At 43.8% G+C, this 72089-nt stretch overlaps 8 non-coding genes across 8 annotated transcripts; 6 read left to right on the top strand and 2 right to left on the bottom strand.

Annotated features, from left to right (window-relative positions):
* The first annotated feature begins 18727 nt into the window (after positions 1 to 18727).
* On the top strand, positions 18728 to 18798 carry trnag-gcc (transfer RNA glycine (anticodon GCC)). The gene has a single exon. It is a non-coding gene; the product is annotated as a tRNA-Gly (tRNA).
* Positions 18799 to 19355: 557 nt separating this feature from the next.
* Positions 19356 to 19429, top strand: trnai-aau (transfer RNA isoleucine (anticodon AAU)). Its single transcript has one exon. It is a non-coding gene; the product is annotated as a tRNA-Ile (tRNA).
* Positions 19430 to 22037: 2608 nt separating this feature from the next.
* Positions 22038 to 22119, top strand: trnas-cga (transfer RNA serine (anticodon CGA)). Its single transcript has one exon. It is a non-coding gene; the product is annotated as a tRNA-Ser (tRNA).
* Positions 22120 to 23053: 934 nt separating this feature from the next.
* trnar-acg (transfer RNA arginine (anticodon ACG)) lies at positions 23054 to 23126 on the bottom strand. The gene has a single exon. It is a non-coding gene; the product is annotated as a tRNA-Arg (tRNA).
* A 1616-nt stretch (positions 23127 to 24742) lies between these two features.
* trnas-gcu (transfer RNA serine (anticodon GCU)) lies at positions 24743 to 24824 on the top strand. Its single transcript has one exon. It is a non-coding gene; the product is annotated as a tRNA-Ser (tRNA).
* A 1334-nt stretch (positions 24825 to 26158) lies between these two features.
* Positions 26159 to 26240, top strand: trnas-cga (transfer RNA serine (anticodon CGA)). The gene has a single exon. It is a non-coding gene; the product is annotated as a tRNA-Ser (tRNA).
* Positions 26241 to 27172: 932 nt separating this feature from the next.
* trnar-acg (transfer RNA arginine (anticodon ACG)) lies at positions 27173 to 27245 on the bottom strand. Its single transcript has one exon. It is a non-coding gene; the product is annotated as a tRNA-Arg (tRNA).
* A 2528-nt stretch (positions 27246 to 29773) lies between these two features.
* trnas-aga (transfer RNA serine (anticodon AGA)) lies at positions 29774 to 29855 on the top strand. Its single transcript has one exon. It is a non-coding gene; the product is annotated as a tRNA-Ser (tRNA).
* The last annotated feature ends 42234 nt before the right edge of the window (positions 29856 to 72089 follow it).

Genomic DNA, 72089 nt, shown 5'->3' on the forward strand with positions numbered 1-72089 from the left:
CAAAGCCTTTACTGAAGATATTACTAATAGTATTAATAATGGATGACTTTGGACAAGCTGTATACTCAAAGTATAATTTCTTTAGCACATTTGTACAAGCACTTGGAATCTGTCCAAGCCATACTTTGTCAGGCATTTTGTTTTACTTCAACGGGCATAAAAACTTCCTTGCTTTTAACAGGGCGTTTCATAATTTCTAACTACGAAAATGATTTAAAATGCGACACCTATCATTCAACTAGAGCTTAAAATATCACAAGGATCCTCAAGAGCACAGCAAAGAGTGTATTAAAAGACACTTGTATTTATCAATGCTTTCTTTTCCGTATACCAGATTTTATGGAACCACTTCAGAGGGGTGTCAGCCAGTCAGATTCCAGGAATCGGCACTTTAAAGGAAAAATACACACCAGTATTCCATTTCTCCCTAACGATTTTAAGCATCGAAGTATTTAACTAGCATGTGAAATAGCGTGTGAAAAAGTGGTAGTTTTAAGCTTTTCTGCTAATATAATATGGAATCGCGTATCTAAAGAATTTAATAACGGTATTCGTGTGCTGCGACAGGGCTGTGTAGGGCTGTTTCGCCTGCCTGTTCATGCGTGCTATCTTGTAGCCGACTGGTCTAGGTGCGTGACTACCAGCTGGCAGGTTGTGTGTTTGAATCCAGCTGGTGCTAGACTTTTCTTTTAACAAACATTTCTTCGAAAAAATAGAATAGCGATATTATGGACAATCAATTGACTTTTATATTTCAAAATATCGCAACATGATCGATATTTGCGATATTTTGAACATATCTTCCCTTCTGACAGTGGTTCCTGCTTCTATTGTGTGTGTGTGTGCAACAGAGTAAATTTTTATAGAGAAATGGAGGCTGGACAGTATGTGTTACAATATAAACATTTATATTGATTTAAATCGTGTTCTGATTTAAATCGCAAACGCGTGTTTAATTATATGTGTTTTTTAATCATAATCAGGCAAATGCAACATAAATTGATACAGTATCTTTGTCTTCTAAGTATCTTAATAAACTTTCAGCATAGCTTTCTACCCATCAAGATTTATATTTCTTGGGATTTTGGGATCAAATGTGGAAGGATTAGATTATAATCGTTTTTATTTGTCAAATACGTGATTGTATTTCTGAATGTTATGTGACACCTACAGTAGTTCACTGCTTTAAATACATCGAATTAAGAAAGTTATGTGTAGCACTTTAGAACTTTTTTCTGAACCAGGGAAAATCTGATCATGTTTCTCTATAACAATAATAAAAAACTTTATTTTACATATCGCCTTTAAAAGTGGCATCTCAAAGCAATACAGTAGATCGAAAAACAGTTAAAAGGGACCAAATTAAATACCAGACAATCGCAAACGCGTTTTCAATAAAATTATTTTATTCATTCAGCAGTTTGTGAGAGGGACATCCAGCAGGGAGAGACACACACACCGGTTTTCATTGACAAAATTGTTTTTTTTCAATTCCTCTTGTCTAACAGGAATGTTTTGTTTGTGGACAGACTGTTAGACAAGAGGAAAAGACCGCCTCCTCCTACGAAGCATTAATCGCGTATCTAAGGAAAATTGCAGTATACCTTTGTTCATGCACATCATTATACAGTACAGTATCTCAATTTGTATTTCGATTAAAAAAAATCGTTTGCCCAGCCACTACTGTTGTTATTGTTTTTATCCTGTAAAGCGTTTCCTTTTTCTGCGTTTTCCATTTCCTTTTTCTGATCACTCGCTTTCTGGATACACATCTCACCTGTCCTGTTCTTTGTTTTCCTGGTTTGCTGATTATGCCTGCTGCGGGCCACTCCTACCCTCACACCTAAAGAATACTATTTTAAATTTCTTGGCGCAGTTCATTAACCCTTGTATGTGCTGTCCGCGCCGAAAATGCAATTAAAAAAAAGTCAAAAAACGCGCTCAAAATACAATTTATAGCTTAATAAGATACACTCCACAGGCAAAATTAAAGACAAAATTAAAGACGATTAAAATCTGTAATCTTTCCACTTGTACTGTGAGTCATCGGACAGTTTCTGCTTTGTGTAAGGATGGTGAGAAAGCTGTGCTCAATGTATTTAAGGGACTTAAAAGTTAAAGGAGATGCTTCATATTGCTTGGCTAATTTTAAAAACCAAGTTATTAATGCAGACGCTCCCTCGGTGCCGCGCCGGGTGTAAATATCAAAGTATACATTCCCAACAAGAATTGTACCCATCTGTCATGCAAATAAAACACCTTGAATTGAATTGAATTGAGGGAGAGAGGGGGGTAGTGGGACAGAGATACTGTAGACAGACTCAAGGCAAATAAAATACTTATGGGTACGCAGGCATTCACGACAGCAACATACGAAACGTTTGCACGTACTGTATAGTTAAGTTATTACTTGGTTTTCAAAATGCAACGAAATACAATATTGTTGTTGCTGCTGTTCTGGTTGTTTTTATCCCGTAAAGCGTTTTGAGAAGCCACCTTTAAAGGCGATATATACTGTAAAACCGCTGATTCTTATGGAATGTGTTCCGCAGGAGATTCAAATTTTTATTTATTTATTTTTTAATCACGTATCTTAGGAAATCTCAGTATAACTTTGTTCATGAACAGTGGCATGTTACATTATCATTCGTTTTTTAACAAGGCTCGCCAGCTAATGTGAATCGAAACCTGTCTTGCTAGCTTTTAAAGTCGTGCATGTGTAAACTGTACTAGAGGGCATGCAAGTTACTCTGCCCCTTTCAGCTGCAGGGAGTCCCTCTGCTGCAACACACAGCAGACAGAACGGGAGACTATTGCCTTTCATATCTGACTCCAGTGAAGTAAAAGGGGTGTCTAAAGGGGTGATTTCAGACCACATTCTAGTTACTTTATTTTGTTTACTTTTAACATTTTTGTAATTTACAGTAGATGTCACAATAGAAGCCCGAAGCCTATTATACTCAGTCTAGCCTTGGATCCTCTGAGTCCCATGACTCAGTCTTGTCTGCTTTCCTAGAATAAAACCAGTTAAGTCTTGTGTACTATGCAATTTATATTTTCCGATTCCATGCATTCCCTTAATGTTTAGAGTTTACTATATTCTCCAGACTCAAACACATAAGTACTAATAGCTCTGTCCCTTTAGGAGACTCTTTGCAGTACTGTGTCCCACTACCCCCATGAATTCTTTAGGTTGGGTCTAATATTTTCCAGTAATATACTGAATGGGATACAAAATGCTGTCAGGCAGGTAACAGAAAAGAGAAAAATATAAATATTTCCATTTTACAGACGTTCACACATTTATAACATTTTGGCTCAATAAAAAGCTAACCCAATAATTAAATGTGATAAAGTATAGTTTGGATGTTTATACATTCATGTTAATCGTATTCTTGATTTATTTCATGTTTCATTTGCTAACTTAGAGCATATTGTGCAATGAAGAATAAAATAGCTGCATGACAAGTGACTTCCTTCTCTCAGTGGAAATTAAAAGATAGCCTGATAAATTATAATAAGACAGTAAGAAAGGTTCCAATCAGGAGGAGACAATTCTTTCCATTTTTTTGTTTGATTGCTGGTAGCAAACTGATCTGAGGATCTACTCCAGCTCTTTCTCTTTTTATCATACAGTAAATCTTATTTTCTTGCTTTCTGAAACACAATATAACAAAAAATAACCTCACAAAATCAAAGAAAAAATCCTTGCTCCCCCCCCTTCCCTTGGCAGTACTTCCTCCCATGCTTTTAACTAAGGGCATCTAAAATACTGTCAAACAGCTACAATGGTATCTCTGTACAAGGCTTTGACTGTGTCAATCACAGCACCTACCATTCCCTTACCAGCAACAACATGGATTCTAACACTCAGACATTAAAAAAAGTCAGGCCAAGAGAGAAAATACCGAGCTTTACAACATGCGGTACCAGTAACATTTTACCCACAGTAGACTCACCAACCAGATGTGTTTCAGTTTCTGTGATAAGCCTAGATTAATCATATCCTCTCCTCTAGTAGGAGCACCAAGTGTAAACATGTAACGCCCCTATTAAAAATAATGGCAAAACAGAAGTTCACTCTTTCTAGAACATACCTTCCTATGGACACTCCTAAAATGTATAAAATAGTGTCCACAGCATCTCATAATAGAGGCAAATGGGGAACTTCAAACTCATTTCATACAATGCCATCCATGAGGGGTTAAATACACCCTGAGAGAAATTAATTTCTGGATAATTCAACGGCTGTGATTTCTGGAATATGTATTATCCCAAATATTTTCAAAAGAAATTGAATCATTTCAATGAATCTGTGCCATTCAAGTACCTGCTCCAGACAGTAACCACTGCTAAGGGTTTATATGAAGCTTGCATTAAAAGACTTTAAAAAAATGTCATGTTCCCATAAAAAAGTCATGCCTTGGAGTATAGACCCCCAAAGGAATGCCATAGACTCAAACTGCAAAATAAACACATACAGAAAGAAAGTATTTGTATTGTGATTGCAAATCCTGGTATGAGTGATTGGTATGACTTTCCTCATTACAAATCTCTTATTAGAATTTAAATTTCTCTGTAACTCCAGGTCAGAACAGAGAAAATGTAACTGCCTTAAGGAGTTTACAATTATGAAAAATAGAAGGATAAGCATGATACGTATGTCTTCTGTCAGTTTCTAAGTCATGTTACTGAGCACCAAATCTTATTGAGAATATGAATCCATTTAAGGTTTATACCATTAAAGTAAAGGTTTATTCCATGCTGAAAATGTTTGTACCAGACTTTTTTGAGCCCTGTTTAATTGTGTCTGAAGTCTGATGTTGTAAATTTTATTGTTAAAAAGATCCATGAAAATGTCACTACTAAAGTTAGCTGGTACTGTTGGTATTGTAAGTGGCAAGTAGAGCTCATATTTTAGATTTTGTGTAGTTGCTAGCTTTGAACTGTGTGTTGGATGCACATGAATTGAAGGAATGGGCAAACATAGCTGATGCGGATCCACAGAGCCAGCATATTAAGATGTTTATAATTAGAGGCAATTTGTTTAAATAACTAGGTATGGATACTGATGTGCAAGAGAGGTGGAAAGGCTGTTTCCTTAAGCCAGCCCTATAAAATGTTTTATTCTCAGTGAGATGCTGCCATTTCATAGTGGGTTTCTAACACTGTGTATAGTTCCATCCACACAGTGCCTTTACTTCCATCCATTTCTAATCTCTTTATCCAGTACAGAGGATTTGGAGCCTATCCCAGTAAGCGATGGACACAAGGCAGAATACACCCTGGACATAGCGCCAGTCCATCACAGGACAGACAGACACAAACACACACACACCAGGGCCAGTTTAAATCTAACCTCAGAACCTTTCTTTTCAGAAGACTTAGTGTCTGTATCTGCTTCATTTTCTAATTTTGGTAGCACCTCTAACTGCTTGTCTTTCTTATATGCATTTACTTTGTAATCTGTGGTCCTTTTATCTGTTTTTACATCTACTGTATTGCTTTGAGATGCCACCTTTAATGGTGATATATCAAATAAAGTTTTTTATTATTGTTATAGGGAAACATGATCAGATTTAAAAAGATCTAAAGTATACTAGTTTGTCACTCTTCTCATTCCCTTTGCTAAATGACTTTTCATACTAGTCTGATCAATCTAACTGCCAGTTTTCTGTGCTTTCTCTATCCTGCTAGATTTGCAATTATTCTGAAAATTTTCATCTTGAAATAACTCATTTCTAAATACCTTTTTCACTGTTAACATCTTGCAGCAACTCTGCGACAAAATATACACTCTGACAGTTCATCCTGCTACCAACATTAAATAAAACAAATCTTAAGATTTCTAGATTTATGTCTTTATTTAGTGGTTTCATTAGTGACAAAGGCTAAACTTTCTTGGAAAAATGTCTTTTATGTGTTGCGGAAAAAACTGACTCGCTTTAACAAAATATGTTTACAAATCCTTTCACCTGGCATTTTCGTAGTTAGAAATTATGGAACGCTCTGTTAAAGGCAAGGGAGTTTTTATGTCCGTTGCAGTTCTTTTGCAACATGAATATAATTATATCGTTATTAATTTCTTGAGATATGCGATTCCATATTATATTCCCTTTTAATCAAATTCTAAAAGTATGCTTGTTGACTCCGGTATCGCGTTAGTTAAAGACTTCGATGCTTAAAATGTTTAGGGAGAAATGGAATACTGGTGTGTATGTTTTCTTTAAAGTACCGAGACCAGCCATATACTGTATGTTTAAGTTCCAAAATTAATATCGTTTATGGACTTCACACGCGTTGCAGTATGCTCCTATTCTTTTTATGCTTAGGCACTAAGATCTCCCTTCTGCTTTGTGTAAGGATGGTATCAAAAGCAATCTTAAGTGATGACAAACCACTACAATAACAACAGTAGTGGCTGGCTCAATGTATTTAAGGGACTTAAACGTAAAAGGAGATGCTTCATATTGCTTGACTAATTTTAAAAACTAAGTTATAAATGCAGACGCTCCCTCAGTGCGCTCCTCTGGTGCGCCGGCTCTTACACAGTGCCTGTCTGCCGAAAGCATTACAATATACATACCCAACACTGCTTGTACCCATCTGTCATGCAAATATAACACCTTGAATTGAATTGAATTGAGGGGAGAGGGGGGGAATACTAAAGACAATACTGGCTCAATACCAATACGGGCTTTGACGTGCTAATGCGTTGGTTTAACAGTCCGGGTGTGGCAGGCTTCCAATGTCAACTCGACTCGATTGGAAGACAATGAACGTATTTTAGCCCTAAATGAATTAATAGCAAACATGGTTTACATAAAATACATTTTTCCAAGAAAGTTTATAATAATACGATCTATAGTTGAAATCTGAGCCTACTTTAAAAATAAAGGAAAAGCATTTTCAGAGAGCAATCACGCTGTGTTTATGTAGAAAAAGCAATTAGGTTTATGAGCAATCTAATTACCTATTCGCATAAAACGCTATATAAAATAAAGTTTATTTAGAGATGAATGATCAGTGTCGCAGTTTAAATAATGGGAGTCAGGAAACTAACACACAATTAAATTTGCCTGTGGAGTGTATCTTATTAAGCTATAAATTGTATTTTGAGCGCGTTTTTTGACTTTTTTTTAATTGCATTTTCGGCGCGGACAGCACATACAAGGGTTAATGAACTGCGCCAAGAAATTTAAAATAGTATTCTTTAGGTGTGAGGGTAGGAGTGGACCGCAGCAGGCATAATCAGCAAACCAGGAAAACAAAGAACAGGACAGGTGAGATGTGTATCCAGAAAGCGAGTGATCAGAAAAAGGAAATGGAAAACGCAGAAAAAGGAAACGCTTTACAGGATAAAAACAATAACAACTGTAGTGGCTGGGCAAACGATTTTTTTTAATCGAAATACAAATTGAGATACTGTACTGTATAATGATGTGCATGAACAAAGGTATACTGCAATTTTCCTTAGATACGCGATTAATGCTTCGTAGGAGGAGGCGGTCTTTTCCTCTTGTCTAACAGTCTGTCCACAAACAAAACATTCCTGTTAGACAAGAGGAATTGAAAAAAAACAATTTTGTCAATGAAAACCGGTGTGTGTGTCTCTCCCTGCTGGATGTCCCTCTCACAAACTGCTGAATGAATAAAATAATTTTATTGAAAACGCGTTTGCGATTGTCTGGTATTTAATTTGGTCCCTTTTAACTGTTTTTCGATCTACTGTATTGCTTTGAGATGCCACTTTTAAAGGCGATATGTAAAATAAAGTTTTTTATTATTGTTATAGAGAAACATGATCAGATTTTCCCTGGTTCAGAAAAAAGTTCTAAAGTGCTACACATAACTTTCTTAATTCGATGTATTTAAAGCAGTGAACTGCTGTAGGTGTCACATAACATTCAGAAATACAATCACGTATTTGACAAATAAAAACGATTATAATCTAATCCTTCCACATTTGATCCCAAAATCCCAAGAAATATAAATCTTGACGGGTAGAAAGCTATGCTGAAAGTTTATTAAGATACTTAGAAGACAAAGATACTGTATCAATTTATGTTGCATTAGCCTGATTATGATTAAAAAACACATATAATTAAACACGCGTTTGCGATTTAAATCAGAACACGATTTAAATCAATATAAATGTTTATATTGTAACGCATACTGTCCAGCCTCCATTTCTCTATAAAAATTTACTCTGTTGCACACACACACACAATAGAAGCAGGAGCCACTGTCAGGAGGGAAGATATGTTCAAAATATCGCAAATATCGATCATGTTGCGATATTTTGAAATATAAAAGTCAATTGATTGTCCATAATATCGCTATTCTATTTTTTCGAAGAAATGTTTGTTAAAAGAAGAGTCTAGCACCAGCTGGATTCGAACACACAACCTGCCAGCTGGTAGTCACGCACCTAGACCAGTCGGCTACAAGACAGCACACATGAACAGGCAGGCGAAACAGCCCTACACAGCCCTGTCGCAGCACACGAATACCGTTATTAAATTCTTTAGATACGCGATTCCATATTATATTAGCAGAAAAGCTTAAAACTACCACTTTTTCACACGCTATTTCACATGCTAGTTAAATACTTCGATGCTTAAAATCGTTAGGGAGAAATGGAATACTGGTGTGTATTTTTTTCTTTAAAGTACCAAGACCAGCTATATACTGTATGTTTATGTTCCAAAATTAATATCATTTATGGCCTTCACACGCGTTACAGTATGCTCCTATTCTTTTTATGCTCAGCTACTAAGATTTCCCTTCAGTGGTAAAATTCAATATCTACAACGGGCACAGCAAAGACGTTTACTGTACTGTAAGTCTTTCTACGACAGACCAACGGACCACGAGTGCCCCTGTTGGTCAACCAATCACGTACTGCGGTGCCACGCGTCATCTTGCGTCACACTGAGCGACGCCACCTGCGGTACGTGTCTGTAACGCGCACTTTGAATGGCTGCATCTGTATAAGGAGGATAAGGATTTTGAAGTTGACTCGAAATCTGATAGGTAACCAGTGCAAGGACTTGAAAACAGGTGTAATGCATCCCTGATAGGATTCTTGCTGTCATATTCTGAACATATTGAAGATTGCTCAGTGTGGATTTAATTTCCCCAGTGAACAGGATGTGCATTTATTAATTCTAGAAAAAAAGCTTTTCTTGATTTCTCTAGTTCCCTTTAAAATAAACTATTATTCCGCAATGCAGAGTATTACATGGCCAGTATTTACACATGATATTTGTGATTTAAAGAAATTAACACAAGCAGCTTTTGGAGATTTAAGTGTTGGCTGAGTTATTGCAGGATAAAAGACTAGAGATGTTGGCAAGAAGAAGATAATTTGGGGAAAGCTGAGGAATACACTTATAACAAGAACACTTCCTAATGGGGTTAGGCATACTTTTGATGAAGATGATGAAGTTAACAGACTATATGTTTACATAGATACTGAAATAAGGATTGTATTTTAGATTATGTGTAGTTGCTGGCATTGAACTGTGTGTTGGATGCACATGAATTGAAGGAATGGGCAAACATAGCTGATGCGGATCCACAGAGCCAGCATATTAAGATGTTTATAATTAGAGGCAATTTGTTTAAATAACTAGGTATGGATACTGATGTGCAAGAGAGGTGGAAAGGCTGTTTCCTTAAGCCAGCACTATAAAATATTTTATTCTCAGTGAGATGCTGCCATTTCATCGTGGGTTTCTAACACTGTGTATAGTTCCATCCACACAGTGCCTTTACTTCCATCCATTTCTAATCTCTTTATCCAGTACAGAGGATTTGGAGCCTATCCCAGTAAGCAACGGACACAAGGCAGAATACACCCTGGACATAGCGCCAGTCCATCACAGGACAGACAGACACAAACACACACACACCAGGGCCAGTTTTCCCATAAACCAATTAACTTACCAGTATGTTTCGGAGTGCGAGAGGGAGTCATATCACACATATGGAGAAAAACCATGTAACCCAGAGAGAACATGTAAACCCCACACACACAGGATGGCAGAAATTGAACCTAAAACCCCAGTGCTGCAAGATAGCAATGCTAACCACTTCGCCACCATTATAAATGGATGGGTATCTTAGTTATCTTTCTGGTTCACAGGTTTGCATGCATAATTTAATTTTGAAAGCCACTGAGACATCAGGTACTACTGTTGTATTTATGAAAAAGAAACAAAACAAAAAACATACTAACAACTGTGCCATCCTACTCCTTAGTTAATACATTTTATTATTCATAAACAGTTAACATTGTTAGCAAAATATTTTGAATTATATTTAACCCTATTTTTTCTTTAGTTTTGTATTTAACTTATTATATGATAGTCAGACTTAATGTATATTTGAACAATGAAAATATATTTTTACAAGATGCGGGGGAAAGTGCAACAGCTTATTACAGTGCTAAATTTAATATTATTGATTGCTAATAGTTTATGCTAACACCTAACTTTCTTAATTAGATGTATTTAAAACAGTGAACTAAGTGTAACATACTATTCAGAAATACAATCGAAAATAGTTTTGTGGTGTTTGTATGGATGAAACGTTTCTAAAATGTATAACGTAACAAAATTAAAGACGATTAAAATCTGTAATCTTTCCACTTGTAATGTCATTAGACAGAACAACACGTTTCTGGTTTGTTTTAATTAGTATTAGTTAGTAGTTAGTAGTTTTAATTTAATTAGTATTGCAATTCGCACTGATTCCCTTGCGAAGATATGGACTTAAGAATATTCGTGCCTGGTCAAAAAATGGCATTAAGTACTTAAAATTAATATGGTTAATAATAGTAAACTGTAACATGCTGTAACAAGATCGGTTAAACTGCGAAGAAAATGCTTTCAGAGGAAATGTTTCAGGTGTGAAGAACATAGATCTCCAATGCAATTTCAACCAAACCTGTTCGCACACACCCTGCCCCCACTACCATTAGAATATACACAAAGCACTGAAATCTTTCGAGCTAATGATCAGGTGACCCGAGAGAGAGCGAGAGAAACACCAAGGGGTGCGGAACCAGGGAACTATTTACATGGAAAACGGGCGATCTCCCCAGACTGTCCGCCCGTTTCACTGTTACCTGGATACCTCTTTATTTAGAACTCACAAACACTGATTTTTAGTTTCGAAGGATTCAAGTAGGGTTTTAGATGAAAGGCAGCGACCTTAATCAAGCCCAAATCATAATTGAACCCATTCAGAGCCTACATTACATTTTAGCGTTTCATTCTGAGCAGAAGACCCTCACACCTGAAGAAGGCTTGTGTTTTCTCTCTTCTCTTTTAAGCATGTGTACAATGTGTAATACAATTACAATGTGTAATTACAATGCGAATCGTATGAGGGTGGGGGGGAGGTGTCTTTTGCTGGAAATCTCGCCTGCTTCTACTTTACGAGTACAACCCCCTCTCTGCCGGAGTGCTGGCTGTGACGAATTAAACCGGTTTCACAGGTTTCAATCACAGACCATGTGACATGGGAGTCAGGAAACTAACACACAGCGCCACCGGATTTGATAACACTATAAAAACGCTATAAAATAATGTGACTAGGCACAGAACAAGTTTACAGCACAGTACAATAATAAATGCTGACCATGACTTTAGAAGCATAAATTGCCTTACACTCAATTTAAACACAAGCTGTCTTTAGCCCTCTAAGCTGGTTCATACAGAAATGTAGAGATCCAGGCTCAGAACACACAGCTTCATTAGCGAATACATATGCAGGACAACTAGAGAAGACGTTTTACAGAGGATGGATTTTTAGAAACATCCCATCAGTGACATCACTGAAGTCAACTCCTAGGTACTGTAACTGTCGTGTGGATAGTTTCACAAGAATCAGACAAAGGTTTAAGCATCGCTTGTTCTAGATAAAACTGCAAAAAAAACAACAACAACCCATAATGTACTTCTTTGCGGCTCTGTTTGCCCAAATCATATATTCACAACGTGAAATCTAGAAAATAATATTACGTAACCAAAATCCGCAATATGGAAACAGAACCTGTGTAATTGTTGATAGATGATGTACTCGTAACATTTTTTCAAGACGAACTACATTTAAAAAATGACTTGTATGTACTTGATATCTCTAATCAATCCACGGGTCCCAGCACAAAACGAAACTAAAACGCATACCGTTTCGCGCTTCTTATTAGTTGCTCAAAAGTAATTTGACCGTATGAAATGCATAATATAAACCTAGAAACATATACGTGAGCAGTACTTAAGCACTGTAGTATCGGTGTTAAGACATACCTCTCAAATACTGTAAATCAAGTTAAAAATATCTCAAGACCGATTCTGGTCATAATGAAACCATGTTTCGTGTATGTTTTCTTTAAAGTACCGAGACCAGCCATATTTTTTTTTTTTTTTTTTTTTTTTATTAGAAACGTATAAAACATACAAAACAGCAAAAAAGACCCATCACACAAAAAAATCAACCCACATGTTACTCAAAAAACACAGAAAACAACATTCAAAAACCCACACCTCTGAAAACCCAAGCAAAATACAATTTCCTTAACCCCGCCTCAAATGCAAATCAAAACCCACCCCCACATCTGAAAAAACAAAACATTCACCAAAACCATACCGACTTTTACTATACAAAACATAATAATCACCCCAACGAAAATAGCCCCTTCCACCTCTCCTTGGCTGCCGCAAAACCCCACCTCAGAATATCCCATTTTACCCGACATGCTATATCATATTTCACTTTATGCACGACAGCGGCTGGTGCTCCACTGACCCCATGCTCAGTGAGGTCTTTGCGTGATGCCCACAGATGATATTTTACAAACCTGATCACCAGCCATAACAAAAAATTGATCCCCCATCTCCTTGTTTTTGGGATTCCACGCAGTATAACTTGTCTGGACACCACAAAGTCTAGTTTCACCTGCGTTAAAAGGCCCCCACACTGGTCCCATACCCTCTGTGCAAACCCACAATCCCATAAAACGTGTGCGATGGACTCGGTTTCTTGGCAGTCAGTGCGTGGGCACTTGTCCTGCCTGGAGAGACCATGTCTGTGTAAAGTCTCTCGGACTGGAAGTCTGTTCCACACCACCAACCAATTGAGGTCCTTCAGCTTATTTTCCAGCCCTACCGATTGCGTCTGCCTCCACACCTCTCCCGGAACTCCCACAATAGCCGGCTCCTCCTTTGCAGTAGCCAGCTGGTACAGTGCCTTGTGGTCCAGCAGTGCTGTACCTTCCTTAGCATCCGGGTGCTTTTTTAGCCATTGTACCGCATGTTTATAATACCATGGCAGCCTTTCTGCCTTGGGTGTTGTGTTTGTCCACACTACCAAATGTTTTACTGCAGAGGCAAACCACAAGTGTGCAAAGGGGACGCACAGGTGGTCCGGACTCTCCTTCAGAAGTCTGCACAGCCCCGAGATGAAAAGTGAGTCCAATTTCACCGGCAGGTCCGGCACCGCCCGACCTCCTTCCTCCACCGGCCTGTGCATATCCACCCGCTTGATGTACTCATATCCTCCGCCCCAAATGAAGCGGAAGATGGTCCTCACCAGCTCTCTACGGAACCTGGGAGGCAGCGGGAAAACACAGGCCAGATGGATGAGCAACGGCAATATATCCACCTTCACTACCAGGACTTTTCCTACCAGTGTCAAATGCCTACTCTGCCACAAACCTAACTTCTGATTCACTTTTGAGATCTTACTCCTCCAGTTAATTGTGGCAGAGTCAGCAGTATGGAAACTGACCCCCAAGATCTTCACGGGCCCTGTCTCTAGTTTGAGACCTCCTACCACATCCTGCCTGTTCTTCCATCTGCCAAAATATTTGACGGTGCACTTGCTGAGATTAAGCAGTGCACCCGTTCCTGCAGCCATGGCGTCCGCTATCTGCAGAACCCGAGTGAGAGACCTGTCAGTGGTAAGAAACAAAGTTACATCGTCTGCGTAAGCCATCAGCTTTGCCTGTGCTCCACCGCTACCCGGGACTAGTACACCCTCCACCCAAGGGTCACTCTGGATTCGTCGCAAAAGGGGCTCCAGGTATAGCACGTAGAGGAGAGGGGACAAGGGACACCCCTGCCTCACCCCACGGCTAACCACGAACCCCATCCCCAACCTTCCATTCACACATACCCTTGAGATGACCCCGTTATATAAAATCCTGAGCCATCGGATAAAAGTTCCACCAATCCCTAGTCTCTTTAAAACCTCCCAAAGGAAGGGATGACACACTCTGTCAAAGGCTTTACTTTGATCTAAGCTTACCAGAATGAGCTCCAAGCCCCTTTCCTCCACCCATTCAATGATGTCTCTCACCAACTGGAGATTCCAGGCTAGTTTCCTTCCTTCCACACTGCAGGTCTGATCCCTGCAGACCAGACCCGGCATCACCTTCCTCAGCCGCCTACTCAGCACCCTGGCCAGGATCTTATAGTCAGTGCAGAGCAATTGGATCGGCCTCCAGTTTTCCAGGTCCTCCTTGTCCCCTTTCTTAAAAATCAAAGACAGAACTCCAGTTTTCATAGTTCCCGTTAACTCCCCTGACTCTAAGATTTCGTTAAAAACTTCGAGCAGGATAGGCTGCAGTTTATCCCAAAACACCACGTAAAAATCAATGGGCAAGCCATCAATTCCGGGAGCCGTCCCCCTCCGCATCCCTGCCATGGCTTCCCTTAGTTCCTCACCCGAAAGCTCTCCCTCCAGTTCAGGCATGCCCTCCTCTACCGTCACTATTCCCGCCAACCACTCCTCCCACAAGTCAGTGTCCACTGGTTTCCCCGAGAACAGTTCCCTGTAAAAATCCGAGGCACACCTGACCATATCTGCTGGGTCAGAGGTAACGGAACCGTCTTTTTGCTTTAGGCCCTCCACCAAAGTTCTGGCTTGCCGAGAACGCACCGAGCCGAAAAACATAGCCGAGCATTTCTCATCCTTTTCCCTCCAATTTCCCTTCGCTCTAAAGAGAAAATCGTTGGCTCGCGCCAACCACCACTCTTTCATCCGAAGCCTGATCTCCGCCGCCTTCGGTGCGTCAAAAGAGCCTCCCTGATTAAATCCCTCATAGAGGGTCTGTAACTCCTGTTGGAGCTGATCTAAATCCTCCCTCTCCTTCCGTCTCCTGTCTCGGCAATATTTGACCGATTCCTTGCATATAACTCTTTTACACATCTCCCACCAATTGACAGCGGACAGATATTTCCATCTCTGACTGCAGAGACTTTCAATCAGGCCAGATATCCTGCTTCTGTACTCAACCTCGGACAACACCTTAACATTTAGCCTCCAGTAACCTGATCTGGGGCCTGGGTCATCCGAGGTCAGACAGGCAGACAGCAACATGTGGTCAGAAAACCATACAGGAACAATTTGTCCTACCGTAGACCGTCCACTTAGGGTAGTGAAGATGTAATCCAGTCTCCTGAAGATATCCTTGCCGTTGCTCCAAGTAAACTGTTTAGAGGCCGGGCCCGAGATGTTAAGGCCGTCCTGCAATTTAAAATGACTCACCAACTCTCTCAGGGCTCGCGCCCCTGCCCTATTTGTGTCACCAATATCGACATTAAAATCCCCGCCCATCACCACCGTTCTGTTGGTAAATAGGAGTGGCTCGATCTTTCTTATAAAATCTGCCTGAAGGCGCCTTTCAGCCGGTCCATACACCGCTATCAGGCGCACTTTCAGGCCGTCCCACACCCCATCCACTACCAATAAACGCCCCGGAACAACCACACAAACCTCACCCCCCACAAAATTTGACACCCCACATAAAATCCCGATGCCTGAAGAGTGCACCCCTCCAATGCTCCACCAGGACTCTCCTTTTTGCCATTCTTTCTTAAAATCCGCTACATCCTTCTGTGACCCCAAATGAACCTCCTGAACAAAACAAAAGCCGAACTGGCGACTCGCAAGGTCTTTGAAGACGCCAGTCCGCTTCGCAGGGTTCCTCAAACCCCTCACATTTACCGTACAAATAATACGACTCATGGCGGGTCATGAGAAGTTTGTACCCTAGTCTCCTCTTCCTGGCTAACCTCTGAGTTATCTGTCTCAGCTGATGTTGAATCGCTCTCCCCCTCCCCGGAGTGCTGCAAGCTCCCCTCCCCCGAGGAAGATGACTCGCTCTCGGGATCCCCGGGTACCTGCGGGTGAGCCGTCTGTTCTATCTCTTTTAAACTCCCTACCTCCATCTCACTTCCCTCACTAGCCACTACCGGCTCACCTTGACCTGGAGGAAGTGGCTCCTCGCTCACCTCCACCTCCTCTGATTCCTCAGGGGCGACTGAAACGGCAGAAAGAGTACCCCCCTCCACCTCCAATCCCTCCCCTGACCTTTCCCCCCTTGCTTTTCCCCTCCCCGCCACCTCCTCTCCTTTCATTCCCGTCACTCCACCCGCACCCTCCACCTTTTCGAAACCAGGCTCGAGGGATTTCCCGGATGCTACCCCCTCCCGGCTACTGTCTTCCTCCACTCCATCTGAATCGCTGCCTAAAGTCTCAATAGGCAGCCCCCGGAAACGATTTTGCAACCCCAACTTGGCGCGTCGCAAATCAGGGCCCTTCGGCCCTCTCCCTCCCTTCCTCTTTGTAGACCTACTTAAAACCGGGGACCAGCTCGGGGACTCTGGTCGGCCTTCTGGGACCATATCAGCCCAGGACCTGGACTCTGGGTGTTCGTCACCCGCTTCACCCGCCCCCTCTGCTGCTTGCCCTGGTCCACCCTTATCCCCCTCCTTAGTTTTCCCCACAGTCCCGAAAAACATAAACGGACCACCGGAGGGTCCTGGTAATTCCAGTCTCGGATCCTTCGGGGGAGCCTTCACAATGTCCGCAAAGCTCTTCTGCTTTCTGGGACACGAGCGATACACGTGACCCGCTGACCCACACAGATCACATGTCAGTACCTGTCCGCAGTTCTTCGCCTCGTGTCCCTCCGCACCGCACCTCCTGCAAAAACCTCCTGGGCAGTTCGCTGCAATGTGTCCCTGTTGCAAACACTTTTTACATGTCAGGGGCTGCCCTGGGTAGAAAAGGTAGCCCCTGTTTGACCCGATATTAAAGTAGGCAGGGGGATGCAAAACGCCCTCCTCTCCAGACGGCTGAGGTCGGAGCCTGACCAAATACCTCCTCCTCCCGGTCCAGACCCCCGCCTCGTCCACCACTTTGCTGCCGGCCCCTTGAATGTCCACAAACCTGGTTAAATACATCACAATGTCTCGCTCAGGCAACAACGTGTTAAACAGGTGGACGGTAAGCGTCCTCAGCTCCCTCGCAAAGAGAGGCTCCATCAAAAACAAAGACATCGGAAAAGAATTTTTCCCGGATTGCGCCTTCTGCCACACAGTCTCGCACAACTTGTCCGACTCCATTGTCAAATCAAAAATACCTTTCCCCGGGAAATCCTGCAAACTAGTGATATCCTTGACCTTAATCCCAAGTCCATGAAACAAAATGTCTCTTTCAAACTTGTCCCTCTTCATCCAGGTAGCCTTATCTTCCGCCGTCTTCACCACGAAGCGCACTGTGCGCCGCATCTGTCCCTCACGGGACAGAGGGTGCCCAGCCGCCAGGTCGCGGGTCCACTCACCCGCCGCCGCCGTCGTCGCCGCCGCCGCCGCCATCAGGAAGCCCCACTTCGCCCCCTGGGCTCAACCCAGGGCGACTACCCGTGGTAGCTTGGAATCCGCGGCCTCCGTCCTCCTCCGGCAGGTTGGTTCTCCTCCCTCTGGTTGGTCCTCGATCTCCCTCCTCTCCGCCGCCGTCACCGCCGTCGTCTTCTCCGTCTTCTCCGTCGTCGTCTTCTCGTCCCCCAGCCAAGTCATCAAGCCGCGGGCCTGCCACGTACTTTCCGATCTTAGCCAGAAGGCCGAGAAGCGATCACCGAGACCAGCCATATACTCTATGTTTATGTTCCAAAATTAATATCGTTTATGGCCTTCACACGCGTTGCAGTATGCTCCTATTCTTTTTATGCTCAGCTACTAAGATTTCCCTTCAGTGGTAAAATCAGATATGAATATTCAATACTTAAATGGGCACAGTTAAGACATTAAATATACATATACATACTGTATACAGTACAGTTTTCATACGGTAATATGTTTATGTTCCTAAATCAATCTCTTTTATGAGCATGTGAAAGGCATGGTGAATCGATTCTCAAAAATTACTGTACTTTGCATGATTGGAAACAAATGCGTGATTGCGAAATGCTGTGGTGTTACTTTTACAAAGACGGTCAATGAAAAAAAGAATGTTGACCAGGGCAATACTTTGAGTTTACACTTACAGCTTGTCCAAGGTCATTCATTATTAATACTATTAGTAATATCTTCGTTAAAGACTTTAATGGCCACAGCTCAAACATGAGAGGTTGAGCTTTATTAGCTCCACCTTGCGGAAATTCCGGATACTATTATTTTGCTTGTCGTATTATAGGAGAATTTACGGTAACTCGCGGTATTTACCGGTAGCTTGCGGTAGACTGCGTACAGGGTACCGCAAAATAATGCGGTATCGCCCGCGCATTTTGAATGGCTGCATCTGTAGGCTGCCAAAAGTCTCCGAAACCAAATTTTGATAGCAGAAAATTCTCACTCGTCCAGAAGTTCCCTTGGGACCCAACATCCAGCACAGAGTGGTAAAAAAGCGTCTTTTTTGGAGCCCCTTGCAGCGTGCATTGGTGGTTCAGTGGTAGAATTCTCGCCTGCCATGCGGGAGGCCCGGGTTCAATTCCCGGCCAATGCAGTGGCTTTTGCAGCGAGCGGCTCCATCACTTGCATCCCCTTTCAACTCGCAACTGAAAACCCACTAAAGCTTAGAAGGTGTGAACCAGGTCAGTACCCGGATGAGGGTGACCTACAGGGAAAAGCAAAGCTTACAGCTGGAAGCGGTGTTAATGGAGCCAGCTGTGGGGTGCTCACCCTGAGGTCTGTGCGGGTCCCAATGCCCCAGTATAGTGACGGAGACGCTGTGTGGTAAAAGGCGCCGTCTTTTGGATGAGATGTAAAACCGAGGTCATAGCTCTCTGTGGTCATTAAAAGTGACCACCAAAACCTTTGACAAAAGCTCTTGGTAATTGATGGTCTTCAATAATGCTTCTCCTTTAGGTACATTTGAAATCAGCTAAAAAATGCTGTGAAATGGGGGGGCACTTCAGGCCAGTGTAGGATTTGGGTTACAAGAACCATTAAACAGCACGAGAAAGCCCGTACACTGAATCGCAGGGCTTTCTATTCAAAGAAGGACAAAAGAAACTTCCCTGAATTCCATTTTTTGCAGCACAGAGAAGACAGCGGGCACGAGGCCTGTTAGCTCAGTTGGTTAGAGCGTGGTGCTAATAACGCCAAGGACGCGGGTTCGATCCCCGTTCGGGCCAGGTAGTCTCCTCCTCTCTTGCCAAAACCCGTTGCTTTCTTGCTGTGGTGAGATTGGTGGTAATTCAAAGACGCCACATACTGCCGACAGACGAGAGTGTTGTGGGAGACGAGAGAAGTGATGGAAGATTGAAGAGTGTCCTAGGTGGAGCCAAGATAAAGTGTCACAATTGCATAGGGGAGAATTTCAAATGTTTAAGATGGTAAAAATAACCGGAAGTGATCCCCCAGTCCGGCACAGTCTGATGTACTTCTGTCATATAAAGTGAAACTAGATGTCGAACTGGAGCCTCACTTATGTAAATTTGCAATATTTGCATAAGTGAGGCACCAGTTATACATCTAGTTTCACTTTAAATGACAAAACTGAAGAGACTTAAAAGAGCTGGAGAGGATTTCTTACAACTTTTGAGCCGGCACAGTTTTCGAAAACGTTTTCTTCACGCTGCACTATACAACACAGACAGCCAAGAGTCTCCAAAACAAAACGAATTGACAGATAGGAGAAAAGTCCCACTCGTCCTAAAGTTCCTAAAATCCAGCACTGAGCGTAAACAAAGTGTTCAAGTAGCGTGGGAATGCTACCCCTAATCCTAGCTGGAGTTTGAGCGTCTGGTTCAGAGTTTGCTCAAGAGTTTACCTTTCACAGATGCGCAAAGATGAATGTTGAGGGTACACGCTTCAAGGCGCCTTACAGTGCAGGGAGTGATTAGAGACGATTCGTGACGTGTGCTCGTTCCCATATACCGTACGCCCCGGGTTGCAGTGCTAGGATGACGTCCAATACCGCTTCGGCACGTAACGGCATTATATTCAAGTGCAGGACATGAGGGTTTTATTTTGTTCGTTTTGTTCTGCTCTGCTTTGCTTTGTTTTGCTTTCCATGGCGTTTGTAAGAGCGTCAATAAAAAGGCGATTCCTGCGTCTAACACGAATGTAAGAGCTATTTCAAGTGCGGCTTCTAAAATGCTTGTAGACATTTGTCTGTTGTTGATTGTTTTTTTGTGTCTAACAAAGTGCCATTTTCCTGTCCGGACGGGGAGACTTTATCATTTCTACATGAAGCAACCCTTAATTCCTCAGAGGCGTGTCTGTCTGCAAGGTTTGTATTTTGGAAAGGTTTTTTTTTTTAACGGAGACGATTTTGAAAAAGATTTACGCCGGCGTCTCGCGATCCATGTGAGATTGTAGCAAGAATGCAGCAATAGCAGCGTTTGCTGTAGTCGTGGCTGAGTGGTTAAGGCGATGGACTACTAATACATTGTGCTCTGCATGCATGGGTTCAAATCACACACTTGTCGCTCTCCATGTCTGACACGTGTGGTACTAGAGCAGTACGTTTTCCAGCGGTGGCTGAACATGGTATAGTAGGCTAACGTTGGTATCAAGCAGTGACAATAACAGTGGTTAAGTGCCGCTACTGCCAAGTGACTCTGGGTTGAGACTGTGTTTCCATTTACTTGCAACGCAAATGGAGAAAGAGATTTTTGACAGTCTCTCGAGAGACTGCGCTAGGTGTTTAGAGATAGACTTTGTCAGTTCCCCCTGGAATCATGGCCTCTCAAATAGTTTGTGATTCCTCTAGACGTTTATACAGTAGAAGCATGGTTCGTGGCTTAAATTCAAGCTGACCAAGACTTAGGAAACGAGTTAGAGGTCTGATGCAGAACTGCGAATTCAGTGAACGGGAACACTACAGTACATTGCACTGCATGTGTGAGGAAAGCTGCCCACTTCAGTCCCTTGTCGACCGAACAGAGGACTGTAAAGGATACCACCAAGAAACTTTAGGATGCTGGTTGGAATTCAGCTCCAAAGAAGCCCCTTTGGATGTTATGTCATCAAAAAGTAAGAACAACGAATCTCCCTTTGATCAAAAGCGCAACAAAACTGTTTTCTGTGGAGCAGGTTTCAGACCCGTAGACCTGTTTTATTTTTAGGGCAGGGCGCATTCCCAAACGCGAATCTCCTGTTTTAGAAATGCTTTGGGCGGCGTGAAGTGAAAATAAGAAATTAACTCCAGATGCACATGGAAGCAATCAAGTGTTTCATCCGAGCTGTTTCAAAGACTGCTCAAGAGCTTTCCTTTCACAGAGGCGCAACGATTAATGATGGCGGTGCACCCTTCAATGCGCCTTACAACTCTAGGGAGTGATTGAGACGATTCGTAGTGTGTGCTCGTTTCCCTATATTCCCCGTGCTGCAGTGGTAGGATGACGTACGTTACTGCTTCGACACGTAACGGCATTATATTCAACTGCAGGAGCTGAGGGCTTTCGTAAGCGCGTAAACCAAAGGCAATTCCTGCGTCTAACACTAATTTAAATGCTTTTCAAAGTGCAGTGTGGTGCAGCTTGTAAAATCCTTGTCCACATTTGTGGTTTGTTGATGTTTTTTCTGTCTGCCAAAGTTGCATTTTGACATCAGGACGGGGAGACTTTATCCTTTGAACGTGAAGCCACCCTTAAACCCTCGGAGGCGTGTCTGTCTGCCGGCACGTATTTTGTCAAAGGTATTTTTTTTTAACGGGGAGCGACTCTGAAAAGGTTTCCCCAGCCACCTCGCACTCGTGTTAGATTATAGGAGGAATGCGGCAGTGGCGAGCTCGCCGTAGTCGTGGCCGAGTGTTTAAGGCGATGGACTCGAAATCTGGTGGGGACTCCCCGCGCAGGTTCAAATCCTGTCGTCTACGGTGGCTGCCGCACGTTGTAGTGTGCCTGCGTGGCAGAGGCGAAGTGCCGCTTCTCCTTTTCTGGTACTATAAAAACGCTAAATCGCTTGGACCCGCTGCCATGGAAATCAATTCTTCAGATAACCACACATTTTGCGTTCGCACGTCTGGTGCTCTACTTATGCCTTTGAAAATCGGATCAATAAAGCTCAAAGAACCGACAAGATAGGTGCTCGTAAAGCACGCAGTAAAGAATTCTTATCAGCGAGGGTTTCAGTGGGTTAACTGAGGAGAAGGCGTGATCGCTAATTGTTGAGTTTTTATTTGGTGTTAGAAACACTCTTACTGTGCATGAAGTGCAACAAATGTAGCCACAGAAATTGCATCGTGCTTTCATTTATGCTATTGCAGACACCAACGTTGCCTAGATAGAAAACCGAAAAAGCCGTGGGTTTGCTTGCCAGTCTGAAGGATCTCTCTTCGAATCTCTATCATTTGTCAATGGAAGTAAAAGGCGCTGCAATCTGATACGTTCACATTCAAACCCTCAGCTGTTGTTCGACTTTATTTCTTGACTAATTACAACTGAGTGTCGCATGAGCAGTTACGTAAACTTGTCTGCTATATTTGAACACAAATGCCGTTCTTCAATTAAAACTAACAGTACATTGTCAGGGACATTCAGTTATATACAAACAAGAGACAGACAGGAGAATATTTCTACCTTTCATGTGGACTACGTGTTGACTTACTGATCGGAATAATTGAAATGTTCGGGTTCATAGCCGATGCAGTGCGTGCTAATTAGAACAGCAACGCTGGGCTCTCAGCACCGTACTGAGCCCAGGTGCAGTTCATTTACATGAAGGAAATCTCGTACTGGGTACGATTACACCCACATACAGTAAGTAGCACAGGCTACTTAGGGAGTAGCCTGATGCGTTTAAAAGTGACCCGAGCCAGGCAGGAGTCGAACCTACAATCTCCTGATCCGTAGTCAGACGCGTTATCCATTGCGCCACTGGCCCTGGTGTCACACTGCACGACTGCAACCCAGTGAGCTCAGCACTGCAACTAGTAAAACATTACCCCCGGTCCATTCTTTTCCAAAAGTGAGAAACACCTGTTTTCTACATTGTGTCTGTTTAAAACCATATCTCTTTAAACCAAACCAAGAGTTTGTCCTTTGCACTGATATTCTGATTCATTTCGATTTCAAAGAAAAAAAAAACACTTTCTTCCAAAGCATCATAAAATTGTCCCTTCTTCCAGACTCTACTTCTCTCTTGTAGTAGTACAGCAGACCTTTCCAGGTGAGCAGATCACAGAGTCCGAAATGAGCTTCCTCCATCCAGCAAAGTACCTGAACATGACTCTGTCATCATAAAAGCACCCCTGTAGTAAAGCAATTAAATCCGAAATCAAGAGGGCAATTGCCTACTGAAGTTCAAGAAGTCATCAATTTTAACCTAGCAACACATTAAAGGCTGCATCTATACAAGTACGATTCTAGAAATGCTCACCAGATTACGTTTTAAGAAGGAACTGCGGCTCAGGTTCCGCCGAGATCTAAACTCGGATGGCAGGATTCAGAGTCCAGAGTTTGGACGGGTGGCGCACAGAGGGTCCATATACTGTAGATCCCTCAGTGATCTTCCGCGTGTTCAAACCGCCAGCGTGTGACTCCCCTGTCCCCGTGACCTCATTGCTCTGCTCTCGCCTGTGTGCAACCGAGCCCGACTCACGGTAAAGTGGAAAAAAAATGCCCTCAACGTGTGATTTACTCTGGAGCGAGGACAGATGTCACCTTCTTATCATTGAACAGGATGTATGTGATGTGGCGACTAGGTTCAATTTTTTATCCTCTTTAAAAGATTAAGGACTGGGTGAGCCTGATTTACCACCCTTTCAGCTAAGAACCCGACGTGCGGACCGTTTAAGCTACGTAGACTCGGTCGTTTAACTCTTCTCCATTAGCAGGGTTAAGGTTAAAGAAAAAACATTGCTGACTTCTTTTTTGTTTTCCAGCCGCGAGCGCTGATTAGCAAGGTTTGCATTTCATGTTTTGCAAGTTGCATTCTAAGAAAAACAAGTCGTTCAAGACAGGAAATGAATACTTGCATTTAATTAAGTCTAGCCGTAGGCGGTTGTCCATAATGACCAGTCCTGTTCGAGAAGACAGAACAAAAAAAGGAACCGCTGGGATTCGGACCCGGGATCTCCTGTTTACTAGGCAGGCGCTTTAACCAACTAAGCCACAGCGCACCAGGAGCGCTGTCCTTTTGCAGCCACTTGGACACACAACTCAGACACATCTGCATTCGCTGTGCGCTCCGCCTGCTCGCTGAGCAAGTTGCCACCTTTACATACAATAGCAACATCGACACCAAGAGAAAGGATGACAAATGGCTTTTAACTGGAACTTTTCATGTCCAAGGAGCTCAATGTGCTTTCCGTGTACAACAGGGCCACTGAACTCCACACCGGCCACTGAAGCACAGCAGTGGCTTGCTGGCTTGACATCTCCCAAGGAAGATGTTGAAATTGCATGTGGAACAGGAAAATGACCCTCGAGTACGAGGGAAAAAAAAGAAAAAGAAAATCTGGAGCGCGCCAACTCATGTCCGGACAGCCTGGTTTCCTTGGCGAGGTGGCCGAGTGGTTAAGGCGATGGACTGCTAATCCATTGTGCTCTGCACGCATGGGTTCGAATCCCATTCTCGTCGCTCTCCATGTCTGACGCGTGTGCCTGTTCAAAGTCGGCCCTCGGTACTAGAGCAGTATGTTTTCCAGCGGTGGCTGAACATGGTATAGTAGGCTAACGTCGGTATCAGTAGTGCAGTGACAGAAACAGTATTTATGTGCTGCTGCTGCCAAGTGGCTCTGGGTTGAGACCGCGTTTTCACTTACTTGCAACACAAACGGCGAAAGCGTTTTTTGACAGTCTCTCGAGAGACTGCGCTAGGTGTTTAGAGATAGACTTTGTCAGTTCCCCCTGGGATGATGGCCTCTCAAATAGTTTGTGATTCCTCTAGACGTTTATACAGTAGAAGGATGGTTCGTGGCTTAAATTCAAGCTGACCAAGACTAAGGAAACGAGTTAGAGGTCTGATGCAGAACTGCGAATTCAGTGAACGGGAACACTACAGTACATTGCACTGTATGTGTGAGGAAAGCTGCCCACTTCAGTCCCTTGTCGACCGAACAGAGAACTGTAAAGGATACCGCCAATAAACTTTAGGATGCTGGTTGGAATCCAACTCCAAAGAAGCCCCTTTGGGTGTTATGTCATCAAAAAGTAAGAACAACGAATCTCCCTTTGATCAAAAGCGCAACAAAACTGTTTTCTGTGGAGCAGGTTTCAGACCCGTAGACCTGTTTTATTTGTAGGGCAGGGCGCATTCCCAAACGCGAATCTCCTGTTTTAGAAATGCTTTGGGCGGCGTGAAGTGAAAATAAGAAATTAACTCCAGATGCACATGGAAGCAATCAAGTGTTTCATCCGAGCTGTTTCAAAGACTGCTCAAGAGCTTTCCTTTCACAGAGGCGCAACGATTAATGATGGCGGTGCACCCTTCAATGCGCCTTACAACTCTAGGGAGTGATTGAGACGATTCGTAGTGTGTGCTCGTTTCCCTATATTCCCCGTGCTGCAGTGGTAGGATGACGTACGTTACTGCTTCGACACGTAACGGCATTATATTCAACTGCAGGAGCTGAGGGCTTTCGTAAGCGCGTAAACCAAAGGCAATTCCTGCGTCTAACACTAATTTAAATGCTTTTCAAAGTGCAGTGTGGTGCAGCTTGTAAAATCCTTGTCCACATTTGTGGTTTGTTGATGTTTTTTCTGTCTGCCAAAGTTGCATTTTGACATCAGGACGGGGAGACTTTATCCTTTGAACGTGAAGCCACCCTTAAACCCTCGGAGGCGTGTCTGTCTGCCGGCACGTATTTTGTCAAAGGTATTTTTTTTTAACGGGGAGCGACTCTGAAAAGGTTTCCCCAGCCACCTCGCACTCGTGTTAGATTATAGGAGGAATGCGGCAGTGGTGAGCTCGCCGTAGTCGTGGCCGAGTGGTTAAGGTGATGGACTCGAAATCTGGTGGGGACTCCCCGCGCAGGTTCAAATCCTGCCGTCTACGGCGTCTGCCGCACGTTGTAGTGTGCCTGCGTGGCAGAGGCGAAGTGCCGCTTCTCCTTTTCTGGTACTATAAAAACGCTAAATCGCTTGGACCCGCTGCCATGGAAATCAATTCTTCAGATAACCACACATTTTGCGTTCGCACGTCTGGTGCTCTACTTATGCCTTTGAAAACCGGATCAATAAAGCTCAGAGAACCGACACGATAGGTGCTCGTAAAGCACGCAGTAAAGAACTCTTATCAGCGAGGGTTTCAGTGGGTTAACTGAGGAGAAGGCGTGATCGCTAATTGTTGAGTTTTTATTTGGTGTTAGAAACACTCTTACTGTGCATGAAGTGCAACAAATGTAGCCACAGAAATTGCATCGTGCTTTCATTTATGCTATTGCAGACACCAACGTTGCCTAGATAGAAAACCGAAAAAGCCGTGGGTTTGCTTGCCGGTCTGAAGGATCTCTCTTCGAATCTTCCATTTGTCAATGGAAGTAAAAGGCGCTGCAATCTGATACGTTCACATTCAAACCCTCAGCTGTTGTTCGACTTTATTTCTTGACTAATTACAACTGAGTGTCGCATGAGCAGTTACGTAAACTTGTCTGCTATATTTGAACACAAATGCCGTTCTTCAATTAAAACTAACAGTACATTGTCAGGGACATTCAGTTATATACAAACAAGAGACAGACAAGAGAATATTTCTACCTTTCATGTGGACTACGTGTTGACTTACTGATCGGAATAATTGAAATGTTCGGGTTCATAGCCGATGCAGTGCGTGCTAATTAGAACAGCAACGCTGGGCTCTCAGCACCGTACTGAGCCCAGGTGCAGTTCATTTACATGAAGGAAATCTCGTACTGGGTACGATTACACCCACATACAGTAAGTAGCACAGGCTACTTAGGGAGTAGCCTGATGCGTTTAAAAGTGACCCGAGCCAGGCAGGAGTCGAACCTACAATCTCCTGATCCGTAGTCAGACGCGTTATCCATTGCGCCACTGGCCCTGTTGTCACACTGCATGACTGCAACCCAGTGAGCTCAGCACTGCAACTAGTAAAACATTACCCCCGGTCCATTCTTTTCCAAAAGTGAGAAACACCTGTTTTCTACATTGTGTCTGTTTAAAACCATATCTCTTTAAACCAAACCAAGAGTTTGTCCTTTGCACTGATATTCTGATTCATTTCGATTTCAAAGAAAAAAAAAACACTTTCTTCCAAAGCATCATAAAATTGTCCCTTCTTCCAGACTCTACTTCTCTCTTGTAGTAGTACAGCAGACCTTTCCAGGTGAGCAGATCACAGAGTCCGAAATGAGCTTCCTCCATCCAGCAAAGTACCTGAACATGACTCTGTCATCATAAAAGCACCCCTGTAGTAAAGCAATTAAATCCGAAATCAAGAGGGCAATTGCCTACTGAAGTTCAAGAAGTCATCAATTTTAACCTAGCAACACATTAAAGGCTGCATCTATACAAGTACGATTCTAGAAATGCTCACCAGATTACGTTTTAAGAAGGAACTGCGGCTCAGGTTCCGCCGAGATCTAAACTCGGATGGCAGGATTCAGAGTCCAGAGTTTGGACGGGTGGCGCACAGAGGGTCCATATACTGTAGATCCCTCAGTGATCTTCCGCGTGTTCAAACCGCCAGCGTGTGACTCCCCTGTCCCCGTGACCTCATTGCTCTGCTCTCGCCTGTGTGCAGCCGAGCCCGACTCACGGTAAAGTGGAAAAAAAATGCCCTCAACGTGTGATTTACTCTGGAGCGAGGACAGATGTCACCTTCTTATCATTGAACAGGATGTATGTGATGTGGCGACTAGGTTCAATTTTTTATCCTCTTTAAAAGATTAAGGACTGGGTGAGCCTGATTTACCACCCTTTCAGCTAAGAACCCGACGTGCGGACCGTTTAAGCTGCGTAGACTCGGTCGTTTAACTCCTCCATTAGCAGGGTTAAGGTTAAAGAAAAAACATTGCTGACTTCTTTTTTGTTTTCCAGCCGCGAGCGCTGATTAGCAAGGTTTGCATTTCATGTTTTGCAAGTTGCATTCTAAGAAAAACAAGTCGTTCAAGACAGGAAATGAATACTTGCATTTAATTAAGTCTAGCCGTAGGCGGTTGTCCATAATGACCAGTCCTGTTCGAGAAGACAGAACAAAAAAAGGAACCGCTGGGATTCGGACCCGGGATCTCCTGTTTACTAGGCAGGCGCTTTAACCAACTAAGCCACAGCGCACCAGGAGCGCTGTCCTTTTGCAGCCACTTGGACACACAACTCAGACACATCTGCATTCGCTGTGCGCTCCGCCTGCTCGCTGAGCAAGTTGCCACCTTTACATACAATAGCAACATCGACACCAAGAGAAAGGATGACAAATGGCTTTTAACTGGAACTTTTCATGTCCAAGGAGCTCAATGTGCTTTCCGTGTACAACAGGGCCACTGAACTCCACACCGGCCACTGAAGCACAGCAGTGGCTTGCTGGCTTGACATCTCCCAAGGAAGATGTTGAAATTGCATGTGGAACAGGAAAATGACCCTCGAGTACGAGGGAAAAAAAAGAAAAAGAAAATCTGGAGCGCGCCAACTCATGTCCGGACAGCCTGGTTTGAACAAAGTGTTCAAGTAGCATGGGAATGCGACCCCTAATCCTAGCTGGAGTTTGAGCGTCTGGTTCAGAGTTTGCTCAAGAGTTTACCTTTCACAGATGCGCAAAGATGAATGTTGAGGGTGCACGCTTCAAGGCGCCTTACAGTGCAGGGAGTGATTAGAGACGATTCGTGACGTGTGCTCGTTCCCATATACCGTACGCTCCGGGTTGCAGTGCTAGGATGACGTCCAATACCGCTTCGGCACGTAACGGCATTATATTCAAGTGCAGGACGTGAGGGTTTTATTTTGTTCGTTTTGTTCTGCTCTGCTTTGCTTTGTTTTGCTTTCCATGGCGTTCGTAAGAGCGTCAATAAAAAGGCGATTCCTGCGTCTAACACGAATATAAGAGCTATTTCAAGTGCGGCTTCTAAAATGCTTGTAGACATTTGTCTGTTGTTGATTGTTTTTTTGTGTCTAACAAAGTGCCATTTTCCTGTCCGGACGGGGAGACTTTATCATTCCCACATGAAGCAACCCTTAAGTCCTCTGAGGCGTGTCTGTCTGCAAGGTTTGTATTTTGGAAAGGTTTTTTTTTTTTAACGGAGAACGACTTTGAAAAAGATTTCCGCCGGCGTCTCGCGATCCGTGTGTGATTGTAGCAAGAACATGGTGCGGCTTCTTAAATGCTTGTGGACATTTGTCTGTTGTTGATTGTTTCTTTGTGTCTAACAAAGTGCCATTTTCCTGTCCGGACGGGGAGGCTTTATCATTCCCACATGAAGCCACCCTTAAGTCCTCTGAGGCGTGTCTGTCTGCATGGCTTGTATTTTGGAAAGGTTTTTTTTTTAATGGAGACTGACTTTGAAAAATGTTTCCGCCGACGCCTCGCGATCCATGTGAGATTGTAGCAAGAACGCAGCAACAGCGGTGCTCGCTGTAGTTGTGGCCGAGTGGTTAAGGCGATGGACTAGAAATCCATTGGGGTCTCCCTGCGCAGGTTCGAATCCTGCCGACTACGGTGTTCTCCTCACATCGTTGTGTGCTGGCGCAAGCACGGAAAAGTGCCTTTCTTCTTTTCCTGGTGGTTTTAAAACGCGAGATCGCTTGTACCCGCTGCCTTGGAAAGAAATGTCTACATGTTTACTTGCACATTGTCTATTGTTTGTACATTGTCTTGATGCACTGTTTGCACTTTGTCTTGTTTTTTACACTTGTTTTACAATCGAGAGACCTTCTGTAAGTAAGAATTCCATTGTACCAGTACCGGTTACATATGGCAATAAAGTTCAAGTTCAAATGCTTCAGCGTCCGCAAATGGCATTTTGCAGCTGGAAGCAGATGGCGACGCTTTTTGCGGTCGCGTGTCTTGTGCCCCATTTCCGGCCTTTAACATCGAATCAATAAAGCTGTTAGAACCGACACCATAGGTGCTTTTCTTACAACTTTTGATCTGACTCAGTTTCGGAATGCAATTCCTGAACACTGCGAGAGACAACCTACAGATGCAGCCATTCAAAATGAGCGGTAAAAACCCGTAGTACAGTAACCAACCCGCAGGGCACCGTAGGGCACCGCGGTAAGTGATTGGCTGGTCAAAATGACCGACAGGGGCACTCGTGGTGCCTTTACTGTGCACCTTTACTAATGTCTTTACTGTGAACATTTCAATCCGCTTAGTTTTGAATATTTATATGGAATTTTACCACTAAAGGGAAATTTTAGTAGCTGAGCATAAAAAGAAGAGGAGCATAACGCATCTGAAGGTCATAAACGATATTAATTTAGGAACATAAACATTACTGTATGTACATAAACTGTACTGTGTATGGCTGGTCTTGATAGTTTAAAGAAAAAATACACACCAGTCTTCCATTTCTCCCTAAACATTTTAAGCATGAAAGTTTTATGAAACAGTACCCAAATATGTGATTGCTGTATAGAATGAATTTTAATTTTTAAAAATTATTTAACATGAAAATTAAGCTGTTTACATCTTCCGCCTGAGAACAGTCACCCGTTGCTACCCAGCGCAGAATCACAGCCACTAACTAGCAAAGAGAGGACATTAGCTAGCCAATATGATAAAGAAATAAATGATTATTTTATTTCTTTTGCACATTTATTTGAACATTTCCATCGATTGTACAAGCACTTGGAAACTGTCCAATCCCTAGTTCATCAAGCATTTACCGGTCTGGTGCCGGTCTGTGTCTTCTAGGATATAATGCCAGCGAACTCTTGTTTTTATGTCCACTATAACTACGCTGGGCAAACGTTCCGAGGTCAAATTCTTCCAGCACGGGGGTACCTTTAAAGCGGAGACGACGGCACCGAAATTTTTTGGCGCGCCTTCTCTTTAAAGCCCTGGCCAAATATGAAGACAGTACGTACAGTTATAATTCAAACGGAATTAAAAACTACACATCCCAGTTACCATGGTGGTGCTTGTGATCATTGCGTTTAACCAACGAAACAGGGCGAAAAATCAGTCACATGACTTTGGGGCAGAGTTTCGAAAGCTTAACCTATCAGCAACAAAGCGAAATTTACACGATAGGCTACCTCAATCTGTCAGTTACACGACTGTGTATGTCGCTTAAGCCACTCCTATTTGGCATTTTAGTTATGGAGGCGAGAAGACGCCCCCCCCCTCCCCCCTCTGGGTGTCTGATTTGCCGCCATCTTTAACTGTTCGGTGTCTGAATCGGAGTAGCTACGCGTACGAAATAAAGTTAATCCTAGCTACAAAACATATATTTTTGTGGTAAGAGGGCGCAAAACATCAGTATTTACTGCTATTAATTACTGTACGATTTATAGTTGAAATCTGAGCCTAGATATAAAGTTAGATATAAAGTTAAAATCTCGACAAAGCAATGTAGGAAATACAGAGAAAATAAATCCTTTCTGACATCTAAAATCAGTTTCGATCGAGGTCTCTAAAACGAACAAGAAAAAGAGGATTTTCGGAGGGCAATTACGCTGTGTTTATATAGAATAACTGATTTATGAGCAATCTAATTTCTTGTTCGTTTAAAACAGTGAAATGTCAGCTGCAAAAGATCGCACCAGAAACAGCACTCTCTCTGCCTGTCATAGACGTTCAGGAAAGGCTGAATGAAGTCATGTCAAGTACAATAATTCGGTGATCAATAATAACAGTTGTAGGACAGTATATAAGGAGGATAAGGATTTTGAAGTTGACTCGAAATCTGATAGGTAACCAGTGCAAGGACTTGAAAACAGGTGTAATGCATCCCTGATAGGATTCTTGCCGTCATATTCTGAACATATTGAAGATTGCTCAGTGTGGATTTAATTTCCCCAGTGAACAGGATGTGCATTTATTAATTCTAGAAAAAAAGCCTTTCTTGATTTCTCTAGTTCCCTTTAAAATAAACTATTATTCCACAATGCAGAGTATTACATGCCCAGTATTTACACATGATATTTGTGATTTAAAGAAATTAACACAAGCAGCTTTTGGAGATTTAAGTGTTGGCTGAGTTATTGCAGGATAAAAGACTAGAGATGTTGGCAAGAAGAAGATAATTTGGGGAAAGCTGAGGAATACACTTATAACAAGAACACTTCCTAATGGGGTTAGGCATACTTTTGATGAAGATGATGAAGTTAACAGACTATATGTTTACATAGATACTGAAATAAGGATTGTATTTTAGATTATGTGTAGTTGCTGGCATTGAACTGTGTGTTGGATGTACATGAATTGAAGGAATGGGCAAACATAGCTGATGCGGATCCACAGAGCCAGCATATTAAGATGTTTATAATTAGAGGCAATTTGTTTAAATAACTAGGTATGGATACTGATGTGCAAGAGAGGTGGAAAGGTGGAAAGGTTTCCTTAAGCCAGCACTATAAAATATTTTATTCTCAGTGAGATGCTGCCATTTCATCGTGGGTTTCTAACACTGTGTATAGTTCCATCCACACAGTGCCTTTACTTCCATCCATTTCTAATCTCTTTATCCAGTACAGAGGATTTGGAGCCTATCCCAGTAAGCAAAGGACACAAGGCAGAATACACCCTGGACATAGCGCCAGTCCATCACAGGACAGACAGACACAAACACACACACGCCAGGGCCAGTTTTCCCATAAACCAATTAACTTACCAGTATGTTTTGGAGTGCGAGAGGGAGTCATATCACACATATGGAGAAAAACCATCTAACCCAGAGAGAACATGTAAACCCCTCACACACAGGATGGCAGGAATTGAACCTAGGACCCCAGTGCTGTGTTGTAACAGAAGAAATAAGGTTCTTGATCCTGAGATGAAGTAAAACAGATGAGTTTATTGCATGCAAGGAACAATAAAGCCGAAGTCTTGTTTCCCGCAAGAAACAACAAAACCGAAGTATTGTTCAACGTACTGTTACAAACTTTTGGGTTATATAGTGTTTTCTTCTCCGTTTCTGACGTCACTCGGTCTGATGGTAAAGAGGGGGGTTCATGGTATTTGGCCAGTTTACGATGTTCTGGGCAAATGGTCAGTTTAACATTACACCCAGGGGGGTTCCTAGCTTGCATCTGCAATCCTTATCAGTTAACCCCCTTTCCTGCCATAAACCCCAGCTTGTGACTTAGAAGTCTAAACCCCCTACAGAAAGGATTAAATTCAAACCCCCGTCTTCACATCTTTCTTCATTCCCCCCTTATAAAATATGGCATACGTCAGTGTAGCCTATTTTTATACATACAATGTCAGGGCAGATCTTTCCTTTCTTGGCGAACAGGTATGTATTGCCATGTCATTGTACGTTCCACGGTTATAGCAAGATGTGATACATGTTTTTGTGAATGTGATGATTACAATTATACATATAAACAATACTACTCCTACAGATACACACTATAAAAAGGTTCCACCCCAGGCCCCAAACACAGACTTTACCCAAGACCCAATTCCCCAATTTTCAGTATAATAGTCCTGATATTTCTGTCCCTCATTGTAAATGTGTTGGGCCAGATCTGAGACGTGCTCAGAATTATCAGGAATATATGTGCAGCATTCAGTGTCAATTACTGCACAAGTTCCTCCTTGGGCCGCCAGTACATAATCTAAAGCTAGTCGGTTCTGCATGGCCACTGTTCTGAGGGCTACCATCTCATCATTAACAGCCTTCAGACTAGATGAGGTAGAATTTGCTAATTCTTCTAAAGTCGAGGCCATTTGAATTAACTCTCGACTCAGAAAGTTCATGCCGGCTTGTGGAAATATTATACCTAAATAATATTCCCAATCAGCCAATTTTCTTTGTGGTCTGTGGTTAGGTCCGAAGGGGCTGTGGATTTGAACACGGATATGAGGAACCACATATCCTAAATAACATGAGCCAGACCACTGGGCTGGCAACCATGGGTAGGCTCGTTTTCCACAAATGAAAGATGTTCCGTTTGGCGCTCCCCATGCCTCTGAAAATAAGAAGCTTATACTGAATTGTGGGGTGAGCCGATCCCATCCTGGAATTTGGAAGGTAGAGGTGGATATATTTGCAGCGATGGTAAGGTTGCAACGACTCCATCCAACCAAGTGCAGACCAATTAGTGTGCTGAAAACATATGTTTCCCTCACGTTCCTTATTGAGAGTCAGGTATGGTGGTGTATGGCTTCTGTTATATTTAGGAGCGTAAGAGCCTGTGAAACTCGTGGGCTCTAAGCCTCGCTCCTGTAGATATTGTAATGTTGTGCAGGTTAAAGTCGTGTTATGGCAACCCCCCATAGTTTGTCATATTAAAATCTCCTAAATTATCCCTCCAAATGATCATGCCTATGACTTCCTCGAGACGCCAAGGAATGGCTCCCATAGGAAGTCCTCCCTGTACATATTTGGGTAATGTGGCACACACCCAGCAGGCACTTTGGTTGGTTTTCTTAGCTGTCAGATAGGAGAGGCCTAAAAAGGAATTAATTCCATGTTCTCCTTTGTGGGAGAGATGATCATTAATTCCTGCGGAACATAGTCCTACAGCAACAATTATTCTTATAAACAGAAATGATTTCTTTCTGAGTCTGTAAATGGGGATGAGGCTCGTCGGCAGTGTGGCGTGTGGATCCAGCGATCTTTTCCTTCCACTCGAACCGCAGACTCGGTTGTCAACAGGATCTGGTAGGGTCCGTCCCACCTGGGCTGGAGAACCTGTGAAGGAAATTTCCTGATCCACACCCACTCTCCTGGGATGAGGTTGTGCCCTCCTTCAGGTGGTGGTCCCCACGCCTCCAGGACCTGCTCGCGGGCTCCTTGGGTGGCCTCTGTCAGCAACTTGCAATAATACAAAGGAATGGTTGATCCATCTGAGGAAACCCCAGTCTCAGCACCTGTAAGAGAACTTGTTTCAAATTATTAAAGGCGGCTTTTGCTGCGGGAACCAAGGCAATCTTGTCCTTGTACTGCACTCCCCCCTTAAGCAGATCTGTTAAGAGTTGTGCTCACCCTGTAAAAAACATTGCACCCAGGCCCTGTTAAAATTTCACAATGCTAGACACAAAAGGGCCTTATCATAACTGCTTCTATTAGACACTCTAAAGCTGAAGCAACTCAGACTTGTGGGTTTCCTCATCAGGGGAAGCACTCAGAATACCATCAACATACTGAGTGATCACAGCCAGTTGAAGCTACGTGATACCCTGTTCTGCATAGTCATTCTTTGTAATGCATAATATTCCAACCCAATAGATCTGGAATAAAACCACCCATTAAAATCTGGTACTCGGCAAGTAAAACTTGCTGTCCCAATACTCCTGTGGCCTCCTGCCATCTTCCCCTATACATTGCTCTATAGTACACTGTTGAACAGAGGAGTGAAACAAGCAGGACAGTAGTGCTCCAGTATCCCCTAACAGAGAAACCAACACTCCATTAACAGTACATTTTTATCCACTGGACTGGGACAGACTTAGGGAGGCTACAAGGGATTTACAGGATCTAATCGTTAGGTAAACAGATTTTCTCACAAGACGTTATTCTCCCCAGTCTCGATTCTAAACCTACAGCGTTTCAGCATGTCTGGTTTCGAGACATTCGAATAAAACCAAATTGTTTCCACTATTGCAACTAATTGTATAAATTACAATTTATAATAATTTATAATAATACAAAAACTGTTTAACTACTTTTACGTCCACCTGTACTGTACTTATACGTTTCAGACGCTCTTATATTTTCCAATCTCCTTAAGTTGATTTTCGTCAAGTCTCTTTAGTTACGTCTCTAGCCAGTCCCGCTGGCTAAACACACTCACACCGTCATTTAGTATACCAAAACTCACAGTTACACACATACATGCCGGCACACAAATTCATAAAACACACATACACATCGAGAATATATTTTTCTCTTCGTAATACAATGTGCTGTATTCTTGTTTTACTTCTACATGAATCCTTTTAATTCCTGAAGCGCACTCCAGGTTCGCTGCATTTCTAATTTCGGGTGCGGTACTTTAGCCCACCGGTCAATATCTTACGGTTTTGGATTTGATCGTATGGGGGAAATCAGGGAAGGTAGGTGCGATTGCAGACCCCCTCGACGGGGTGCGAGACAGTGTTAGAGTGGCGCTGTCATCAACGGCGCCAGCCCCTGCTACATCAAGTCCTTTCCCACTTCGAGTGAGAGTACAGATCTGCGGGCGCCCTCCCTCTAACAGGGGAGACCCTGATCCGTCTTTATCACACTCATACCAAGTGTTATCCCAATCAGACCCCCCTTCTCCATATGGCCACTGAGGGAATTGATCCCAATTATTTTCGTTTCCTGCCTGTTTGTTCCCCTGTGGGAGAGCAGGATATAACTTAGTCGCTGGCTGCAGCACATTAACCAGTGCAGCGTGACCAGAAGTTAATTCCTTCTTTAGTTTCTCATTCTCCTGTACTGCCTCTTTTAGCTTTTTTTTTTATACTCTTTCGTAGCGAGTAAAGTATATTTTCTTCCGGGTTTTTATTTTCCCCGTAAACACACTTTTAAGTCACATCCCAATTTCTTTCTTTTTCGTCATGTATCTGCCACTACTGGTGCCGGCCGTGCACCAGGGTGGGAGCTACATGCTTGTGCTTTTGCCAATCAATACTCATATGCTTTCTTTACAGGCGTCTTCGCCCCAAATTCCCTCTGACAAACTCAGCTTTTTCCATATTTTTCTCCTTCTTTTCCGTCAACTTACACTTTTCCGATATTTAAACGGACCCTTCCACCACTTTCTCAAACCATCAGTTAGCGCACATGTTCGGTCTTAAAGATTTACTTTAAGTCGTGTGTGAGGTAACAGCCATTCAGTAGGGGGATGCTTTCACTTGAAAAACCTGTGCATTCCTGCACTCATTCAGCCAAGGGCGTCTGTTACCTCCGGATCTAAATACCTCTCAGAGACTTTAGAGAGGATTTACACCGCACTGTTCACAGGTAAGAAACGAGACCTCGAAAACCCCCTTTCTTGATCAGTAATTCACCATCCCCAGAACGCCAGCATCGCTGCTTTTGCCCCGGGGTGGACTTACGCACTGAGCTCAATCAGGGCGATTCTCGGGTCTCAACGTCCTTTAAATCCTGCTACTTAATGCTTTGCTCTTTTATTATGAGGTGTGTTTATGTTAGTGTCGTGCGTGTGTATATGTATTTCACAAACAAGGAAAACACCAAAAACATACATGCATATATCTCTTCTACTCCTGTTTCCTTTAAAACAAAAAAACCCACGCCACGCCAGAAACCACGCCACTCCAATCTGTGCACGATCAAGGCGTAGCTAATCTCAGGACCCCGGGCGTAATTAAAGCCCACACCAATCCTGGATTATACGTGCATTTAATGCACCACTCAGCTCCAGAACCCCGGGCGCAATTAAGGCCCACACCGATCCCGAGCCACAGAACTCCGGGTGCAATTAAGACCCACACCAGTCCTGAACTACGTGCATTTAATGCACCACTTGCTCTAGAACCCCGGGCGCAATTAAGGCCCACACCGATTCTGAGCCTCAGAACTCCGGGTGCAATTAAGACCCAAACCAGTTCTGACCTTCAGAACTCCGGGTGCAATTAAGACCCACACCAGTCCTGAACTTCACGGTAAGGGTCCAAAACCCGTTCAAAACTCCACGCGCAATTAAGGCATACACCAGCTTCGAACGCCTGTACACAATACCGCGGAACCCCTGCCAGACCAAATTCTGGGCTTACAGCAACCAACCCATTACATACACCGGTGCCTTCCCCGGGCCAGAGGAATTCAGAAACTCACGTTTACTCCGTCATCTCGGGCGATTCTCGCAGGGAGCAGAGATTTCCCAATCGGTCAGAGAGAGTCGGGACTTTTAAATAAAAGAGGAGTCCTTACCTCTTAGTTATGTGCGCGCTGACCGTCTCTCCTGCCGATGGGAAGTTCTGCGCCTTCTGGAGCATCCGCCGACTACGCCAAATTTGTTGTAACAGAAGAAATAAGGTTCTTGATCCTGAGATGAAGTAAAACAGATGAGTTTATTGCATGCAAGGAACAATAAAGCCGAAGTCTTGTTTCCCGCAAGAAACAACAAAACCGAAGCATTGTTCAACGTACTGTTACAAACTTTTGGGTTATATAGTGTTTTCTTCTCCGTTTCTGACGTCACTCGGTCTGATGGTAAAGAGGGGGGTTCATGGTATTTGGCCAGTTTACGATGTTCTGGGCAAATGGTCAGTTTAACATTACACCCAGGGGGGTTCCTAGCTTGCATCTGCAATCCTTATCAGTTAACCCCCTTTCCTGCCATAAACCCCAGCTTGTGACTTAGAAGTCTAAACCCCCTACAGAAAGGATTAAATTCAAACCCCCGTCTTCACATCTTTCTTCAGCTGCAAGATAGCAATGCTAACCACTTCGCCACCATTATAAATGGATGGATATTGAAGTGGAAATCTAATAAGTAAATTGATTCTTAAAAATGTAGAGAGCTTTGAAAAAAATATATTGGTGCTTTTAGATAATATATTTCAAGGATGTAACTGCTGTGCTACAGTGCGTGCAGAATTTTAGAAAACAGTTCGTCAACAAAGTACACTGTTTAGGTTAGTTTAGAAGACAATGTACCAAAACAATATATGCTGTCTGGGTCATTAGAATTAGCTGAAAGTAACTGATAAGCTTTGAATAACAAATCTAGTTTTTCTTCTCTCGCTCTATGATGTAATCTGTTTTCTCTTAGAGAAAGGGGAAGTTTTAGAAGGGACCAAGTGCTGAACTTTTTTACAGCGCAACGTCTTATAAAAACCCTGTACTGCTTGTAACAAATTGAGTCTCTGGTTGCACTTTGCGAAGTGGCAGCAGGGCTCCCAATATTGCAATATTGAAATAAAGACCTTACTCAGGTGAGAACTCTCTTTTGTGGCTTCCTTGATAGTTATATTTCCATGACAATATCTTAGTTATCTTTCTAGTTCACAGGTTTGCATGCATGATTTAATTTTGAAAGCCACTGAGACATCAGGTACTACTGTTGTATTTATGAAAAAGAAACAAAACAAAAAACATACTAACAACTGTGCCATCCTACTCCTTAGTTAATACATTTTATTATTCATAAACAGTTAACATTGTTAGCAAAATATTTTGAATTATATTTAACCCTATTTTTTCTTTAGTTTTGTATTTAACTTATTATATGATAGTCAGACTTAATGTATATTTGAACAATGAAAATATATTTTTACAAGATGCGGGGGAAAGTGCAACAGCTTATTACAGTGCTAAATTTAATATTATTGATTGCTAATAGTTTATGCTAACACCTAACTTTCTTAATTAGATGTATTTAAAACAGTGAACTAAGTGTAACATACTATTCAGAAATACAATCGAAAATAGTTTTGTGGTGTTTGTATGGATGAAACGTTTCTAAAATGTATAACGTAACAAAATTAAAGACGATTAAAATCTGTAATCTTTCCACTTGTAATGTCATTAGACAGAACAACACGTTTCTGGTTTGTTTTAATTAGTATTAGTTAGTAGTTAGTAGTTTTAATTTAATTAGTATTGCAATTCGCACTGATTCCCTTGCGAAGATATGGACTTAAGAATATTCGTGCCTGGTCAAAAAATGGCATTAAGCACTTAAAATTAATATGGTTAATAATAGTAAACTGTAACATGCTGTAACAAGATCGGTTAAACTGCGAAGAAAATGCTTTCAGAGAAAATGTTTCAGGTGTGAAGAACATAGATCTCCAATGCAATTTCAACCAAACCTGTTCCCACACACCCTGCCCCCACTACCATTAGAATATACACAAAGCACTGAAATCTTTCGAGCTAATGATCAGGTGACCCGAGAGAGAGCGAGAGAAACACCAAGGGGTGCGGAACCAGGGAACTATTTACATGGAAAATGGGCGATCTCCCCAGACTGTCCGCCCGTTTCACTGTTACCTGGATACCTCTTTATTTAGAACTCACTAACACTGATTTTTAGTTTAGAAGGATTCAAGTAGGGTTTTAGATGAAAGGCAGCGACCTTAATCAAGCCCAAATCATAATTGAACCCATTCAGAGCCTACATTACATTTTAGCGTTTCATTCTGAGCAGAAGACCCTCACACCTGAAGAAGGCTTGCGTTTTCTCTCTTCTCTTTTAAGCATGTGTACAATGTGTAATACAATTAGAATGTGTAATTACAATGCGAATCGTATGAGGGTGGGGGGGAGGTGTCTTTCGCTGGAAATCTCGCCTGCTTCTACTTTACGAGCACAACCCCCTCTCTGCCGGAGTGCTGGCTGTGACGAATTAAACCGGTTTCACAGGTTTCAATCACAGACCATGTGACATGGGAGTCAGGAAACTAACACACAGCGCCACCGGATTTGATAACACTATAAAAACGCTATAAAATAATGTGACTAGGCACAGAACAAGTTTACAGCACAGTACAATAATAAATGCTGACCATGACTTTAGAAGCATAAATTGCCTTACACTCAATTTAAACACAAGCTGTCTTTAGCCCTCTAAGCTGGTTCATACAGAAATGTAGAGATCCAGGCTCAGAACACACAGCTTCATTAGCGAATACATATGCAGGACAACTAGAGAAGACGTTTTACAGAGGATGGATTTTTAGAAACATCCCATCAGTGACATCACTGAAGTCAACTCCTAGGTACGGTAACTGTCGTGTGGATAGTTTCACAAGAATCAGACAAAGGTTTAAGCATCGCTTGTTCTAGATAAAACTGCAAAAAAAACAACAACAACCCATAATGTACTTCTTTGCAGCTCTGTTTGCCCAAATCATATATTCACAACGTGAAATCTAGAAAATAATATTACGTAACCAAAATCCGCAATATGGAAACAGAACCTGTGTAATTGTTGATAGATGATGTACTCGTAACATTTTTTCAAGACGAACTACAACATTTAAAAAATGACTTGTATGTACTTGATATCTCTAATCAATCCACGGGTCCCAGCACAAAACGAAACTAAAACGCATACCGTTTCGCGCTTCTTATTAGTTGCTCAAAAGTAATTTGACCGTATGAAATGCATAATATAAACCTAGAAACATATACGTGAGCAGTACTTAAGCACTGTAGTATCGGTGTTAAGACATACCTCTCAAATACTGTAAATCAAGTTAAAAATATCTCAAGACCGATTCTGGTCATAATGAAACCATGTTTCGTGTATGTTTTCTTTAAAGTACCGAGACCAGCCATATACTGTATGTTTATGTTCCAAAATTAATATCGTTTATGGCTTCACACGCGTTGCAGTATGCTCCTATTCTTTTTATGCTCAGCTACTAAGATTTCCCTTCAGTGGTAAAATCAGATATGAATATTCAATACTTAAACGGGCACAGTTAAGACATTAAATATACATATACATACTGTATACAGTACAGTTTTCATACGGTAATATGTTTATGTTCCTAAATCAATCTCTTTTATGAGCATGTGAAAGGCATGGTGAATCGATTCTCAAAAATTACTGTACTTTGCATGATTGGAAACAAATGCGTGATTGCGAAATGCTGTGGTGTTACTTTTACAAAGACGGTCAATGAAAAAAAGAATGTTGACCAGGGCAATACTTTGAGTTTACACTTACAGCTTGTCCAAGGTCATTCATTATTAATACTATTAGTAATATCTTCGTTAAAGACTTTGATGGCCACAGCTCAAACATGAGAGGTTGAGATTTATTAGCTCCACCTTGCGGAAATTCCGGATACTATTATTTTGCTTGTCGTATTATAGGAGAATTTACGGTAACTCGCGGTATTTACCGGTAGCTTGCGGTAGACTGCGTACAGCGTACCGCAAAATAATGCGGTATCGCCCGCGCATTTTGAATGGCTGCATCTGTAGGCTGCCAAAAGTCTCCGAAACCAAATTTTGATAGCAGAAAATTCTCACTCGTCCAGAAGTTCCCTTGGGACCCAACATCCAGCACAGAGTGGTAAAAAAGCGTCTTTTTTGTAGACCCCTGCAGCGTGCATTGGTGGTTCAGTGGTAGAATTCTCGCCTGCCACGCGGGAGGCCCGGGTTTGATTCCTGGCCAATGCAGTGGCTTTTGCAGCGAGCGGCTCCATCATTTGCATCCCCTTTCAGCTCGCAACTGAAAACCCACTGAAGCTTAGAAGCTGTGAGCCAGGTCAGTACCCGGATGAGGATGACCTACAGGGAAAAGCAAAGCTTACAGCTGGAAGCGGTGTTAATGGAGCCAGCGGTGGGACGCTCACCCTGAGGTCTGTGCGGGTCCCAATGCCCCAGTATAGTGACGGAGACGCTGTGTGGTAAAAAGGCGCTGTCTTTTGGATGAGATGTAAAACCGAGGTCATAGCTCTCTGTGGTCATTAAAAGTGACCACCAAAACCTTTGACAAAAGCTCTTGGTAATTGATGGTCTTCAATAATGCTTCTCCTTTAGGTACATTTGAAATCAGCTGAAAAATGCTGTGAAATGGGGGGGGCACTTCAGGCCAGTGTAGGATTTGAATTTGAATTTTTGAAGAACCATTAAACAGCACGAGAAAGCCCGTACACTGAATTGCAGGGCTTTCTATTCAAAGAAGGACAAAAGAAACTTCCCTGAATTCCATTTTTTGCAGCACAGAGAGGACAGTGGGAACAAGACCTGTTAGCTCAGTTGGCTTGAGCGTGGTGCTAGTAACGCCAAAGTCACTGGTTCGATCCCTGTTCGGGCCAGGCAGTCTCCTCCTCTCTTGCCAAAACCTGTTGCTTTCTTGCTGTGGTGAGATTGGTGGTAATGCAAAGACGCCACATACTACCGAAAGACGAGAGTGTTGCGGGAGAAGAGAGAAGTGATGGAAGATTGAAGAGTGTCCTAGGGGGAGCCAAGATGAAGTGTCACAATTGCCTAGGGGAGGATTTCAAATGTTTAAGATGGTAAAAATAACCGGAAGTGATCCCCCAGTCCGGCGCAGTCTGACGTACTTCTGTCATATAAAGTAAAACTAGATGTCGAACTGGAGCCTCACCATTTGCATAAGTGAGGCTCCAGTTATACATCTAGTTTCACTTTAAATGACAAAACTGAAGAGACTTAAAAGAGCTGGAGAGGATTTCTTACAACTTTTGAGCCGGCACAGTTTTCGAAAACGTTTTCTTCACGCTGCACTATACAACACAGACAGCCAAGAGTCTCCAAAACAAAACGAATTGACAGATAGGAGAAAAGTCCCACTCGTCCTAAAGTTCCCAAAATCCAGCACTGAGCGTAAACAAAGTGTTCAAGTAGCGTGGGAATGCTACCCCTAATGCTAGCTGGAGTTTGAGCGTCTGGTTCAGAGTTTGCTCAAGAGTTTACCTTTCACAGATGCGCAAAGATGAATGTTGAGGGTGCACGCTTCAAGGCGCCTTACAGTGCAGGGAGTGATTAGAGACGATTCGTGACGTGTGCTCGTTCCCATATACCGTACGCCCCGGGTTGCAGTGCTAGGATGACGTCCAATACCGCTTCGGCACGTAACGGCATTATATTCAAGTGCAGGACATGAGGGTTTTATTTTGTTCGTTTTGTTCTGCTCTGCTTTGCTTTGTTTTGCTTTCCATGGCGTTTGTAAGAGCGTCAATAAAAAGGCGATTCCTGCGTCTAACACGAATGTAAGAGCTATTTCAAGAGCGGCTTCTAAAATGCTTGTAGACATTTGTCTGTTGTTGATTGTTTTTTTGTGTCTAACAAAGTGCCATTTTCCTGTCCGGACGGGGAGACTTTATCATTCCCACATGAAGCAACCCTTAAGTCCTCTGAGGTGTGTCTGTCTGCAAGGCTTGTATTTTGGAAAGGTTTTTTTTTTAATGGAGAACGACTTTGAAAAAGGTTTCCGCCGGCGCCTCGCGATCCATGTGAGATTGTAGCAAGAACGCAGCAATGGCGGCACTCGCTGTAGTCGTGTCCGAGTGGTTAAGGCAATGGACTAGAAATCCATTGGGGTCTCCCCGCGCAAGTTCGAATCCTGCCGACTACGGTGTCCTCCTCACGTCGTTGTGTGCCGGCGCAAGCAAGGAAAAGTGCCTTTTTGCTTTTCCTGGTGGTTTTAAAACGCGAGATCGCTTGTACCCGCTGCCTTGGAAAGAAATGTCTACATGTTTACTTGCACATTGTCTATTGTTTGTTTGTACATTGTCTTGATGCACTGTTTGCACTTTGTCTTGTTTTTTACACTTGTTTTACAATCGAGAGACCTTCTGTAAGTAAGAATTCCATTGTACCAGTACCGGTTACATATGGCAATAAAGTTCAAGTTCAAATGCTTCAGCGTCCGCAAACGGCATTTTGCAGCTGGAAGCAGATGGCGACGCTTTTTGCGGTCGCGTGTCTTGTGCCCCATTTCCGGCCTTTAACATCGAATCAATAAAGCTGTTAGAACCGACACCATAGGTGCTTTTCTTACAACTTTTGATCTGACTCAGTTTCGGAATGCAATTCCTGAACACTGCGAGAGACAACCTACAGATGCAGCCATTCAAAATGAGCGGTAAAAACCCGTGGTACAGTAACCAACCCGCAGGGCACCGTAGGGCACCGCGGTAAGTGATTGGCTGGCCAAAATGACCGACAGGGGCACTCGTGGTGCATTGGTTGGTAGTGAAAAGATTTAATCATCTAATGTCTTTACTGTGCACATTTCAATCCGCTTAGTTTTGAATATTTATATGGAATTTTACCACTAAAGGGAAATTTTAGTAGCTGAGCATAAAAAGAAGAGGAGCATAACGCATCTGAAGGTCATAAACGATATTAATTTAGGAACAAAAACATTACTGTATGTACATAAACTGTACTGTGTATGGCTGGTCTTGATAGTGTAGTGGTTTGATGGGTTTACTGAGACAATTATCAATTGTAGCAGTAATCACGAGGTTGTTCGTTGGGGCTTTTAGAAAATCAATCGTCAGAACAACTAACAACGCACACACACGGGTTCAATACACGAGATACATTTATTAATATAAACTGTGCACCAAACATATACTAGTCTGCCTGGATACGAGCGGCAGACCTTACTGTGAGGGTTATCAATATACAAGGTATATAATCTCGAAGAGATGCAAACACAAAGAGATACACAACAGAGAATATATGTCAATATATATCGTTCGGTTACCAAATCGCTAATCAGTGTTATTACCCACTGTTACTCTAAACTCGGAAGTAAATACATTACTCATGAATTAAATTGATAACAACTTGTGTTGAGGTACAATTAAATTCTCGAGACGCAATGTAGAACATGGGGTTTACTTATCCACTGTTTGGATTTGGAATTTCCCGGCACGAACACCAAACCAGCTGACAGGCTCTGTTGCAGCGGTTGTCCAATGGGCGTTGTGTCGGCGTCCTCTGGCTACCGGCCAACCAGTCGAGGTGCAGCTCGGAGTAGGACGGGCGGAGGAATCTGACTGCGGCGCGCAGGGCAGTCGTTGCTCCGAGGGGATCTACCAGCAGTCCGGCTGGCTAGTAGAAAGTCTCTATGCACAGAGTGTGACCGCGAGTCCTCACAAGTCACTCTTTTGCCTGGGAAGAAGCTGGTTCGTTCCCGGTCCAGCGCTGCTTCTGAATAAGCTATTCAGGTTGTCGACGAGGGTCCAACTGTAGGCTGCCGTTGATCAAGCGGAGCATTCACGTTGGTAGAATTCTGAATACGTACGGGATCCTCGGCCTCGCGCTTAGAACAAAGTCCAAGTCCTTTTGCAGACAACAGCAGTTGTCACGTGATTGTCTCTGAGGATGCGCGAAAATGGCCAAGGAGAGCCCAGAACTGAGCTTGCGCTCCCTTTTTGATCAAGACCCAGATGTGTGCTGATTGGTTGAGAGTTTGGCGGGCATTGGAGACCCACGTGGTATTACCACGCCCTGCCAGTCCCTGATTGGTTGGTCAAGGTGAGATATAAGTCACTTACTCTTGACACTTAGAAATGCAGTCCAGATGTCCATTCGGCACTCCCTAGACAGATAGGCGCCAGTGGATGACCATTGATCATGATAGCCAGGCTTAGCTAATTGCATCCCCGTCTGGGAGCTTGCTTCTTATCAAAAGAAAAACATCTTAAATCAGCTTGCATGAATTCTTTCTCTGTGGCTGCACCACAGAGATGGAGGGTGAGATGGGGCCTCCTTTAGGAGCATACCAACGCTTAATTCTGTCTTATTAACAAGCATTGCCGCTACATATCCCCCCTTTTTGAAGGTCACGAGGTCCTGAGGCGTTGTTGCCTTCAAAACAAAAACAGAGTTAAGTGATGTTTGTTGTACCACGGTGGATTCTACCACCCAATATTCACATTACCTCTCGAGAATTTGTACAGGAAATAGTGTTGGAAAGAACGTTGCGTATACCTGCTCTCAGTTATAAGGTACCTAGGAATGAGGCATTGGGCATCATCATTAGCTCTAGACCTTAAACTTCCGGCAGTTCACTATCAGTATCGGATAGCTCTGCAGCAGGCAGACGTTTGGGAGTGGTTACCTGATTTCGGTGATAAACCATTGCTCCCTTTGTCTCATTCAAACTACCCCGCAAGGCTTTGATACAAGAGAACAGCATCCAACACATTACCCCAGCCATGATCCAGCTACCCAGCAGCAGTGTCAAGATGACCACGTTTATTGTTCCTAGCGCCCCAGAGGATCCACAACGACTGTGCTTGGGACCTACCAGTGTAGTTTTTAAGTTTGTGTCGTTAAGAACAAATTCGACTACCTGTACACCCTCAAGACTTACTGTCTCTTGGATTCTCTCATCCAAGTCAATGCCGTGTCCTCTGAAAGCGTCCACAATCTCGAGTTCCGTTTCGTATAGTTCTGACTCCAGGTGATACAGTGCTAAATCGTTGAGATGCACTATCGCTCCTTCAGGAACTTGTAGAAAAACTGTTTGGTTGGGTAGCTGCACTTCGGTAGCTGTATCATGCCTGTCATATGTTATTGTAACCGTTAACTGTGGTGTGCTGACCAGCCATTTCTTTCCCACCTGCTCAACCTGGGGTTCGTTAACCTCACTTTTGCTCGTCACTGTGGCTTTACACTTTTCAGTGGCAGCCCCCTTTCTGATACCACACAACCTCTGAGTTGTGTCCCTAAGGAATGGCTTACTTGGGCATACCCAGTGGATATCCTTGGTTGATATACACAGTTCCAGGTTTGGAACAAGATACAAATTTGGATCATCCTCCTGGTAAGCTACGAGCGGTGGGGTGGTCAACTTCACATGCATGTCCCCCCTCCAGAAGCCAACGTTCGATATAGACTTGAGTCTATAGATATCCTTGCCACTCACGATGGGAAGGTTCAACAGGAAACCTATTTCCTTGGCTTCGGGATTGACATGTATAGGAATGGCACTGCCTAGACTGTATGCAAAATGTACCTGTAATGGCTGCACCATCTCAGAAGTGGTTGTCCTAAGTACTTCTTCTACTAAGGACAGTGGAACCAAGTAAGTTGGAATCTGTCCCATGGCTAAGCTAGTTATCGTGGCACTAAGCTCCCTAAGCAAATCCTGCATCAGCATCCTGACCTGTTGCACGTAAGCATAATCCCACTGTAACACGTCGACAATCCTGCCCACGGTGTGGAGGGTGTTATTTAACACTGCTGCATGAAGGTTTACTGCTAATATTGTGCCCTGTAAGGTTTTCCCTAGGCTTTCCAGCCGCTGCTGCTGTTGATACAGCCTGTCCTGAATTTCTGGCATTTCCTTAAGTAACCCAGACACCTGCCTTCTCAGGGTGGTCAGGGTGACAGTGTAAGCAGCAAACAGACCAGCTGAAAATAGCGAGCCCACGGTGGAGGCCGCAGCAATCAGACCCCCCAAGAACCTTTTGGGGCGGCTGAGGCCTGTCATCTCCTCCTGGCTGACTGTTGCCTTCCTCAGCTGGCGGAGCATGTGTATAGTGTCTAGCTGGGCATGCCATACAGCATCCTTAGCCCACTGCCTGCCATGATGGGACACCCTACTGTTCATGTTGATGTGCTTCCGAAACACATCACTTGGGTCCAGCCGCACATACACTCGCTGAGTATATGTTCTGCAATTTGTTAACAACAATCCGGGAGCGTCCTGCAGGACTATGCCGGTAGGAGGACCGGGTTCCACAACTTCAAGGGGCTGTGTCGAAGCGATCCACAGCACTGTCAGGACCAGCCGTGGCAGTTTTAGGATTCCCATTCTGGAACACAGATGAGGCACATGGTACAGTTCCACTATAATTTTGAATATATTTTCCTAGGAGGACCTACACTACAGTACCTAACTACCTGCAGCTACAAAGGGGCACCCCCCTCTTGATCGGGTTTAGACTTTTAACCCTATTCTGTGTCCTCCGGCGCCATTTGAGGTGGGCGATACAACCGGAGGTGGTTGCGATGCACCCACTTATAGACCAGAGATTGCCTTCCTTTTTCAATCCGAATTCGATAAGCTACCGGTGATACCTTATCGACAATCTCGTGGGGTCCTGTCCAACTGGGTAAGAATTTCCGGGCCACCCCTGTGGGTTTGGCAAATTGGAAGTACAGGACCTTGTCTCCTACTTGGAGTTCCTGGTTAACTGCCTTTCGGTCATAGTATGCTTTCCTACCCTCTGCACTCCTTCCCAGATTGTTCTGGGCAAAAGCAAAGGTTGCCTGCAGATGTGCTCGCTGACACATACTGATGGGCCGTAGCAGCCCCCGTCGTGCTCAGGTCCTCCACCCCATAAAGACAGTGTAGGGGAAGAGTCATCTTCCGACCTGTCATCATCTCAAAAGGTGGGACCCCCGTAGAGCAATGGGGCGTGGCTCGGATGGCCATCAGAACCAGGGGCAGCTTAATGTCCCAGTCCCTACTGCTGGTGGAGACAAACTTTTTGAGCATACTAACCACCGTTCGGTTTGCCCTTTCTGCCTGGCCCGAGGATTGAGGGTGGTAGGAGATATGCAACTGGGCCTTGACCCCAAGCATATTCCACAGGGTTGCCATTACTGTAGCTGTGAAATGGGTTCCCCGATCCGAGTCCACGGTCAGGGGGAGTCCCCATCGACTGAACACATGGTTCACCAACAGCACTGCAGTTGTCTCTGCCGTGTCGTTGGGTGCTGGGAGGCACTCAATCCATTTTGTGAATGCACACGTAACCGTGAGGAAATATTTGTTCCCTCTGGATGACCTCACCAGCGGCCCCACCCAATCCATTTGTAGATTGGACCAGGGGAATGTCATGCCCTTTTTCTGGAGTGGTGCACGGTGCAAGGGCCGTGATGGTTGGAACTGGCTACACGTCAGACACCCCTTTACATACGCGGCGATGTCTTGGCCCATGTGAGGCCAGAATGCCACCTGCTGGATAGTGTCGTACGTGGCCTTGATTCCCCGGTGACCCCCACAGGGCTCGTCATGAGCGTGTTGGATCATGACCCCCCGATGGCAGCGGGGAACTACCCACTTTGGGACACCTTGTGCAACTGGTACACAAACCAACAACCCCTTTATAATTTTTAGGTTGTCTTTCACCTCTGCCAGCTCCTTCAGCTCTGGAGACTGGCTCAGCACCTGCTCCGAAAGAGGTTGACGCACTGGGTCAGCGATATGCTGATACATTAGCCCAATTGCTGGGTCCTGTTTCTGCATTTCCGCAAGATCGGTGTTAAAACCCTGTGACCCAAGCACTACAGATTGAGGGTCAGCTCCGACATCCTGTCTAGCCCTGCTTCGGGTGACCGCCTTGACCTCAGCCACGGTTTCTGGGAGTAGCCATTCCTGCTGGAACTGCCAGGGTTCACCCTCTAAGGCGCCAGATTTAGCCAGCCGGTCAGCCTCATCATTCCCGTCTTTGTCGGGTCTCTTCACCTGGGAGTGTCCCTTCACCTTCCTCCAGTAAACCATCATTCCAGCCTCGGTCGTGAGCTTGTCACTGGCCAGGAACAACTCTTTGTTCTTTACTTCCTTGCCCCGGGCATTTTTCATGCCGTTACCCTTCCAATACGGAAGATGGGACACGAAGCTATGTCGGGCGTAGTTCGAGTCACTACAGATGACAAATTGTTTAAGGCCATTTGTCAGGGCCTGCTGGAGGGTGATCAGCACCCCAGCTACTTCCGCATACTGACTAGTCTTTGGTCCTAGCTTATAGCGGGTCGGCCCACAGGGAGTATTGTCTTGCCAGACTACTCCTACCCCTGCTAGCACCTGCTGTTTGTGGCGAAAAGAGCAACCGTCAACATAGGCCATGGGTAAGCCCTGGCCCACGTTTTCATCGTAGTACCGGTGATTGTTCGGTAGCTCAGCAGCGGGAATTGTTTCTGGAGCTTCCATGTCAGTGTCACAGCCGTGACACACTTGGCCCAAAGCCAGGCCCTGTCCCAGGTACATTTTCTTGCTCTGTGCATAACGTACCTCTATCTCATAGCCTTGTAGGGCCATCATCCATGCCACAATCCTGCTATTTGACACCCTGCCCGCTTTCAGTCTCTGGCTATGCAGGAATGTCACAGGTTGGTGGCAGGTTTCGATGATGATCTTTTGTCCCCCTACATAACTACGGAAGTGTTCTACCGACCAGACCGTAGACAACAGGGCCTTCTCGCAGTCCAAGAACTTTTGCTCCACTGGGTTCAGGGCTCGACTGGCATACGCCACCACCCTTCGCTCTTGGTCATATTCCTGACTCAGAGCAGCCCCAAGGCAGTGCTCTGAGAACCCTGCTTCAAGGTAGAAGACCTTATTTTTGTCAGGGTAGGCCAAGCACGGCGCACTACCGAGTCTGCGCTTCAGCTCCATCACAGCCTGTTCTGAGGAAGGTCCCCACTCAAAGGGCACGTCTTTCTGCAGCAGCTTGTGGAGGGGCCTTGCTATTTCAGCGTAATCCTCAATGAACTGCCGGGAATAATTACATACTCCCAGAAAGCTGCGCAGTTCAGACAGGTTAGTGGGCGACTTCATATTCTGGATAGCTTGGACTCTGCTGGACTGTGGCTGTATGCCTTGGGCTCCAACCAATAGTCCCACGTACTCCACTTGGGTCCTACACCACTGTCCCTTAGCCAGAGACAGTTTGGCCCCTGCACGGGAGAGCTGGGTCAACACATGCCTGATCTCGGCCATGTGTTCTTCCCAGGTCTGACTCCGCATCAGAATATCGTCCACATAGACCAGGTTGCCCCTGGCGGCTGCATCACTCATGGCTTTGTGCAGAAATATGTTGAACTCCGCTGGGGAGTTGGAATACCCAAAGGGGCATCGATTCCAGGTGAACTGCCTGTTTCCAAAGGAAAAGGCCAGTTTGTACTGGTCTGTCGGTTCTACCTTAAGGGTCCAGAACCCATTGGCCACATCCACTGTGGTGAAATATTTTGCTGTTGTCACCTTGGCTAACTCCCGATCTAGGTAGATCATTGGCCATCGTGACAAAGGAACCTGTTTATTCAACTGCCGGTAGTTAATGGTCAGACGCCACTTACCATTGGGTTTCAGCACCGGCCACAGTGGGGAGTTATAAGTGGAGTTACACTCCCTTATGATCTGACGCTCTAGTAGAGCATCCAACGTCTGCTTTATGTACTCGTATGCCGTGAGGGGAATGCGATACTGCCTGACATAGGTTGGGCGGGCGCCAGGGGCCGTAGGAATGCGCACTGTGTGCAAATCCGTCACCCCGCAGTCATAGGCGTCCCGTGCAAACACTTCCTGGAAATCCTGGAAGATCTGATGCAGCTGCTGACGCTGGCTTTCCGTTTCCAGGGCATCTGCCTTACCAACCTGATCCTGTACCTGCTCTAGGAACCCCGCTTTTGACGGCATGGCGGTATCCCGGGTCGCACTCTCGGCTGAGTGGTCCGTCGGAACCCCTGCGTGTACTGTATACACAACCATCTCATCCTTATCGCTAAGGTCCACTCTGCACACCTCCTGGTTGCAGAATCCCTCTATTGGCATAATTGCAATCATCCGCCGGGGGTAGGTGTAGTACACCTGCTCGGTCCCCCCCTCCCTGGCCAAGGGACCAGGGAGCTGCCCCAGTACTGGGATGGCCAGTTCGAAATCATAGAACCCATTGTCAATTACCAGTCCCATGTCAGTGCGAGCAGGGATTTTGACATCTTGTTTTGCTATGTTTTGCACCAACAGGCAGGTGGCTCGGCCATTCCTTTCCAGTCTGGGGGTACCACAGACTGCTAGGTTCAGTCTGATAAACTGAGCTGATGGTTGGAAGAAAACCATCTCAGCATCCATCCTCTGTCCCTTCTTTAGGACAAGGCGTACCGGAAACCCTGCTGTTGACGCAGGAACGATCAGGTCCGATTCGTTTACTACCTGGCAGGCCTGAGGAATCGTCTGACCTGACCGAATGTTCTCGGGGTCGCCGCTTAGAGAGTGGGCATCTGGGTTCACCCGTGTCCACAGCACACTGTTTACTGTGTCCAGCTGGGCGCCCAGTCGAACCAACAGGTCTGCACCAATACAGACCGAATGGGTCAGCTGAGGTGCTACCTGGAAGTAGTGAGCAAACTTCCTTTTTCCGATGGAGATGGAAGCTGCACAGCTTCCTTTGCTCCAAATGGACCTATGAGGTGGGGGTGCCCACCACAGACCCTGTGATTGCGTCACCAGGGTCACCTGACGGCTTCGCGACAGGTCCTCGAACAGACCTTCACTGATTATGGACTTCTCAGAGCTGAGGCTGAGAATTACATCATCAACCTGCACTTCTGCCACCTGGACCCCTCCCACCACCATGGGGTGGTAGTCCTTGTCCCCCTGAGGTACCAGGGCGCACAGAAAGGACTCCCATTCATTACCGGACAGGGAGATCCACTCTTCTTCAGGGATGAAAAAGGGGTGTGCTTTACCTGGCGGGTCAAGCAGCTGCTCGGAGCACTGCTCCTGTAGTTGGGAGACCGTGGGAGTGCTGGCCTGGGCAGGACTTCCCTGTAGTTTTGGAAAGCAAGAAGAGACATTTATTTCTCGTCCAGAGGAACCAGGAGAATCCTCCAACTCAGCTATGGTGTTCAGTGGGCACTGTGTGATCACAGCATAACCACTGAACCCCCCTTTTTGCTGTACGACAGGCTTAGGGTGCTTGACCTGAGCCCACAATTTTCCACGCTGGCAGTCCACCAGAGGCTCCAGCCTGTCAAGCAGGTCTTGGCCAATGAGTAGTGGCTCTGTTTTAAACCTAGAGATGTCAACAGGATGCACCACGTTCATTGGCCCGAACCTAAGTGCCACCCACACTCGGTGTGTGATCCTGGCATGATCCTGGGTATAGCTGGAAATATCTATCTTACACGGTTCTACCTTAAGTCTGATGCCTTTTCCTTTCGCTACTCGTTTGAGCTCGCTGAGTAGATCGGCTGACATCAAACTAATTTCAGCCCCAGTGTCAACCAGTGCTTCTCTATCTAAGACGTTTTCAAGAGAAACCTTGATATAAATACGCCTTGCTTTGCCTTTCTGGCTGAGATTCCCTAAGAATTGTTGGAAGCCTGCCTTTTCTTTGACTTCAGGGGCGGGGTCAGCGCCCAACTCAGAGTCACAGCCTTCTTCCAGGCAGGAACCCTCCCACCCAATCAGATAGACTGAGGGAGGGGTTTGGGATGGATCCCCGCCTCCTCCAGTGAGAAGGGGCGTGGTCCCACTAAGCTCATTCACGCTTCCGGCATTCAGTGCGGAAGGTTTACCCTGTCCTGATCTCTCAAGCAGGGCTTGTTCAAGCCTGGCCAGGCGGGTTGCAGTCGACTCCCTTCGTCCAGCCTTCTGATAGGCTCTGCCTGTGCCCTTGCCTTCCCCGTAGCGCTCACGGCGGCTCTGACGCTTAGTGCGGTCCTGCCTGCCTATTTTGCGCCGGGGCTTAGCGGGCTCAGGAACCTCAGCTCCCTCGAGCTGAGGCGAGTCGTCAACCCTGCTGGCTTTAGTGGCGAACACGGCCGTTTTAGCAGGTTTTCGCTCTGAGGAAGCAGAGACTTCAGCTCCCCAGGCTTTTTGAGCCAACATTCTAATGTCAGCCATTTTCATCGCTTTTGCATCAGTGTGCATCACAATCATTTTCCTGATTGAGGGATGCAGATTAGCAATGAATAAACCTTTGAAATTCACGTTCTCTTCGCAACCCTCTTCATTCCGCCCTGCAAAATAAGTGCGCCTAAGCCTCTCATAATAGTCGCGAGGGGCTTCAGCTTTTTCGTGCTTAATATGGTGCGCAGCGGCCACGGCAGCTATGGGATCGATAAAAGCCGAAAATTCTCCGATCATTGCCTGACACAGCTCCTCAAAGCTATTACAGACCTCCGGTCCTTGTCTAGACATCCACTCGTGGACCGCTCGGCTAGTAGTTTTCCTTACTAACATAGCCTTTTCCTGTTCGGACGCTCCGGGCATAAACTGCAAAGTATGTCTCAGCTCATCGATGTAGGTTTCCACATTATTCCCTGACACTGACGGGTCAAACCTTTCTACATCTTTGGCTAACTGCCTCAGGGAGTGGACGTTAATTTTTACGGTTTCTCCGCGGGCAGGGGGACGGCCGTGATCAGGAGCAGGGGGTCTATGCCTGAATTGCATCGCCCTTGCGTCTCGCGCAGGACTCGGCGATCTCCCACAGACCCTGGCCGGGAGAAACCTCCTCCCGGCGCGCTGGGTGAGCGCTCCGGGCTGCTAGGTGGGCTGGCATGCAAGTGGGATCTAGCCTGTTTTGCTTCCAGTACGGCAGCATCTAACTCCTTTTGCCTTTCCTGGCTGAGCTCATTTAAACGCTCAATTTCTTTTTCTTTTTCTTTCAAGCTCGCTTCCAGGTCTCTCCTAGCTACCTCAGCCGCAGTTTCTCTAGCAGACAGGTCATCTAATTTACCTAAAACTTCCCTGAGTCTGTCTTCACTTTCCTCATTTTTCACTCTCTTTTCTCTGATTATATCCAACAACTCAACTCGCTCCGCCTTATATCTTTCTAGCTTTCCCTGAAGCTTTTGAAACTTTGTCAGCTCGGACAAAGACAGTTCCAGCTGTTTAGCTAGATTTAAGGCGAAACTCGATAGGACCTGAACTGCGTTCACGGACCCTCCTGTGTTAAGCTGGTTCGCTACCTTAGCTACTAAATCTACTTGCAGCTTCTCAATATCATCAAAGTTCAACTTTTCGATACCGCTCCAGTAACCAGGATTGTCGTCGCTAGAAATAGTACTTATAAGCGACTCCACTTCAGACATTTTAGCAGCCATTGTCATTACGTCAGAGAAACTTTAAGAGTATTACTTTTTTTTCTTTTACCAAAATACAGTATGGAATCTAAACACCCGAGCAGATGGATTTCCAATCAGTACACGTTACACTAAACGCTAGAAAACAGGGGGATTTCTTTACGCAGTTATCAGCACACCCGGTATCCGCGTATAGAAGCCGCGGTGCTGTGCTGAACTTGAACTCACAGCAATATCAGTTATTCTGTGCGATTGATTCTCATTTCATTCTAAACTCGCCCACCCAGGGACGCCATTAAATGTAGTGGTTTGATGGGTTTACTGAGACAATTATCAATTGTAGCAGTAATCACGAGGTTGTTCGTTGGGGCTTTTAGAAAATCAATCGTCAGAACAACTAACAACGCACACACACGGGTTCAATACACGAGATACATTTATTAATATAAACTGTGCACCAAACATATACTAGTCTGCCTGGATACGAGCGGCAGACCTTACTGTGAGGGTTATCAATATACAAGGTATATAATCTCGAAGAGATGCAAACACAAAGAGATACACAACAGAGAATATATGTCAATATATATCGTTCGGTTACCAAATCGCTAATCAGTGTTATTACCCACTGTTACTCTAAACTCGGAAGTAAATACATTACTCATGAATTAAATTGATAACAACTTGTGTTGAGGTACAATTAAATTCTCGAGACGCAATGTAGAACATGGGGTTTACTTATCCACTGTTTGGATTTGGAATTTCCCGGCACGAACACCAAACCAGCTGACAGGCTCTGTTGCAGCGGTTGTCCAATGGGCGTTGTGTCGGCGTCCTCTGGCTACCGGCCAACCAGTCGAGGTGCAGCTCGGAGTAGGACGGGCGGAGGAATCTGACTGCGGCGCGCAGGGCAGTCGTTGCTCCGAGGGGATCTACCAGCAGTCCGGCTGGCTAGTAGAAAGTCTCTATGCACAGAGTGTGACCGCGAGTCCTCACAAGTCACTCTTTTGCCTGGGAAGAAGCTGGTTCGTTCCCGGTCCAGCGCTGCTTCTGAATAAGCTATTCAGGTTGTCGACGAGGGTCCAACTGTAGGCTGCCGTTGATCAAGCGGAGCATTCACGTTGGTAGAATTCTGAATACGTACGGGATCCTCGGCCTCGCGCTTAGAACAAAGTCCAAGTCCTTTTGCAGACAACAGCAGTTGTCACGTGATTGTCTCTGAGGATGCGTGAAAATGGCCAAGGAGAGCCCAGAACTGAGCTTGCGCTCCCTTTTTGATCAAGACCCAGATGTGTGCTGATTGGTTGAGAGTTTGGCGGGCATTGGAGACCCACGTGGTATTACCACGCCCTGCCAGTCCCTGATTGGTTGGTCAAGGTGAGATATAAGTCACTTACTCTTGACACTTAGAAATGCAGTCCAGATGTCCATTCGGCACTCCCTAGACAGATAGGCGCCAGTGGATGACCATTGATCATGATAGCCAGGCTTAGCTAATTGCATCCCCGTCTGGGAGCTTGCTTCTTATCAAAAGAAAAACATCTTAAATCAGCTTGCATGAATTCTTTCTCTGTGGCTGCACCACAGAGATGGAGGGTGAGATGGGGCCTCCTTTAGGAGCATACCAACGCTTAATTCTGTCTTATTAACAAGCATTGCCACTACAATAGTTTAAAGAAAAAATACACACCAGTCTTCCAATTCTCCCTAAACATTTTAAGCATGAAAGTTTTATGAAACGGTACCCAAATATGTGATTGCTGTATAGAATGAATTTTAATTTTTAAAAATTATTTAAGACGAAAATTAAGCTGTTTACATCTTCCGCCTGAGAACAGTCACCCGTTGCTACCCAACGCAGAAACACAGCCACTAACTAGCAAAGAGAGGACATTAGCTAGCCAATATGATAAAGAAATAAATGATTATTTTGTTTATTTCTTTTGCACATTTATTTGAACATTTCCATCGATTGTACAAGCACTTGGAAACTGTCCAATCCCTAGTTCATCAAGCATTTACCGGTCTGGTGCCGGTCTGTGTCTTCTAGGATATAATGCCAGCGAACTCTTGTTTTTATGTCCACTATAACTACGCTGGGCAAACGTTCCGAGGTCAAATTCTTCCAGCACGGGGGTACCTTTAAAGCGGAGACGACGGCACCGAATTTTTTTGGCGCGCCTTCTCTTTAAAGCCCTGGCCAAATATGAAGACAGTACGTACAGTTATAATTCAAACGGAATTAAAAACTACACATCCCAGTTACCACGGTGGTGCTTGTGATCATTGCGTTTAACCAATGAAACAGGGCGAAAAATCAGTCACATGACTTTGGGGCAGAGTTTCGAAAGCTTAACCTATCAGCAACAAAACGAAATTTACACGATAGGCTACCTCAAACTGTCAGTTACACGACTGTGTATGTCGCTTAAGCCACTCCTATTTGGCATTTTAGTTATGGAGGCGAGAAGACGCCCCCCACCCCCCCCCCTCTCTGGGTGTCTGATTTGCCGCCATCTTTAACTGTTCGGTGTCCGAATCGGAGTAGCTACGCATACAAAATAAAGTTAATCCCAACTACAAAACATATATTTTTGTGGTAAGAGGGCGCAAAACATCAGTATTTACTGCTATTAATTACTGTACGATTTATAGTTGAAATCTGAGCCTAGATATAAAGTTAGATATAAAGTTAAAATCTCGACAAAGCAATGTAGGAAATACAGAGAAAATAAATCCTTTCTGATATCTAAAATCAGTTTCGATCAAGGTCTCTAATACGAACAAGAAAAAGAGGATTTTAGGAGGGCAATTACGCTGTGTTTATATAGAATAACTGATTTATGAGCAATCTAATTTCTTGTTTGTTTAAAACAGTGAAATGTCAGCTGCAAAAGATCGCACCAGAAACAGCACTCTCTCTGCCTGTCATAGATGTTCAGGAAAGGCTGAATGAAGTCATGTCAAGTACAATAATTCGGTGATCAATAATAACAGTTGTAGGACAGTATATAAGGAGGATAAGGATTTTGAAGTTGACTCGAAATCTGATAGGTAACCAGTGCAAGGACTTGAAAACAGGTGTAATGCATCCCTGATAGGATTCTTGCTGTCATATTCTGAACATATTGAAGATTGCTCAGTGTGGATTTAATTTCCCCAGTGAACAGGATGTGCATTTATTAATTCTAGAAAAAAAGCCTTTCTTGATTTCTCTAGTTCCCTTTAAAATAAACTATTATTCCGCAATGCAGAGTATTACATGGCCAGTATTTACACATGATATTTGTGATTTAAAGAAATTAACACAAGCAGCTTTTGGAGATTTAAGTGTTGGCTGAGTTATTGCAGGATAAAAGACTAGAGATGTTGGCAAGAAGAAGATAATTTGGGGAAAGCTGAGGAATACACTTATAACAAGAACACTTCCTAATGGGGTTAGGCATACTTTTGATGAAGATGATGAAGTTAACAGACTATATGTTTACATAGATACTGAAATAAGGATTGTATTTTAGATTATGTGTAGTTGCTGGCATTGAACTGTGTGTTGGATGCACATGAATTGAAGGAATGGGCAAACATAGCTGATGCGGATCCACAGAGCCAGCATATTAAGATGTTTATAATTAGAGGCAATTTGTTTAAATAACTAGGTATGGATACTGATGTGCAAGAGAGGTGGAAAGGCTGTTTCCTTAAGCCAGCACTATTAAATATTTTATTCTCAGTGAGATGCTGCCATTTCATCGTGGGTTTCTAACACTGTGTATAGTTCCATCCACACAGTGCCTTTACTTCCATCCATTTCTAATCTCTTTATCCAGTACAGAGGATTTGGAGCCTATCCCAGTAAGCAACGGACCCTGGACATAGCGCCAGTCCATCACAGGACAGACAGACACAAACACACACACACCAGGGCCAGTTTTCCCATAAACCAATTAACTTACCAGTATGTTTCGGAGTGCGAGAGGGAGTCATATCACACATATGGAGAAAAACCATGTAACCCAGAGAGAACATGTAAAACCCCCACACACAGGATGGCAGGAATTGAACCTAGGACCCCAGTACTGCAAGATAGCAATGCTAACCACTTCGCCACCATTATAAATGGATGGGTATCTTAGTTATCTTTCTAGTTCACAGGTTTGCATGCATAATTTAATTTTGAAAGCCACTGAGACATGTCATGGAAATATAACTATCAAGGAAGCCACAAGAGAGAGTTCTCACCTGAGTAAGGTCTTTATTTCAATATTGCAATATTGGGAGCCCTGCTACCACTTCGCAAAGTGCAACCAAAGACTCAATTTGTTACAAGCAGTATAGGGTTTTTATAAGACGTTGCGCTGTAAAAAAGTTCAGCACGTGGTCCCTTCTAAAACTTCCCCTTTCTCTAAGAGAAAACAGATTACATCATAGAGCGAGAGAAGAAAAACTAGATTTGTTATTCAAAGCTTATCAGTTACTTTCAGCTAATTCTAATGACCCAGACAGCATATATTGTTTTGGTACATTGTCTTCTAAACTAACCTAAACAGTGTACTTTGTTGACAAACTGTTTTCTAAAATTCTGCACGTACTGTAGCACAGCAGTTACATCCTTGAAATATATTATCTAAAAGCACCAATATATTTTTTTCAAAGCTCTCTACATTTTTAAGAATCAATTTACTTATTAGATTTCCACTTCAATTCCCTCCTTTTTATTCTTGAAAATGATTAAAAGTTAGATTCTTCATATGGACTCCCAGGAGGCTCCCATACTTCGGATTCTTGCGTTCTTATCAGAACATACTGATGCACAAACATATTCATTACCATATTTCAAAGCATTGGAATAATATATTTCGTACAGCAACACAAAAACAGGAAGACAAGTATCACAGCCCCTATAATCGGTGTTAGTAACTTAAAGAAAAACATTCCCCCTGGCCCAAACCGTGATTTTAACCAGGAGAGAAATGGGTGAGGCTGTAGAATGAGGCATTAAAGCACATACATAACAAGATGCATTACATTTCTTTAACTTTACTGTATGATTTATAAATTTATACCACAAATTACTCCTATCCCCCTCATTATCAGTTTCATTCAGCCAGTTTGTATACAAAGAGGCTTCGCGTTTAGATTCTTCCTCTTTCTGGGTGGTGACAGGCTTCCACATAAAAAGGAAAAAGGCTGGGCACATCAGTCCCAAGCATGTGATCCCCATCTGTGCTTGTGCACTTTGCTCAGTTCGTTTACAGTGGGAAGCATGAATCCAGGGAACCCTTTCCGTGACTTTCACAGCAGTCGCAGTGGTCAGCAGCCTTGGTACGGCCCCCTCCACCTGAGCGAACACCACCTCATTTTCCTGTCTTTCACCAGAATCCAGTCTCCTTATTCATGCATTAGTTCTTACAGCACAGGTAAATCCCTGTGGGCTGGAGCCCAGCATTTTTCTTAGGGTTTTTTTTTTACAAGATTGGTCAACAGCTGGGTCACCTAAACAGCTGTCTATCACCCTAATAGAGAATGGCCTAAAACTGTGATTATAGCGAGGAGCATACAGTTATTTCCATTCTAATACATCTGAGTTACACTCAGACTAAAAGCAGGGCTATTTACCCATGCCAATAAACCTAAATAATCACCTCTATCAAAGGGGATTACTCCCATGAGCATCTTTTATAGCAATACAATCCCAACATGAGCTCTGATTATTATTTGTGGCTGACTGATAAAGTATTGATTCCATATCCCCATTTTATCAAAGTAAAGCTCCTTACACTTAACAGGTACACTGTCGCCCCCCCTCAGGAAGCTCAACAAACACAGAAACAGTGACAATATAATAATTAATGTTCACTCAGTCTCTGGTGCAGTGGTTCGGTGTCGGCGCAATGCGTAGATCCAGCGATCTCATCCTGTCACTCAGATGGCAGAGTCGGTAGTCAGTTGCACTTGATATGGTCCTTCCCAGCAGGGTTGCAACATCAGGCAGGGTATATCTTCCTCACCACACCCACTCGCCAGGTATCAGGTCGTGTCTTCCCTCTACTGGAGGTCTCCAAGTGTCCAGCACCTGTTCACCAGCCCCGTGCACCACTTCAATTAACAACCTACAAAAAAACCTACAATACTACAATAGAGAATTAGCAAATTCAACAATCCATTAGCCAAATTCGTCCCTCCAGGAAGTTTCGTTGATTGGCCTGTGATGATATCAAACAGGCTCTATTACACAGTTCTGTTTGATCCAGCCCGCATCCCATGGCGCTCCTTCAGTCTGATGTCTAGTCGATCTTTTAGAGTTCTGTTCCTTCATTCCACTGTTCCAGCAGACTGAGGGTGATCTCAGTCCATCTCACCCCGAATAATCCAGCCACAGCCTGTCCCTTGATCATAATACAAGCGGTAGGGCAGTGCCCACCGAGGGCTTATCTCTGTTATCAAGTGTTTGGTAGACACAGAGGCAGTGGCAGCAACCCACTGGGAAAACAGATTATAAGAGCCCAGGTTTCTCTTGACAATTGTCAATTTGCCAGTGCATGAAAGGTTCCTCAGGAGCAGGCCTTTTGAGCTGTAGCACCCGCACCTGAACTGTAGCTGAGTTCCTTTGATAAGCATCACATTGAGATACCACATAAGTGGCTACTGCTTCAAACACGATCCCCACCCAGGTTTGGGTAACCAGCACACCATTTCTCACACCCAGGTGTCCGACAGAGTGCATTTGTCGAGCTACAAAGGGCATTAGGCTGTGAAGGCATGCAGGGCGTCCAGTGTGCTGGCAGCACCACACCCAATCATCATGAAGCACCACACTCTTTTCTAACCATGTCCTTTTCTCTGCTTTAGAGGCCTCAGCCTGAATATCCTGTAGCTGTCCCCTTTTCACCAACAGAGGTCTCACAGGGGTCTCAGACTCCTGCTCTACCAGGACTGCTCACCTGACAGCTGCATCTGCAAAGTTGTTCCCTCGAGTTACTGGAAACATTTCTTTATTATGTGATTTACACTTTACCACAGCTACTTCAATAAGCAGCTGCAAAGCTTCTAACAGTTCAGAGACAAACCCAGCATTCTTAACTGGAGTCCCTGCCATGTTGGGGAAATCCCTATTCCTTCACTGCCATCCAAAATTGTGGCATCCACCAAATGTATATATACAGTCTATATAAATTGCTACAATTTTCCATTTAGCATATTTACAAGTTTCAATTAAATATTTTCATTCGGTCTGCTAGTTCTACACCAGATTATTCACAGTTTATACAGCCAGGCAGGTAGCCTGCACAACACATAAACACGGCCCCTTGGCCACCGCATCAAGGGGTCCTGAATAATAATAACCCACCAGACGATGCCTATCTCCATGCTCCTGCACCAGCACAGCAGCTCACAACCCATTTCTTTCACTTACATACAGATTACATACAGATGATCCGTCTGAGGGAATCCAGTCCAGGGCCAGTGCCTGCAAGAAAGCTTGTCTCAAAACATCAAAACCGGTTTCTGCTGCAGGGGTCAAGGCAATTTTGTCTTTAGACTGCACTACCCCCCTTAAACCAATACGTCACTAGACAAGCTCGTTCTGAGAAGGCATTCACCCTGGCTTTATCATGTAGTTGGTTTTATACTCCTTTTTTTTCAAGATCCAGTACTTGGAGTAGCCCGGCCTTATGGATTCCCTCATTAGGTAAAACAATCACAATATCACATAACTCTATTAAGTTAGTTTACATAAATGCTATTTCATGCAGTAATTCCTTATAAAATGCTGCAGTCTGGGCCTAAAATAGGTCTGGGGTGTCCCCCACCCACATCAGTAGTTGAAACTGTACATCTTTACCCAAGCAGACTGTGACAGCTTATATTTGCTTTAAACACAACCCTTGCACCCCTTCTCCTGTAGCCTCCTGTTACCCGTTAGAAAACTTTATATCACATTTTTATGCTGTTTTAGTCTAAAAGTAGGACAGCTGTGCTCCTGTGTCCCCCAGTTACTGCACACTGTAAGATTATTTCACATTTATTTCAATCCTGAGATAAATTTAGGAAGGCTACAGAGGGGTTTACTAGATTAAAACTTTTAGTTCACGCACGGCTCTCGTTTCAGCTTCTGACATGTTCTTTAATTGTGAATTCAAGCCTCTTTCTTCCAATTTCTCCAAAAAACACCTTTTTTTTAGTAACTGCACACCAGCTTATTAGTAGTTTTGTCTTTGGGGTTTTATATCTCGGTATAACATGAAAGTCGCACAATAATTTCGACAAACTGGCGGCTCCCTTTTCTCCTCCTTGGGAGTCTTTTTACCTCCCATTTGCAGCGCTCGCACTTCTGCATGCATGCTTCGCGAGTTATTAAATCAAATCTCTCTCCGCTGTCCGTAATATCAGGAAAGCATAGTTGTACATTCTTGGCAACATCAGGTTTAACACACTCAAGTAAATTTGTTTTATTACTGTGGAAGTATCTTCATTCACTTCCTTTTCATCGGCTAACCCCGAGTATACTATCCATAAAGCTATAAACCTTTCTGTAAAATCTGAAAACATCCTCACTTCCTTCTGCTGACATGCTGTTACTTTTCTCTAATCAGTTTTCGGTGGGTAATGCTCTTTCAAAAATCTCCACACTGATTCCCACCCTTCTCCCAGATTCTCTCTCAAGGCGTTCTATTTCTTCTTTTGCTTTTTCTTTTTCTGCATATATAACTTCCTTTCGTTCAGCCATTGCTTTTAGCTTTTCCATCAGGGATTTTTGCGTCTCATCTATGATATTCTGTTGAATTCTCAAATATTCCTCTAACTATTGTTTATTTTTATCCAAATGTTCATACACTTTTCTACATTCCTGTTCAGCCTAAATTCCGTCTGACAGTCAATATTTCTTTTAAGTTTCACTTTGGATTAATCAAACTTTTTTTCTTCACACCAAACCATTTTCACGTCTCCCACGCGCCCCGCGGAATCCCCCAGTCGAGACAAACTGACGAACTATCACAATTCGGGAACACGGACCAGGTTCCAAATCCTGGCTTTAAATACACAGTTGAATCGAGTTACCATTTTCGGCTCTTCTGCGAGTACAGTTCTAGTTACTACCTTCAGCCGTACTGCAGTCGTGTACCAGGATGCAACACCTGGATTTTTTCGCACGGGCAGGGCGAGACGCTACTCCTTCAGCAATCCCTCTTTTTCTACCCCACCTTCACAAAACAGGCATCTAAAACACATACACCATTAACTCATTTTTTCTGTTGTACTTGCTTCAGCTTCAGGAAAACCCTGAACCCACCACAGCAACATGGAGAGGACAAGGGACTTTTTAGAAAAGAGGAGTCCTTACCTCTTTTTAGAAGCGTCCGCCTATCTTTTCCTCTCCATGTCCGTGTGGTTTAATTTAGATGGATACTTCTTCATCATTTGGGTCATGTATCCGCCAATCTGCCTCCTCCTTTTTAGAGGACGTTGTAAACCTTTAGGAACAATATGATCTAGCAACAAGGTTATGTCACTGTAATTAGGCTTAAGACAATCGAGAACAAGGCTTGCCTTTCTTCTAAATTCTTTACGGTCATCAGGCAATTTAGGAAAAGACTTAACTAATGCAAATAATTCACTAGGAGACCAATGTCAATGTACATATGCTGGAGTTCCTTCTGGACCTGGAAAAGTGCACATTGGCATTTCACAAACAAGTGAAAAGGCTTTGGCTCCGGACCGCTTTCTAATTTCGGTGGAGACTTTTTCTTTTTAGTACGCATGGCCATGAATTTAGCTGCAGCTTGCTGTTCTTTACTTTCAAGACTAGTCTTTTTTGAAGCTTCCCATTATTTCTGTGATTCCTCTTTCCATTCCATAAGTTTTCCAATTCAATTTCTTTCCTTTCTTCTCCTTCTCTTCTAAGTTTCCCCTTCTTCAGGAAACTTCTTTTTCCTAATTCAACTTTCCTCTGTCGATTCTGATTCACTTACAAAGATAGTTATAGTTATAGTTATATACTTCATAGTTATGGGCCCCTAATTATCATATATAAATGATGTGCAAGTTCCCTTACACCTATTACCCTAGCTTTACAGTTCATGAACATAATTTTTTTTTTTACTCTAACCCAGGCTATAATTGTTTCTCTGAATTTGTCGTACATGTACTTTTGCTGGACTGCTCGGTCCCATTTTCGTCTCTGAATTTTAATTTCCCATTTTTACCGATCGGTGCCTTACTTAGAACCTTATCACATTAACTACTCCGCAGAGCAAAAACCACATGTCTGTGTTAAGATAAGTTCTTTATATGAGTCCTGGACTCATCAAACCCGCGTGAGAACACCCCTGTGGCTCGCTTCTCAAACTATTAATTTTAAAGGATCACTTACTGACGTCAGACAACTGCCAATTCTCCAGACGCGTCTCTGGAAGGATAAACAGTTTATCCTCCGAGGTTCGTCCAATTTGCTAAAATTGTCCGGGTCCGGATGGAGTTTCAGCAGCCGTTCGCGCTCAGGTTTGTGATCCCGGACGAGCCCCCAAATTGTCATGGAAATATAACTATCAAGGAAGCCACAAGAGAGAGTTCTCACCTGAGTAAGGTCTTTATTTCAATATTGCAATATTGGGAGCCCTGCTGCCACTTCGCAAAGTGCAGCCAGAAACTCAATTTGTTACAAGCAGTACAGGGTTTTTATAAGACGTTGCGCTGTAAAAAAGTTCAGCACTTGGTCCCTTCTAAAACTTCCCCTTTCTCTAAGAGAAAACAGATTTTATTATTGATTGCTAAACACCAAGGGGTGCGGAACCAGGGAACTATTTACATGGAAAACGGGCGATCTCCCCAGACTGTCCGCCCGTTTCACTGTTACCTGGATACCTCTTTATTTAGAACTCACAAACACTGATTTTTAGTTTCGAAGGATTCAAGTAGGGTTTTAGATGAAAGGCAGCGACCTTAATCAAGCCCAAATCATAATTGAACCCATTCAGAGCCTACATTACATTTTAGCGTTTCATTCTGAGCAGAAGACCCTCACACCTGAAGAAGGCTTGCGTTTTCTCTCTTCTCTTTTAAGCATGTGTACAATGTGTAATACAATTACAATGTGTAATTACAATGCTGTAATACAATCTGAATCGTATGAGGGTGGGGGGGAGGTGTCTTTCGCTGGAAATCTCGCCTGCTTCTACTTTACGAGCACAACCCCCTCTCTGCCGGAGTGCTGGCTGTGACGAATTAAACCAGTTTCACAGGTTTCAATCACAGACCATGTGACATGGGAGTCAGGAAACTAACACACAGCGCCACCGGATTTGATAACACTATAAAAACGCTATAAAATAATGTGACTAGGCACAGAACAAGTTTACAGCACAGTACAATAATAAATGCTGACCATGACTTTAGAAGCATAAATTGCCTTACACTCAATTTAAACACAAGCTGTCTTTAGCCCTCTAAGCTGGTTCATACAGAAATGTAGAGATCCAGGCTCAGAACACACAGCTTCATTAGCGAATACATATGCAGGACAACTAGAGAAGACGTTTTACAGAGGATGGATTTTTAGAAACATCCCATCAGTGACATCACTGAAGTCAACTCCTAGGTACTGTAACTGTCGTGTGGATAGTTTCACAAGAATCAGACAAAGATTTAAGCATCGCTTGTTCTAGATAAAACTGCAAAAAAAACAACAACAACCCATAATGTACTTCTTTGCGGCTCTGTTTGCCCAAATCATATATTCACAACGTGAAATCTAGAAAATAATATTACGTAACCAAAATCCGCAATATGGAAACAGAACCTGTGTAATTGTTGATAGATGATGTACTCGTAACATTTTTTCAAGACGAACTACAACATTTAAAAAATGACTTGTATGTACTTGATATCTCTAATCAATCCACGGGTCCCAGCACAAAACGAAACTAAAACGCATACCGTTTCGCGCTTCTTATTAGTTGCTCAAAAGTAATTTGACCATATGAAATGCATAATATAAACCTAGAAACATATACGTGAGCAGTACTTAAGCACTGTAGTATCGGTGTTAAGACATACCTCTCAAATACTGTAAATCAAGTTAAAAATATCTCAAGACCGATTCTGGTCATAATGAAACCATGTTTCGTGTATGTTTTCTTTAAAGTACCGAGACCAGCCATATACTGTATGTTTATGTTCCAAAATTAATATCGTTTATGGCCTTCACACGCGTTGCAGTATGCTCCTATTCTTTTTATCCTCAGCTACTAAGATTTCCCTTCAGTGGTAAAATTAGATATGAATATTCAATACTTAAACGGGCACAGTTAAGACATTAAATATACATATACATACTGTATACAGTACAGTTTTCATACGGTAATATGTTTATGTTCATAAATCAATCTATTTTATGAGCATGTGAAAGGCATGGTGAATCGATTCTCAAAAATTACTGTACTTTGCATGATTGGAAACAAATGCGTGATTGCGAAATGCTGTGGTGTTACTTTTACAAAGACGGTCAATGAAAAAAAGAATGTTGACCAGGGCAATACTTTGAGTTTACACTTACAGCTTGTCCAAGGTCATTCATTATTAATACTATTAGTAATATCTTCGTTAAAGACTTTGATGGCCACAGCTCAAACATGAGAGGTTGAGCTTTATTAGCTCCACCTTGCGGAAATTCCGGATACTATTATTTTGCTTGTCGTATTATAGGAGAATTTACGGTAACTCGCGGTATTTACCGGTAGCTTGCGGTAGACTATAAAATAATGTGTATCGCCCGCGTATTTTGAATGGCTTTATCTGTAGGCTGCCAAAAGTCTCCGAAACCAAATTTCGATAGCAGAAAATTCTCACTCGTCCAGAAGTTCCCTTGGGACCCAACATCCAGCACAGAGTGGTAAAAAAGCGTCTTTTTCGGAGACCCTTGCAGCGTGCATTGGTGGTTCAGTGGCAGAATTCTCGCCTGCCACGCAGGAGGCCCGGGTTTGATTCCCGGCCAATGCAGTGGCTTTTGCAGCGAGCGGCTCCATCACTTGCATCCCCTCTCAACTCGCAACTGAAAACCCACTGAAGCTTAGAAGCTGTGAGCCAGGTCAGTACCCGGATGAGGGTGAACTACAGGGAAAAGCAAAGCTTACAGCTGGAAGCGGTGTTAATGGAGCCAGCGGTGGGGCGCTCACCCTGAGGTCTGTGCGGGTCCCAATGCCCCAGTATAGTGACGGAGACGCTGTGTGGTAAAAAGGCGCTGTCTTTTGGATGAGATGTAAAACCGAGGTCATAGCTCTCTGTGGTCATTAAAAGTGACCACCAAAACCTTTGACAAAAGCTCTTGGTAATTGATGGTCTTCAATAATGCTTCTCCTTTAGGTACATTTGAAATCAGCTGAAAAATGCTGTGAAATGGGGGGGCACTTCAGGCCAGTGTAGGATTTGGGTTACAAGAACCATTAAACAGCACGAGAAAGCCCGTACACTGAATCGCAGGGCTTTCTATTCAAAGAAGGACAAAAGAAACTTCCCTGAATTCCATTTTTTGCAGCACAGAGAGGACAGCGGGCACGAGGCCTGTTAGCTCAGTTGGTTAGAGCGTGGTGCTAGTAACGCCAAGGTCGCGGGTTCAGTCCCCGTTTGGGCCAGGCAGTCTCCTCCTGTCTTGCCAAAACCCGTTGCTTGCTTGCTGTGGTGAGATTGGTGGTAATGCAAAGATGCCACATACTGCCGACAGACGAGAGTGTTGTGGGAGAAGAGAGAAGTGATGGAAGATTGAAGAGTGTCCTAGGTGGAGCCAAGATGAAGTGTCACAATTGCCTAGGGGAGGATTTCAAATGTTTAAGATGGTCAAAATAACCGGAAGTGATCCCCCAGTCCGGCGCAGTCTGATGTACTTCTGTCATATAAAGTGAAACTAGATGTCGAACTGGAGCCTCACCATTTGCATAAGTGAGGCTCCAGTTATACATCTAGTTTCACTTTAAATGACAAAACTGAAGAGACTTAAAAGAGCTGGAGAGGATTTCTTACAACTTTTGAGCCGGCACAGTTTTCGAAAACGTTTTCTTCACGCTGCACTATACAACACAGACAGCCAAGAGTCTCCAAAACAAAACGAATTGACAGATAGGAGAAAAGTCCCACTCATCCTAAAGTTCCCAAAATCCAGCACTGAGCGTAAACAAAGTGTTCAAGTAGCGTGGGAATGCTACCCCTAATTCTAGCTGGAGTTTGAAAGTCTGGTTCAGAGTTTGCTCAAGAGTTTACCTTTCACAGATGCGCAAAGATGAATGTTGAGGGTGCACGCTTCAAGGCGCCTTACAGTGCAGGGAGTGATTAGAGACGATTCGTGACGTGTGCTCGTTCCCATATACCGTACGCCCCGGGTTGCAGTGCTAGGATGACGTCCAATACCGCTTCGGCACGTAACGGCATTATATTCAAGTGCAGGACATGAGGGTTTTATTTTGTTCGTTTTGTTCTGCTCTGCTTTGCTTTGTTTTGCTTTCCATGGCGTTTGTAAGAGCGTCAATAAAAAGGCGATTCCTGCGTCTAACACGAATGTAAGAGCTATTTCAAGTGCGGCTTCTAAAATGCTTGTAGACTTTTGTCTGTTGTTGATTGTTTTTTTGTGTCTAACAAAGTGCCATTTTCCTGTCCAGACGGGGAGACTTTATCATTCCCATATGAAGCAACCCTTAAGTCCTCTGAGGCGTGTCTGTCTGCAAGGTTTGTATTTTGGAAAGGTTTTTTTTTTTAACGGAGAACGACTTTGAAAAAGATTTCCGCCGGCGTCTCGCGATCCGTGTGAGATTGTAGCAAGAACATGGTGCGGCTTCTTAAATGCTTGTGGACATTTGTCTGTTGTTGATTGTTTCTTTGTGTCTAACAAAGTGCCATTTTCCTGTCCGGACGGGGAGACTTTATCATTCCCACATGAAGCCACCCTTAAGTCCTCTGAGGCGTGTCTGTCTGCAAGGCTTGTATTTTGGAAAGGTTTTTTTTTTAATGGAGAACGACTTTGAAAAATGTTTCCGCCGGCGTCTCGCGATCCATGTGAGATTGTAGCAAGAACGCAGCAACGGCGGTGCTCGCTGTAGTCGTGGCCGAGTGGTTAAGACGATGAACTAGAAATCCATTGGGGTCTCCCCGCGCAGGTTCGATTCCTGCCGACTACGGTGTCCTCCTCACGTCGTTGTGTGCTGGCGCAAGCAAGGAAAAGTGCCTTTCTGCTTTTCCTGGTGGTTTTAAAACGCGAGATCGCTTGTACCCGCTGCCTTGGAAAGAAATGTCTACATGTTTACTTGCACATTGTCTATTGTTTGTTTGTACATTGTCTTGATGCACTGTTTGCACTTTGTCTTGTTTTTTACACTTGTTTTACAATCGAGAGACCTTCTGTAAGTAAGAATTCCATTGTACCAGTACCGGTTACATATGGCAATAAAGTTCAAGTTCAAATGCTTCAGCGTCCGCAAACGGCATTTTGCAGCTGGAAGCAGATGGCGACGCTTTTTGCGGTCGCTTGTCTTGTGCCCCATTTCCGGCCTTTAACATCGAATCAATAAAGCTGTTCGAACCGACACCATAGGTGCTTTTCTTACAACTTTTGATCTGACTCAGTTTCGGAATGCAATTCCTGAACACTGCGAGAGACAACCTACAGATGCAGCCATTCAAAATGAGCGGTAAAAACCCGTGGTACAGTAACCAACCCGCAGGGCACCGTAGGGCACCGCGGTAAGTGATTGGCTGGCCAAAATGACCGACAGGGGCACTCGTGGTGCATTGGTTGGTAGTGAAAAGATTTAATCATCTAATGTCTTTACTGTGCACATTTCAATCTGCTTAGTTTTGAATATTTATATGGAATTGTACCACTAAAGGGAAATTTTAGTAGCTGAGCATAAAAAGAAGAGGAGCATAACGCATCTGAAGGTCATAAACGATATTAATTTAGGAACATAAACATTACTGTATGTACATAAACTGTACTGTGTATGGCTGGTCTTGATAGTTTAAAGAAAAAATACACACCAGTCTTCCATTTCTCCCTAAACATTTTAAGCATGAAATTTTTATGAAACGGTACCCAAATATGTGATTGCTGTATAGAATGAATTTTAATTTTTAAAAATTATTTAACACGAAAATTAAGCTGTTTACATCTTCCGCCTGAGAACAGTCACCCGTTGCTACCCAACGCAGAAACACAGCCACTAACTAGCAAAGAGAGGATATTAGCTAGCTAATATGATAAAGAAATAAATGATTATTGTGTTTATTTCTTTTGCACATTTATTTGAACATTTCCATCGATTGTACAAGCACTTGGAAACTGTCCAATCCCTAGTTCATCAAGCATTTACCGGTCTGGTGCCGGTCTGTGTCTTCTAGGATATAATGCCAGCAAACTCTTGTTTTTATGTCCACTATAACTACGCTGGGCAAACGTTCCGAGGTCAAATTCTTCCAGCACGGGGGTACCTTTAAAGCGGAGACGACGGCACCGAAATTTTTTGGCGCGCCTTCTCTTTAAAGCCCTGGCCAAATATGAAGACAGTACGTACAGT

This window comes from Atractosteus spatula, unplaced genomic scaffold, assembly GCF_055471065.1.
Source record: "Atractosteus spatula isolate fAtrSpa1 unplaced genomic scaffold, fAtrSpa1.hap1 Scaffold_97, whole genome shotgun sequence".
Taxonomy (NCBI): domain Eukaryota; kingdom Metazoa; phylum Chordata; class Actinopteri; order Semionotiformes; family Lepisosteidae; genus Atractosteus; species Atractosteus spatula.